The sequence below is a fragment of the Crassostrea angulata genome, chromosome 10 (assembly GCF_025612915.1).
Source record: "Crassostrea angulata isolate pt1a10 chromosome 10, ASM2561291v2, whole genome shotgun sequence".
Lineage (NCBI taxonomy): Eukaryota > Metazoa > Mollusca > Bivalvia > Ostreida > Ostreidae > Magallana > Magallana angulata.
Genome location: NC_069120.1, coordinates 46,981,195 through 47,042,142, shown reverse-complemented (window position 1 = coordinate 47,042,142; position 60,948 = coordinate 46,981,195). Strand labels below are relative to the sequence as shown.

Here is a 60,948-nt window from a genome sequence, read left to right as displayed (position 1 = left end):
AGAGAAATGAAAGAAATCCTAAAAGACATTAAAGAAAAAGTCGGAAGATATTAATTTATTAAGTACGCTGGGTGGTTAACAAATAACCAACCAGATCTGCCTTTAACTTTTACATATGATAATTTTGACCAGACACTACTTTTAATCCAAATATTATGGCTTTCAAATTTTCCTTTATCTTTAAACGCGACTCTTAGTTAACAGAAGATTTATATAGCTAAATAATAACCACCTCAATCCGGCCCTAATAATATCGTGACAGCATGAATTTTTTTTTTTAAAACCCCGACATTGCTCATTGACAAACATAAAATTGCTGATATCAAAATGCTTTGTAATTTGTGTCCTGTCCAGAATATTTACCTCATTCTTTATATACATACAAACCTACAACAATGCCATACAATGCACCTTTGATTAAAACTGGGGGTCTAGCAGCTCCTGTAGATGTGCTTATTGTGTCTAATATTTCGCGTCATTTTCAATAAGTGACCATGATTTAACAGCTTACTACGATTTACTCTCTTTATTTCAATATGGGAACAAGCAAGCTTCACTGCTGCATTTGACTGGTCAAAAGAGTTTAGGCCAATGACTTATTTACACTGACCAAAACTGCAGCTGTGCAGTTCTAAGTGATTAACAAAGGCAATGAAAGCAATTTGCATGTGAAACAACATGTAAAACCTCATATTTATTGATTTTGTATTTAAAGCTTTTCACCGCAGTTTCGGTCAATTTTGGACATAAACAAGTCATTTAAAGGGATGTTTTATACATGTTGGACCACATGTGTATGAGATGGCCGCACATCCCCCTTAACACAATATTATTAGCTTTACACTGAAAAATAAAACAAACTCAAGAAACTCTAACAAATATTGAGCGATCAGCTAAGGTGAAGAAATACTTTATTTAATTTCTATAACAACAATTAAAAAAATAATCAGATCCAATGAATAAATACTCAAATCAAGAGTAATCAGTCACCATAAGCTATTCTCCTTTGAACAAAAAAATAGCTCCTTCTCAACAATGTGATTCAAATCATGCTAGAGAGCAGAAATCAGGAAATAAATTTGACGATGATTTACATTTTCTGGGCCTGCAATCGGGATGACATTTCATCAAATAGCTGTCTTAAACAAGCTGGGTTGGTGAAGAAGTAGACATAGAGCTTTCTTTCTTTGTATAACAATGGGTCACTCTTCAAAGTCTGAAAAATAACAACAAAATTCAAGCCCACACATAAAACACATGTTTTCATTAAATTTGTTAATAAACAATAGGTTCATATATAAATATAAATATTTATTAAGGTGGCTCAGTACACCTTGAAATAGTTTCTTAAAAAAAGAAAAATAAGATAGCAGGATGTATAAGAAATATATGTCATTTTGCCAAATAGGCCAAAAAATGCAATTCTGGATAAAAAATATACATGTAATTTCAAAAATTTAATTCAGAATATATGATCAAAAGCCCAAGGCAGATTCAAACTTCTGATCTGCAGTTCACAAGCCCCATACTTTAACAACTCAGTCATGATGATATTAAACCTAATCAACTGATACAAAAAGTTTAACAAAACATTTAAATCGACATCACGTGACTTTTAATAACAATGGATCACTTCAAAGCTAATCACAAACAATGAATTTTTTAGTTATAATTCATAAAATGTTGTTTGTGAATTTGATTGTTCATTAGCACCCTTCAACTTGAAACAAAATTTGAAAACAAAATAGTATAAAATTTTGGTTGGAGCAATTGTTTTGCGTAAAAGAAATGAGCATTTAAATTAAGGTCACAAATCAGAAAAGAAAACAACAACAGATGCTTGTGAAACACTTATGCCCCCCTCCCTTGAAGACATCTGTAAAGAAAATGAACAGAAACTTAAAATAATTGGAATTTTTTTAATCCACAGGACAAAACTCTGTCAAAAATTGCTTGATCACACCCAAAAGTGAACTTGATCTAGATATTCAGTAAATCTGTTCTGGTACTGTACCAGTTATCGGCTAAGACCAGTTATCGGCTAAACTGAGAGTTCGGGTTTATAGCACTCGACAATCCAAGATTTTTTAATTCAGTCGTCTTTTTCTAATAAAGAAAAGTAAGTTTGCTTGAAAACTTTCTTGAATATGTTTTATACATGAGCTTAAACGATTATTGTTTACCGCCGATTTTACATCTTTGCACTTTCAGCAGTGGGGGAAGTGACGTAATAAGTTAAAAATAGAAAATTACCTCTTTAAGATACGTTTTTATATCCTTTCTTTGATTTGACATATAAAATCAATACATTTAACATGTATAAACAAAAGGAATTCACGAATTTCCGAGAGATTCGTAGCGCAACTGAACGCCTGATTGCACAATTATGTATTGAATAGTATACGATTTGGTGTATTACCGTATGATAATAAACGAATTATTTTATGAGCTTTGTTTATAATGTATCATGACCCTGAATACTTTAGTCTGACCTCACAAGGGGCATAATTCAAACTACTTTTAGCAGAGTATAAAATCAACATGTACAGGGATTTTACTATGTTATCATCACGAAGCCGATAACTGGTACAGTAAATCGTAAAAACTCGGCAAATTCGGGGCATGCTTAAAAGCACAAAACAATATGTTTTGGGTTCTAAATAATGATATAAACTAACAGATTGATAAATAAGGAGTTCACTTTTTAAAGTATGTCAAATTTTATCCAAAAATATCAAGAAATTAGGGATTACAAAAAGAAAACGGTACATTTTAGCCGATAACTGGTACAGTGCCAGTATACAAAAATTTAATTTCAGTGGGTGCAACCTCTACTAAGAAAATGAACGGAAACTGCAAATAATTAGGATTTTTTTAAGTCCAAGGGGCATAACTCTGTCAAAAATTAGTCATTCATACCGATTCTCTGTGAAGAAACTGAATGGAAACTTATGATGGACTAACCGATCGACTGACAGCTGCAGAGCAATATGCCCTTCCTTCTTGAAGGAGGGCATATATTACCAATTAATTTACAGCAAACAGTGATAATGGTAGTTTTTTTTATTGTTTTGAATCCAGCAGAACAGACTTACCGATATTCGAAAGCATTATAAATTGACTAAAAAATTACGGCCTACCTGTTTTTTCTGCTCTAGATTTCTGACAATATCCTTGATGCTATGTTCCAGCCTTCCCAGCATTCCCTCTAACTGTGTCATGGCTGACTGAAGCTGAGGTGGTGTCAGGGATGGTTGACCGTGCGTGGTACTAGACCCAGAGTAGATCATTTCTTCACAGCCGTGCATATTTTGTTCTCTGTGGAAGAGATGGCCTAGACTTATTTCTTTCTTTTTAACATTATTTTTGTAATTTATCTTTTAATATTTTACACTATTTGGAAACTATTCTGATCAACTGGCAAAAAACTACAAAACCTGGAAAGATTTTCAAGACAATCTTTTTCTTCAAAATATCTAATGGCTTGCAGAGTGTTCAATCATGAACCAGTGATCACTTCTTCTTTTTTTTGATAACTTTTGGCTCAATTTAGGTTTAAACAATTTTTTAAAGATGGACTTCATATATCAACTCTCTTTCTCCTTTGTTCACTGTATGTTTACATTTGAATCCTGCTGTCACATTAAAACAAAACTTAACCTCAATTCTTACACCCACATTTGAAATACCAATATATTTGTTGTTAACTTTTCATATTTAGAGCAATGATTCTTTGTTTACTGTTGAATCATTAGAATTCATGGTGGCTCAATTTTCAGGGTTTTCATGGGTAGCACTCCCCCTCGAATTTACATCCTTAAGAAAACAAATTTTGAAAGAGTTTATCTTACTGAAACTGAAAACAAATGGATCCATGAAATTACATCCCCACTAATAAGCAAATAACCTACAATCAAGGAACATTGGCCCCAACAACTTCAAACGATTCCACTGTTTATACATGTTGCAAGTTATGACTTACAAAGCCTCCAGTATTTCCTCCTTGTTGCTAAGTGCCGTCTCTGCCTGGTTACAGCTCATAGAGTACACTTGTTTCAACCTATCAGCTCCCTCCTCCAGACTTGAATAAGTAAGGAATAACTGCTGAGCATTGTCTACCTCTGAAAAAGTTATCACAACAATTAAAAGCTGACCATTCTAGCTCAACATCACTTCAAGATAAAGTTCTTTTGAATGTTATTTACAAATTTTATAAAAAATAACTCTGAGTGAAGGACATGAGAAAGCATGCTACTATCCCTGTATATGTAAAACATTTAAGTTTAAATTCATTTCACCTTAATGAGGTATTGAGTGTTTATAATCTTTGAATAATTATGTAAACTATACAACTGACCAAATTTGTGAATCTGCTATCATATAAGGTAACACTACAACATATTCAGATTAACCTCAAGAAATCCTGACAATACCTAGCACATTGTGAAGTCTCTTAGCAAAGCCATCCCGGGAGTCAATGGTACTTCTTTTGTATTTAGCTGGAGTCAACATAGGATCATCCATCATTTTCTACAAAATAAAAAAACAGATAAAGGATTCATCTGAGGTTTATGTGTCATTGAATATAAAAACAGACAAAAACAACAAAAATTAAAAAAAAAAAATCTAATACAATGTACAAGGCAAACCAATTTTAAGATAAAAATATGCCATATGTGTATTTTGAGAGCCATTGAATAAGATATTATTTTGAAAAAAAATTATGAAGTAAGGAAACAATTCTAACAATTATTTTGAAAACATTTTCAAAATAAGCTAATGTAAAATTATGATATTATATTTACAACACTTTGTTTTAAATATGTTTGATATAAAGAATATTCGTGAGTAAACAAAATAACTAATAAGACATTTTAGTTTTTGGATGCACATTCACAATGAAATTATGACCCTTTTTAATTAAATTAAGTCCAGTAAATTGATTGCATTCCAAGATTCAGATTATTTTTCTTTCTTTTATTTTGAAACAATGATTAAATACCGGTACTTGATAAGGTTGCGAAGCTAGTTCTTTAAATGGGCATGGTCACGATTTTGGTCAAAATTTTTTTTTTCGATTTTAATGTTAACAAACTTTCAGTAAGGCATTTTTAATAGACAACCAAAATTTGAGTCACTCACTGAGTTATAAGTGAGTTACAGAGCTTACAATTCTTTGCTATGTAAACAAAGCTTTTGTTTACATGTTGAATGTTGAAGTGAAAATTCCAGCTTTAGACCTAAAATGAATGTTTTAACCATTAGGAACTGTTTATTTATGCTTAAAATGAATAAAAAGATAAACAAATTAGCTTGAAAAAGATTTTTTACTGGTATATAGAGCCTATGTAAACAAAAACAGGGCATCAGCCTTGTTAATTGTGAGCCCTTTATCTTGCTTATAACTCTACAACTGACTCTCAAATTTCATTTGATTATTAGAAATGCATTCCTAATGCATTGTAAATAATAAAACCAGAAAAGTAGAATTTGACCAAAATCATGACCATGCCCTTTTAAATTTATTCAACACGATATATCTCTGTGTCCTTAGTATTGTTTACCAGCAATCAGGAATTGCTTCCCTGGTGTTTTGATTTCCAATATCTTCCTCCAAAAACCTTGTTTCAAAAAAACAACTCTTTACATCCATTCCAAGTTTTAATTAATTCCAATTTTGATGATGGCAATTTAACTCTGTTACTAAGTGTGGGTAAAAATGCAATGTGTCTCACTGACGTCAGCATTGGTGCTGCCCTCTCTTAGATGCTTTGAGAAAACCCAGCAGGGAGGTAATAAATTTAACAATATTGCAGTGCCGAATTAGTTATTCTTATTGAAATATTTTATTACGGAGGAAAGCTGTGTGTATATGGTTTTCAGAAATCATTATTTACATCATACTGACAGATTTTAGCCCTGATTATTTCTTCATGTTCACTTCCTTTAAATGTCAACTAACATAACCAACCTAATAAACAAGTTGTTTACCATATTTTGTTAACATTTATCTACATAACGTCAGATTCTACCCATTTCTAGGCCAGTTGATATCTTCATGTTGTAGTACACATTAATTCACACATAAAAATGAGTTTGAATTTAAAAAGATTCTTGTCACTCTCCAACTGTCAATCAATCCTTCTATCACAACATTATGTTACCTGGAATTTTTTTATATTTTTTATTTTTGTTAACGTAATATATGTATTCTACCAAAGCCCATTGAGCTCATTTTCATACATAAAACAAATGGTTTTTTTCATGAATAAACACAAAACTTTCGCGAATAAACGTGTAGCTTTTGCAAATAAACACAAAACTATCACGGATAAAGGCCAAACATTCATAAACCTATTTCTTTTGCGAAAATAATTTTATTACCTACAAAAATGATCTCAATGGGCAATTACTACGATCATTATCAATCAACCATATCAGTGATTCAACTCTGCATTCTTCACTGTGTCAACCAGCTATTTACAAAAACATTGCTATATGCACAAAATAAAATATGCACTGTTGCATGAATAACCCACAAATTCGGTATAAGGTGATCAATAAGTAGTTTAAGGAAGGCTATATTCAGCAAGTAGGCAAAAATAACATATTTATCACATGTGGCAATAGGGCTGGGTTTCATTGAAATTGCTAAAAATTGATGAACCTACGTTTAATTGTGGGACACCAACACATTTCCTTCAGCTGCGTGAACCACAATAAAAAGTGTGACATGGAATCACATTATTCTAGTTGATAACAAAAACAGCAGTGATTAGTCTGTTACATTGAAGGTTAAATTCTGTATATTAAATACCAGTTATATATTATAATTATTTTTAGATTACATAAAAAGAGATCAACTGCCTGATAAGCAATACATTTCAGAAGATCATGTCCTTTATGAGAGCCAGCACTGATAACAATCAATCAATCAGCAAGAAGTGTGCCTTTTATTACCTTTTATGTGGCCATTTCATATTCCTCCCCCCCCCCCCCCCAAAAAAAAATTCCAGATATACATGTAGAATCTTGCAAAGTCCTTTTTTACCCTCTTTAATGATTTTCTATGTTTATGAATTCTATCAACCTGTTTGATTTTTCTTTTAAATGTTTAACAAAGAAAAGAGATAAAAGTTTTTATCAACAACTCCAATTCAAAAGTCAAATACAATATTGAAAATTTTATACAGAAACTTTATAAATGGGCATGCAATATATCAAAGAGTTAATCAGTACACCTTTATTGGTCTTTTAATCATATGCATATGACTATTATTAAGTAAACATTTAAATTTTGGGATTTTTTTCTGTACTTTCTGATAACTAAACCATGAGACAAGTTTAAAATGACATTCAGCATGTGAAGAAATACATACCGTATATAAAAAAAAAGAAAGATGTATGATAAATAGAATGAATAAATGGAATGAATACTGAATATCAGGTTTTTTCTTCGTCATGTTTTTTCCGCGAATCAGAACCTAGAATAGTACCGGTATATAAAATTAGCGCAAATCACATTTTCACTATTTCAAAGTCATAGTGAGAATATATTTCACGATTCTGACTACTTTAGTTAGCTTTTCAGTGGATTTCTAAATAAACAGAGAGGCTTACTTGTTATCTGGTGCTTGTCCCAGGCCCTGATCCCGCATTTTCTACCTCTACCTAATTTATACTATCTGATTACAGTTCATCGTACTTTCATTATTTACTGTTTACTTTGTAAGGAAAGAGAGAACTCTGTTACAAGAACAAGACTTTGTACCAAAGAACTATATATGATATTAGTCAAATTTGGCCCCCCAAATTCGCTATTTTTAAAATGATTCAGGTACATTAATTTGTTGTGTTATTTTATAGAAGAGATGACATGAAATATGTTTTTCACCTATTTATTTGATTGATATGCACTCACTGGCTGTATATGACGTCAGAAGTGACGCTATTTTTATAATTCAATCAAAATCAATCAAAAATTGACATTGTTCTTATCTTTTTTCGAATGGGAAATATAGAGTGACTCTTTGAACAAGAACGAACTTTTTGTCAATGGTAAGTATTGGAGAGATACATCTTTGGTGAAAATATTTTGTTTGTTCAAGCAGTCGCTCAATGTTTCCTTAAAGAAAAACTGCCTCAAAACAAGCCATTTTATGCTAAAAATGAGAAAATGGCGGGAAAAGGTAAACTTTTTGATGTCATATTTTTAAATTATGGGCACTTAAATCAAAATGAAAATAATGAAAAAACTTCAAATGTATATGTGTACAAATAAAACAAAGAATTACAGTAACATGACAATGTTCATTTTAGGGGGCCATTTTAGGCTCAAACCATATATAGTCCTTTACTTTTATTTATTTTCCGCTATTCTGAAATCATCTCAAACAAAGAGGAAATTGGATACTCGCGGAAAAACCTGATATACAGGTATAATGATGTCTTACTTTCTAAAAGGCCTAACAAAAAATTTCCAGTTGCCTCCAAACCCATTTAACATGCACCTGACCCAATTTCTTTGAACTTTCAAGGTAAAGGAATTCTTTATGCACAAACTTTAAATTCAACAACAGACTTCATAAAGCCCATCCCATGCTTGTTTTGCAGGCTATCAGTACATGAAAGCTGACAGTGTTCATTTTTTTTTTTAATTGAACTATTTTGGCAACATAATTGAATTCAATTAAAACACTACAGATCAGTTATTCATAGAAGATAATTGACTTGAAGTGAATTGACTAAATAACTTAATAAGTTAGGATTCAGAACTCTTTTAAACTAAGCTGTCCAAGAAAAACTTATTTTGGAATACCTTTGTGGGACCTCTTTGGATGAATGATGACGTAGCCTCGATTATGGTCAAAACCTCAAAATGAGTGAAATTTGTAGACATTCTGACAAGACAAATATTGGTTTCACATTGGCAATATCTCTACCTGCCTTCATCTACATGTCCAAATTTCAATTTAATTTAGTTTAATCATACATCAATGAGCAAATTTATACTACTGATTCTTACAGAGTCTTTTTGCTAATGCTGGATGTAGAATTAACTGATATATACATCCTGTTTTTTTTTAATCTAATAAAGCATTTGAACGTTTTCAATATATTTATTAACCAAGCATTATTATGTGAAGAATAAAAGAAATCAAGAAATTCCTTATATCATCACTTTCCCTTTTCAACCCTGACCAAAATGAGTCTGGCAAAATAATGTGGAGATGATGTACTCCACTTGAGGCAATGTTTATTATGCACGTCATCATGAGATGATTTTAGTTTTGCTAGCTATGATTTTATTGGTGGGGAAAAAAATGCAAATTCATAACCAGTAAGTGTTTGAGAGAACTTTTCTTAAAAGGTTAAAGAAAATCACAACAAAATTGAATAGTGCAAGTCATTCACTAGGGATTATCGGTAAGTCCCCTTTTGATTCATGAGCTCATATCTCATATAAGTCACACACAGGTTAAATTCTATAAACCTTTACCGACACTAGCAATGTCTCATAATAAAATGTTATTACATGTATATGATGAACAAATACATATAAATCATGAATTTCATTACCATTCTAGCATGCCAATCTTTTAAATGATTCTGTAGAAGCTGCTTGACCGCCACAAGGAGCCGATGGATGTCTCTATGGTTACGGTTCTCAAGCTCAAAGGCCATCGTAAGGAATTCGTTCCTTGCTCTTTGTTGAACTAAAGGATGTATAACCTACAAAACGGAAGGAAAAAAAGATCATACGTATAGCGTTAAATAACTTGCATTGGTTAGAAAAAAAATGGATCTGATGTATGTAAAACATATCACATGAGACGTGATTGACCCAGATTACGGGTTGCATACTATTCCATGTATACATGGAATCCAAATAACAACCAAACACATGAATCCAAACAAATAAATTACTTGAACAGATCCAGAATTGGGATGATCTACAAGACAAACTATACCTGGTCCTGGTTTGAAATGAAGTAATCCTGCCTGGCAAGCTTGAGATTGTAATCCCCTGTTAGAATGTGGGAGACTTGGGAACTTAGGCTCTCCTGAATTAATCCTGGGATCTCATCTTGGGACAAAATTTCTAGGTCCCTTACCACCATTTGTAGAGAGGAGTCTGTGTCACTTAAACGTTCACTTAGAGAAACAGGAAGCAAGTTTACCACATATCAATGAGGTAATGAGGATCAAAATCAAGTGTTGAAAGAAAAATAAACTTTAGAGGGACCATGGAAATACATGTACTTAAAAATAGATCAAATATCAAGTTTATCATTGAACCTAGAATTATATAGCCATGATAGCATTATACTAGCTACATTAATACGTTAATTAATGGGAAGTTTTATAATTACTTTAAACACTTTTAGGGCAATATTCAATAAGTTGAATCAAGAACTCATCACCTCATCAATCATTTTGATCTATATGAAAGTTTCATCAGTGGATTAAATACTACTTTAACAATAAAAAGTTGGCATTCAAATTGTTCCAAGAATTACTTGATAGAGTTATGGTCCTTGGCAAACTCTCCAGCTTGAATTAACTTCAGTATATCCTCTGCAGTTTCTAAACGACGGTCAGCTTGGGTACTTGCTAACTTTGCTTCTATGTGTTTTAGTTTAGCAGCAGGAAAACTAAAAAATAATTAGATCGCTTTTGCTTTTTATCCAATCCTAAAAGAAAATACTCACAAGTATATATACTTAATCTTGAAATCACCATAATATTAACTTTAAAAGTTTAATTTTAGAAATGTTCACCTTTTTTGTATTCTGGACAATTCTTTACATTGGCTTATATTGACTTCCTGGCCTCCCCCTTTAATTAATGAAATACTGGGGTCATTAATTTCTAATATTTCATAACGAGATCCTTCACTCTGGCCTGCCACATCTGCTATACCCTGCAATCATTAAAAGTCAATAGTAATTTGAACAAGCAATATTTATTACCATTAGTTTGATTCTATCAATCATTTTTTTTTTAAGTTTAATAGAAATGTTTTGAAAAAATGAAAATTTAAGGCCAAAAAAAATTAATCATTAGTTTCTCGGGCCAAAATTTTGAAAATTTGATGAGGCAGGCAGGGTTTTTTTTTTTTTTTTTTTTTTTTTTTAAGACAAAATTTACAATGACGTTAACCCATATTTTATGATTTATTTGTGTACTCATCAGCAGATATTCATCAAGCTGATACATTGGCAAAGTTTAAATATTTGTTTTAATTTGTTCTTTTTAGCTGTTTCTGTTTCCTTATCAAAGGTTGAGTTTTTGCAATTGAACAAACATGACAAATGGTTTGTGCCCCTGCTTCATTTTGCGGCCCATCTTTCCCCTCCACATAACAACACAAGTCTGAACTGAAATAGGGGAATTTCTATGGCATTTCACTAGTTGAATTTGCCATATAAAAATTTATCAAGTAAAGCATTCATTTGGGGTGTTTTCTTTTCAATCTCCAGTGCCTTGAGGACAGAAATCAAGCAAAAGTAAATTAGTCATCATAAAATTCTCAAACAATACAATTGTCCTTTATTCCTGCTATTAGGCAATATAACAGAGAAATTTCAGTGGTAGTGTTAACAGGGACCAATTTACCTAGAGCAAACTTAGTTTAGGAAGACTTCATTTCTGAAATTCTCCCTCACAGAAAAGTAGGGAGGAATTTGAGAAATCAGGTAGACTTCCATTCTTTGAAAATGGCATAATGCTAATGATAATACATGTATAGAATATACAGATTCAATCTTAATTTAAATTGGATTAAAAGCAAGTCAATTAAAAATAAAACAACTCCTAAAAAATTAAAATCTTATCCATTTTTTAAAATTTAATTCATTATATGTATTCATACATTTTGTAGATGAAATGTTTCGTAATTGTGTTGGCTAAATGACAAACGAAATCAGTCTATGTGTTTCAGTGTATTTTGGAGGTATTAGTCCAACCCTTTGACCCAATTACAACCGTCATATAGTTTGATCTGTTTTATTTTAAAGATAACTGTAGACAAACGGTTTTAAGATTATTTTAGCACGAACTTGGCAGAGTTATTAACTAATTACATGTTACTAACTAACTGTAATATCAGCACCTAAAGTTATAAACATCGGTTGTAATTTTCAGTGCACAGTATGAGAATGCATCAACCGTAGTTATAACCTCTAAAAATAAGCCAGTCGCTAGTTATTAATCACAACAAGATTTAAATTAGGCTATGAAAATGTCTTTTGAATTAGATGATTATCATTTTATTGCTTTTGGGGTTAACTTTCACGATCGTAAACTCAGAATACAGGGCAACTTCAACCTCTCTTTCTGAGGAAATTCTGGCGAAGTTACCGACCACAAAACGAGTACTTATATTTACATAAACTTGTATTTAGCCCAAGTAGCCCCCTAGGTTGGTCAATGGGTAGATGTGTCAGATAAAATAACGTTTTTACTGACATAGTCAAGCCTTTATTCTGAGCGTTTGTTTACATTGATTTTATAAAAGAGAAAACCGATATTGATAAGATATGAAAAATCCGGAAAAATAACGATAAAAAAGTTTGATGCGGCGATGATTTTACTGATGCGGCGGTGCCTGAGAAACAAATCATTAATTTTTTTTGGCCTAACCTCAAAAAATTTCTTCTTTGTAAAGTGAGACAACTCCTGAGAAAATCTCTCCTCTTTCTGGTGATATTCGTCCAAGGAGAGCTGAGATAAAAACATTGGCATAGCTTCCTCTGCTTTTTCCTGAACAGGCAGCTCATAAATTTCACTCAGCTGACCAACTGTCTCAACTAACTGCTCCAAACTAGTGTTAATCTACAAAGGACATATTCTATTATTGACCAAGCTATGTGTAAATTTCAATATAACGGTATTGATGATCTTCAGCCCTCCTCTAATTTACTTGCCTTTTCCTGTTTGATAAACAAGACTTTCAATGTACAGATATGGATGGTTTATTACTAAATTAAAATTAACTTCCTAAAGTTCTTTGCCTACCTTGGCATTATCTGTCTGGTTTTGATCTGGATTTCAACAAGATTTTACAGTAGTTAAATACAAATATTGATGGTTTATTACTAATTAATAATTCTAAATTAACTTCCTCATGTTCTTTGCCTACCTTTGCATTATCTGTCTGGTTTTGATCGAGACTTCGTTTATACTGAGCTCTTACTCTGGTCTCTGTTTGGGACAGTTTAGACTGTGTATGACTCAGTGAAGTGTGGTGGAGACTAAAATTATAAAAAAAATCAACATCCAGTTAAAGTGCATTATTTTCATCTACCATTTAAGCACAGATTACATAAAGTACTGTAAATTCCAAATTTAATGGGAAGAGTTAATATCCACGTAAAATCGTGAGAAGCACATCTCACAGATTTCAAAATCTCACTTTTATTTGTCAAACAGACTTAAACTATTTGGAATTATGAAAATAATTCGGTGCTCGCAATTTTATATTCTCGGAATTTGATGCAAAACCGTTAAATCGCGAAATTAAGTACTCGCATAAAATAAGGAATTTAGCGATGTACCGGTTCTTGATTTAGCGAAAGTATTGTTCCGCCAAAAGCGCTAAATAGAATACACAGCCAAATGTAGTACGTTTACAGTATCTGAAGCACATAACAAGGCCAATCTTAATATATTATATAAAATTAATTTTGCAAAAAAAAAAATCATGAGAAAAAATCTTTAATCAGCAGTGAAAAAAAAAGTCTTACCTCAACTTGTTCCTTTTTTGAATAAGGCTTTGCTTTCGTTTTTGACTTCTCTCCAAACTATCTGTCAACTGCTCAATTTCTTGTCTAAGATAATTTAATATCTTGTATATTACTACATACATCTATTAAAGGGGTTCTTTTCAAAGATAAAAATGGAATACAATTGGTTTTGCTTGTAGACAAAAAAAGTGATTGGTCAACTAGTGCAAAATCAATTCATTGCAAGTTTCTTGTGTGTAAAGAGCAATAACCCAACAGGATGAACAAAGCAAGTCACCATTCACTTATAGATATAAGCAATAGATTTACTTATACAAGTTGCCATCACATTTCTCTTGGAAAAACTAAATGATAATAAATAAATTGTAAAGATAATCTTTACAATGATCTTAAAAGTCTTCAAATGAAGTGCACTCATGTAGTCTGTCAAATACCATAATGAAATTCCTCAACTTCACATACGATTTATTTTATAACCTGCATCCATCTGGTAAACAATAGACTTAGTTACTTACTCTAACTGGGCCTCAGAAACATGTTCATCCTGAGAAACTTTCATGTTTTTCAAAGCAAGTTCTAACTGTTCTCCTTCCAAAATACCCTCCTCTGAATTCTCAAATGAATGAAATCTACAGAATTTATGAATTCAAATCAGATAATACAATTTATACTACTAGTATAAAATTATCATCATGCAGCAGGTCTTAATTACATGTATACAATGTGTATTTGTTCATGGCTGTTTGTCGACATAATTTATTGTCAATAAAATGAAATCAATATATGAGACTAAAATTCATTATTATACTGCAAGCCAATCATTTGCAATTTCATTCCGAAAATGAATTTCAAACATTTTATAAAACTGACTAAATTTGCAACTTAAGTTGACACGTCGACAGAGATTTCTCAGCTGGGATAAGACATAAATGTACTTGTGTGGGATGCAAAATGAGGAATAAATTATCATTTTCTTACTGTTCAACTTCAGCTTTGGAGAGGAGATTAGCAGTGCTCACACTGTTACAGAACCATTCCAAAAATGGCAGCATGGCCTCATTTTCAAACATCCATTCCAGACCTTTGGGATCCAGCTTACTGGCCTTGGGATATCCCAGTTCCTGGAGGACTGCTATCATTTGTTTAGCACTCATCTTTCTTTCAGCTCAAAACCTGTGTAGATCAAAGTAGAACAGGTATTCATATTACATATATGTATTACACTTCTGCAGCCTATAGTCTGTCCCAAGTTATTGCTTCCATCACTTTTTGATAAAAATACACATACATGTGAAAGAAGTACAGTTGAAATCGATGAAATGGAAAATGTCCAAGATATCTTTATTAACAAATTATCCCTTTTCACTCATAAAAGTTTACAGGAATGAAAACATATTTTTTACGGAGATTTATAACGGGAAATGTTTACATCTTTTCTCCATTTGGAAGTACTCGGGACGCCTCGCGTAATTTTTCAAAGTTATCATGCGGGCTTGTTAAAGGCTGATGCAATGCAAAATCCCTGCAGACTTTCTATTTTGGGATGTGTATTGAAACCTGAAGCGGTAGAAGGGGGCGTTTCAAAACAGATAATCTGGACAATTTTCAAATTAGTGGATGAACGTAGTTTGAGCACAAAGGTATTTATTATTATCGAAATATCAAGCGAAAAGTGGTGGACGCAAAAAGCTCAGGACAGAGTAATAGTTGGTGTAGGGTCAAGACATTTCAGGACAAGTATGTTTCTATAAGGGTTAAAAGATTTCAGAAAAACGGAGATTTGGACTAGCTTATACATGTGTATTACACATAAACACATACAAGAAGTATGTCGTAGTTGTCTACAACGTTACACACATTATTTCTATCTACTTTTTAAAAAAATTATCCAAATAAGGTAAAATTCATTGTCTATCAAAAAAAGTAACATTAATCAATACTTGAATGCACGATTTTTTATAAAATATATTTTTTAGGATAGAAACCGACTGCAATTTAACTTTGCATGGTCTATTAATGTGTTTCCATTTTTTGATTAATCTGTATTTTGATAATCATAAATATCTTTTAACCCAAACTACATTCACTCACTACAATAAATTTCTGTTTTGTCATGCTCTGTTATCTCTTTTGGTTTTGCTTTCTATTTTTGGTTGTGTATTGAAACCTGAAGTGGTAGAGGGGGCATTTCAAATCAGAAAATCTGGTCTTTTTCGTAGTGGATGAACTTAATTTGTGGTCGAGTACAATCACTAGATTTAGCTACGTAGCTGAAATTACCTTCTTAGCTTTATTTACCAACCTTACATGAAGCAGCTAGGTTTAATAATCAATAAACTACTTTTATGCAATGCTTTTAAAATAAAACAGACAAAAAGTCGCGATGAACCCTCAATCTATATATTGAGTACCTGTATGTCATCTTGTGTGCAACGAGGCATGGATAAGTGTGATTACTTCACATTGTGCTGAATTATTACCAACCATTTATTATGGTAAACAAAATGCTCTTCTTTGTAATTTCATTTCAGAAGTAGCTGTTTGGTCACACATAAACAGGTCATACAAAGCTTTGAACTTAAAACTTTGACTGCGATTGCACTAAAAGAGCAACATCTTTAAGAGTTATTTTTTGCATGAATTGTTTATGTTGTTTTCAGATGATTTTATAGAGTTGAAAATTATTGCTGCACCTCGAAATTTTGTGCAAATAAATGCTCAATTATGTAAAGTACCATTGAGTAGCTAAATAAATCCTACTTCAGCATGTTCAGGTAGATTAATAAAGCTATGTAAGTAATGTAAGTAATTCAAACTATGTAGGTAGCTAAATCTAATGATTGTACTAGACCTGATAATGAATATTGAGCAAAAAAACTAAGGAAAGATCTCTTGCCCTGCTTGTTTTTATGTAAAAACTTCATTCTGGAGCAGTGAAATAATTGTATTCATGAAGTTGAAAGTACACAAACTACTATCACTATATAACATATGGTCGAATGTCCTACAATCAACAGGGTCCAAATTTCGAGGGTGTTCATCTTTTATTTACATCTCGTTCCTATTCGCAGGAACAATAGCAATTTCATATGCATATGATACTATGATAAACAAGCAATCAACTGGTCCAGTATTTATTAAAATGCACTTCAAACAAGTAAGAAATTAATTTATGAATTTTTCCTAACAAAAAATCAGCAAATATTGTTAATCCACCATTACCCTGACTTTAGATCATCGTAACACAAAATCAAAGTACTGAAGAACTGACGGGAGTTGATTTTGTCGATGTTTATGTATTTTAAAATCAATGATATGTAATTTGCATGACAAGTACATGTAGTTTCTAATTTGTATTTGAATTACGCGCATTTTTACAATATGAATTTTTGGACTTTTTCGACAAGAATGTCGAGAAACCCCCATATATATCATCAATATTTAAAGATAAAATTAATTCAATAAAACTATGCATCAGTAATATAAATATTTCTCGAAAATTGTACGGATCCAAGCAATATTGAACTCTATAGTCTCGTTCATCCAAACGCTCAACTGACACCGTAAATCTCGGACAAGCAAGAGAGACTCTCTGCTTGTTGGAGATTTACGGAGACAGCCGAGTGTCGAGTTAAACGAAACTATATTGAACTCTGGCGTAGGAATACATACAACTACAAAAAATATCTAAATTGTTCGTACCATTTAAAATCTGACTATTTTCAAGGTATTTATAAATTAATTTTCCTTGAAAAACAATGCTTTAGCATACATTACATCGAATTTATCAATTATGTTCGAGAACTAAGTCTTGTCAGCAGCGATGATTTGTGCTGAGGTCCATACACTGTTTCACTTTCGGCTTGTCTGAGTAACTGCATAGGAGAGTTGATTAAAATCAACTCACAAATATAAACACTATGACGAACCCCATGATGTATCTTCTGCAAGGACCAAAGATTCATTGATGAAAAACAATTCATGTTCTGAGAATAAATTAAACTGACAAGACAATGTAGAGCAATCGTCGAATTTTGGACCCAGTAAAGACAGCACCCGTAATTTTTGTTGATGAATTTATACTTTGTATATTGAAATAACAACATGTAAAATGGTTAATCAACTTATGTTAATACAGCAGGCTATGATTGATATTCATGATAAATGTCTTAGCTTTCAAAATTATTGCTCATTTTATCTGGAAAGAAGACCTATAGATTACGCCTGTCGAAATATGGGCACACAAGGATACACTCACCAAGTCACTTATTTTGCTGTAGTGTACACGTACATTATGCAAGTCTTTATAGGTGTAGTTTTGATCTATTCTCTCATCCTAATGCAATAATGTATACTGTATGACTCCATGAAGCTAAGTAGCTGGCGTGAAAAGAGATAAATTAATCAAAAAACTCTGTTGTAACTCTGTTAGCATGGTTAGTATGCATGTTTTCATCGTAAAGAAACTTCTATCTTCGCGGGAAGTTTAAGCGCCTCTGTCACAGAGATTTTGAGAAGAAAAATCAAACGTGTTCTAACATTCGAATGTTTTTTTTATAGAAATTTTTATTTTTATAAACGATCAATAATTTTGGAACTTATCAAGAAGATTTGTTAAATTATATTCGTTGTAGTAGACATTTCACTAATTTTTAAGTTGTTGTCTTTCCGGAAACTGTAACTCCACTTTTTCATTTTAAACTTTACATTCGTTAAACCGAACAAATGGCGGAAAAAACAAAAAGCGTACTCCAACTTCCACAAGTATAACTTATTTTATAGCACTGAGATGTCACAGGTAGGAGTAAGTTTAGTGTAACGATAGTAAAATATATTTTTTTGTAATTTTAGTCATTCATTGTATCCACTGCGTTGGTATTGCCTCAATCAGCAGTGTACCAATATGAATTTATTATTTTATATTAATCTGAACTCATTTTCACTGTTTTACCTGCATGTAGGGAAGTGTACTTAAACATGTTAAATTTGACTTAGACGAACATTGAGTTTAAAGGAATATCGGTGATAATACATTTACAATGGAATCTACACAAATGAAAATCACATTCACTTCTGTGTTAGTCTGGATATTACATATGTATAATAATAGAGCAATATTTTGATAATTCAATTTATATTTCAGAAAAGCACCAGAGCTTCGGATAGAAGACAGGTTGTTAATCCCTTTAGCAGAAAATACGGATGGTATGCCTCTAATGTTGCATGATGTATATAATATTATTTACGTTAAACAGTACCTGTATATGTGGTATGAATGTGTATTGGGTTGAGAAAAATAATGACTGACAAGACCAGGATTTGAACCCATGCCCCCAGAATCTCTAGTCAGATGGTTTACCAATCGAACTATATGGCGCTGGTAATTAAATGGGTCTGACCATTAACAAGATGAACTCCCCTCAAATGATTTTTGCCATCAAAAATCAACATTCCCAAAGTTAATTCTTTCCCTGGCAGGAGTCAACCTGTCAGTTCCAGGGGTTGGCATATCATGAAATGTAACAGGATGGTAGAAATAATGAGAGACCAGACTGGGTGCTATTACCTGAGTATGACAGTATGTCCCTGGTTTAAGAATGCTTTTACCCCAAGCATCTTATCATACATTTGTAATTTTTAAGCATATTTATACTACAAGGCATATTGGACATAAAATATGCTCTATATGTTTACATTCATTTTAAACTGTGTAAATGTGTATGCTATTACATGTATCAGTATAAATCTGGAAAAAAAACTTTCGTCTTGTTTAGTAATATCTTATATGCAATTCAAAGACAAAGGTGGTTAATTTTATTAGTCATTCTATATTGTTCGATTTAACACAATTTAAGGAAGTTTAATATTCAAGGAAATTAATTTTTAAAAATATCCCAAAGTCCACCAGGTTCTGTTGTAATTGTTTTCCACAGTAAAAGGATATCAGATAGAGACAGCTATTTCAAATGAAACTATAGTCTCCAGTTCTTATTTATCTTTTTTCACAGGAGAAGTGGTATTGAGATATTAGCTGGGAAAACAATTAGGAAGGATGCTGATGGATTCGAAGATTTCAGAGATTACTTATCTGAGTCAGGTAAAATATGGATCCAAGATATATTACTGTAAATCTGTATTTGTCTTTTCTAGGATCCAATTTTTTTAATCCAATTTTCTGTTGTTACAACAGTCTTCTTGGTCATAATTGCCCTTCCTGTGGGCAAACAAGTTATGGTTGTACGCCAGTTCAAATCCACACTAATTTGTTGAAAAACCATTTTCTACCAATAACGTAGTACATGCTAAATATAAAACGTTTACAGTATTAAAATGGATATAAGCAATATACCTGTAGATTGACTGACAGGATGATTTGTGTATCACAGAGGCAGAGACCACCTCAGAGTTTTCCGCTGTGGAGGATGTCTCGGTGCTAAAGGAGAACAGACAGAATCCCTATCCCCCTTCAAAGCTGGCGGGGAAATATCTGCCCCAGCCCTCTGCTCATTCAACAGCGTACTCCTCCATGTGTAGCCAGACCTCGCGGGGAGGGGCACTGTCGGAGGTCTACAATGGGGACACTCTCGGGATATCTTCAATCAATAACAGCCAGGTCAGACATTCACTTTCTGAGTATTGATATTACATTTAGATAATCAATAGCTTAGAAATGAACAAAAGGTTTGAAAAATTGAACAGTGTCATTTTCATAGTTGTTTTTTTTTTTTTTTTACTAAAGTTTTATTTACATGTACATGATGTATGTGGCAAATTTTCATAAACTCAACTTATGAATACAGGGTTGTTTGTCTTCATAGTTAATAATAAAAGAGAGTATTGATATCCATAAACAGCTTGGAACTAGAAGATTAACATGTACTTTTTTTATGTTAGCATGTATGTGGCAACATTTTAAGGAAATCTTTATAGTAAGGCACATTATTTACTTTGATTCAAAGAAGTCTTGCATTTGAAAAAGTAAATATTTCTATATGTACTTTGTTAAAAATTTGATCAATGTCAATTAGGAGTCATTTTCGTCTATTGTTTACTTGAATATTGGAATTGTATAACAGTACATAAAAATTACATAAAAGTCAATGTTTTAGTAATGAAATATGAATTGCCATTCCAGAAAAATAATAGAAGACAGGTTGTAAATCCATTTAGCAGAAAATATGGATGGTTAGTGGACTTTCCAGTTTCTTATAATCTATATTTTTAACAATTTTCTGCTAATTTTGTTATTATTCAAGCTTCAAAGTACAATGTAAGTCTTGTTGATTTGGATAAGCATTGTCATTTGATAATAAGATTAAATTTTTACATGATTTTCATGATTTAGAATTTCTTATTCTAATTTTATAGGAGAACTGGCATTGAAATATTAGCTGGTAAAACTGTAAAGAAAAATGCAGATGGATTCGAAGATTTCCGAGATTACTTATCAGAGTCAGGTAAAAATAAATAAGACACAAACTATACAGGTATAATTGTACACCTAAACATTTAATTTATGTTGTAGTGACTTATCTTGTTTCTACAAGCAAAGTTGATAGAGTTTTATGGGATGTTTATAAAAATGTGCTGTGTATTAAAAGTTAGCTGCATACCCATGTACACGGACATGCAATGATTATTCAGATGACATTTGTAAAATAGATTCTATAACCAACAGAGCCAGACAGTTTGAGCAGTTCAGGAATGAACAGTTATCTGTCAAGAACGGGGACCAACTTCACAAGAGAACCTTCCAAACTGGTAAATCCATTGTGATGAACATCTTCAGTAGATTTTTGATTAATTAGACATGAACTAGATTTCAGACTTAAACAGCTTTACTAGGCATGGTAGATCTTTAATTAAATATGAAGTAGATTTTAGGCAAAAAAAGAAGCCTTCCATGAATCAACGGGCAAAAAAAACACAATTATTTTATGATGTTTGATGATTATATGGTAATCCTTGTTTATTTGTTTTTGTAGACAGAAGATCATACACAGTAAGTGATTTTAGATACAGTTGAACTTCCGTATCGCGGACACTGATATCTCGAATACAATGGATATGTCAAAGTGATTTTTAAATCCCAAACACTTAAACTTTAAGTATTTTACCCTTGATATCTCAAATACTCGGATATCTCGAAGTTTTTAACCAACCCCATCTATTTCGAGATTTTGAGGTTTGACTGTACTTACAATTATTTCGTGATTTTTTGGTTTTGTTTGATATGCAACTACAAATTATGATATATTCCAATAATTTTATTTTAAAGAACTGGGGATCTGAGTTTAATTTCTTCTGGGATGAACAATAATCTCCAATGTCTGTTTTGTTTAAAATTTTAATGATTATGTTTTAGTTATGATGATAGCATGTCTACAAGTGCTGAAGCCTCCCATTCAGGTCTGTCTTAAGATATTCATAATGAAATACCATAACTTACATTACAAAGAGAAAAAAATACCAGCTTTTTTAGCTCATCGAGACGAAGTCAGGGGGAGCTTATGCTATACCCTCGGCGTCGGCGTCGGCGTCGGTGTCGGCGTCGGCGTCGGCGTCCGGACCTGGTTAAAGTTTTTGTTGCAGGTCCTGTATCTAAGCTATTACTTGTCCTATCTTCACCAAACTTGCATGGATGATGCATCTGGACCTACTTATGGACTTGAAAGACTTGGATGCTGAATCTGAGTCCTAAATTTCAGATGCTGGAGGAGGTTAAGGTTGTTGGACCAGGTTAAAGTTTTTGTTGCAGGTGCCCTTTGATAGCAATATCTAAGTTACTGCAGGTCCGTACTTCACCAAACTTGCATGGATGGTGTGTCTTATGATACTTATGCACCAGACAGGCTTGAGTGCTGAATCTGAGCTATAGGTTTCGGATGCTGGAGGAGGTTAAGGTTTTTGGAGCTGGTTAAAATTTTTGTTGCAGGTGCCCTTTGATAGCAATAACTAAGTTACTGCAGGTCCGTACTTAACCAAACTTGCATGGATGGTGTGTCTTATGATACTGATGCACCAGACAGGCTTGAGTGCTGAATCTGAGCTGTAGGTTTCGGATGCTGGAGGAGGTAAAGGCTTTTAGAGCTGGTTAAAGTTTTTGTTGCAGGTGCCCTCTGATGATTATATCTTAGTTACTGCTGGTCCGTACTTCACCAGACTTCCATGGATGGTGTGTTTATGATACTGATGCACCTGACAGGCTTGAATGCTGAATCTGAGCCATACGTTTCGGATGCTGAAGGAGGTTAAGGTTTTTAGAGCTGGTTAAAGTTTTTGAAACAGGTGCCCTCTGATGATTATATCTTAGTTATTACTTGTCCTAACTTCACCAGACTTCCATGGATGGTGCGTCTTATGATACTGATGCACCTGACAGGTTTGAATGCTGAGTCTGAGCCATAGGTTTCAGATGCTGGATATGGTTAAGTTTTTTGGAACAGGTCACATGTTTAATTGATGATAGTACTTTTTCAAACTTGCATAGTTGATTAAACTGTAGTATGAATGAATCACAGAGGAAGCTTCAGATGCAGAGCTTGATCTCCATTATCAAGGATGCTAAAAAATATATCTTAGTTATTACAGGTCCTCACTTCACCAAACTTGAATGGATGGTGTGTCTTATGATACAGATGCACCTGACGGGCATGGATGTTGAATCTGAGCCATAGGTTGCGGATGCTGGAGCAGGTTAAGGTTTTAATTGCTAGTGCCTTCTGATGATGATATCTTAGTTATTACTGGTCTGAACTTCACCAAACTTGCATGGAGATGCGTCTTATGTATACTGATGCACCTGACAGGCTTGAATGCTGAATCTGAGCCATAGGTTTCGGATGCTGGATGAGGTTAAGTTTTTTTGGAACAGGTCACATGTTTTATAGATGAAAGCTTGCATAGTTGATTTAACTATATTATAAATGAAACGCAGAGGTTGCTTCAGATGCAGAGCCTGATCTCCATTATCAAGTATGCTAAAGAAATCTCCTACCTCACTCAAACCTGCTCGATAGATAGATGTATTTGTTGATAAATGATATAACATGATTCCTATTATATAATATTGTATGATATGAAACAGTATTGTTTGATATGATACAATATGATATCATATGTTATATTATAAAAAGTTATACGATACGATATGATATTGTATCAATTTTTTTTTATATTTTATGATATGATATTGTATCATGATATTGCTATGTATAGTATTGTATATTATGATACAATATTGTATAATATTATATTGTTTTTTTAATTTATTATTTTATCACATGATACAATTACATAAGATATTGCAAAATATTATATTGTATCCTATGATACAATATTGTATATTCTATGATATTGTATCATACAATATTGTATAATATGATATTGGTTTCTGTAATATAGAATAATATCACATGAAATTGTATAATATGATACTGTTATATTAATATAATATCGTATCATACGATATTGTTAAATATGATATTGTTTTATAATATGATATATTATCACATCACATGAAATTGTATTGTATGATATTGTAAAATATATTATTGTATCATATGATACAATATGTATAATATAATATTGTATTATATAATATTTTACTTTATCATATAAAATTGTATCATTTGATATGATACAATGTTGTATCAAATAATATTGTACAGTGCATCATATGGTACAATATCATATTATGTATCAAAAATGATACAGTATCATACAATATCATACTATATTATACAATATAATATCATAAGTTTCAATGTTATGATGTAATATGTAATATGATATTGTAATATAATACTATATTGTTTTATATTTTATGATATTGTATTATTTGATCAAATACAATAACGTATAACACAATACAATGTCATATCATACGTTACAATATCATATCTCATCATTGATTATTATGGTATTTTATTGAATTATATGATATATGTTGTAAATATGATAGGATGCAATATTTAATTTTATATTATTGTATTGATTAACATATGAACATATGATTAGCATACAACTTTTTAACAGATGATATACGATATTGTGTCAAAACAGAATCCATGAATATCCAAGATCATGAAGTATGATTTTCATTTAATATGATAAAGGTGGTCTCATAGAGGTGAAGTCTCATAAGGGTGATGTCTCGTCTCGGTGAGCTTTGTAATCTGTGATTACCTATGTTTTTCATAAAGCACGCTAAGGACCTTTTAAAATTGCTCTGAAATAATAAAAGATATTTCCTTTTTGCTGGCATTAGCGTCCGGAATCAGAACCAGGTCTGTAGACAGTATGGAGGATGATACCACCCATGAGGAGGGAGACACACCCACTTATACACGGACCCAGTCCATGGCCAGTAATAAAGGTATGTAACATTCTTAATAGATTACAGCAATCATTGTCTTCTCTCGTTTTCACACATTTAATAGAGGAGTTATTCAAAAACACTTTGTTATGTATTTTCCTGGTGAAATATACTGGAAGTTTTGCTAATTTCAAGAGAGGAGATACTGTACACAAGGTAATATTAGTCCCTATTTATTTTCATTCGCACTGTTCACTCTCCTTGTCAAATGGCAAATTTAAAAGTGGGCCAATTCAAAGCAATTTTTAGATTTCAATACTTTGTTAATTAGAAAGAGTATCTGTGTATACTGTGTATTCAAGAAGGGGCAAAACAGTTTGCTAGAACAAAAAAAAAAAACATGGGTCAAAAATAATCCTGTGTATAAAATTACTGTAACTGTTATCCAGTGCTCTGCACCTATTCTTAATGACTCATTGGATGAAATCTGGTTTCAAGTTGCTAGTGTCCACAATTAATTTTCCATGTTAAAAATCACGCCTTATCCCACATTGAATGACCACTTTTATCCTCTGGAAAGTCAAGAATATTCAGGCAACCAATAAAAGTGAAGTCCCAGAAAGTAAGGAATGTGTTATTTGTTGGTAACTGATGTAGAGATCAATCAGTTAACCATACGTATTAGTCTAAAGTTGTTTGTCAAACCCATTTCAAAGATGTTTTGGTCCATTAAATCAATACATGATAATTTATTTTTTTAGAATCTCTTGGATCTGAAGATGAAAAGACCCCAAAAGCAGATAAATCGTCATACACTGCCAGTTCCAATTCTCCAGACAATGACCAGATCAATGGAAAAACTCCCACTCAGTCCTATGAAGAAACCGGTGAGTTTACTGCAGGGACAGCCACTCACTCCCAGGGGAGTCCCTCACAGGCCGAATCTGGTGGGCAGACACCCACCCAGGGTAGAATAGAGGAACATGCCACTGACCCAGAGATCACAAAAGCCTCCCACATGGACATTGGCGGCAACAAGACGGGGTCGATAACAAAGTCAGAGGATTTCACAAATAGTGTTGTGCCAAGCTTCAGGACTCGCAAAAGGTTTGTACAAGACTGAGTACCTATGTATTAATGTTTCATGAACAGAGGGAAAGTGCCTTTTTAACTGAGTCATCATTGTGTAAGGCAAATGTCAATCATGCTACATGTAAGTGCAGTTTGTCTTTATAACAATAAATACCTGAGAGGGGTTCTATTTGAATGATATTCCTTAAAAATGTCTTGCTTATATTTATATTTAGATGTTAAATGTGTATTTTGGCATTTCTTTGCAGGATATCATTTTCAGTCACTGACTTCAATGCTAGCAGGAGATCATCTAAAGCAACAGCAGAGAACAAGTGAGTTAAGGTCTCAGATCTTCAGCCTCAAAGTATTTTTTTTTCATCATAAAAATGTTCTTTGTCCTTCGAACTTTATAAATGAAATGAAATAGAAAGAAATTTACTGAAGATGTTCATGCATTTTAAAAAGATATTGCACATTTGCCCATGATGGATATAATGGAATGCATATACAAGTTGAGATCAAATTAAAAAAAAAAAAATGGTTGTACCAGTGCATCGGTGGCTTAAACCCCTTTACCTTTATGTAGTAGGTCTTAGCCAAGCATTTCATTGAATAGCTGTTTGTAATATTAACACTACAAGACTAATCAAATTTGTCTATCTAAAAGGCAGATTTTTGGTACGAATTAAAAAACTCCATATAAATTAGAGTTATCAAACATTACTGAGGATTGGAGATCGTTAAAAAGTAAAAATGTGAAATACATGCATATTTACTGTATTAAATGTTCAATACTTGGATATTTTATATTTTATTTTATATTTATTTATCATTCTCTTAAACTATAGGAAAGAAAATTTTCTATTTCAACCAACTTCTAAATTGTAGAAGACAGGAAACAATGTCTTGTGCATGTATTTTATGAAATTTGAAGTATAGGTCATGAAGGGTTTTTTATAGAAGTGAAGCCAGTATACCAGTGACAGTACCAGGAGTAAATCCAGACAGTGATGCGGATAGTGTGGATATTATCATTGTTAATGAAGATGAAGAGGAAACAGATCGGAAATCAAGGGGCAGGAAGAGTTCTCAGGAAACAAGAACATCTGCCACATTAAGATCATCTCAAGCTAAATCAGATGATGAACAGGTCAAGATCAAAGGCCAAGGTCGTAGAAGTTCAAAATCTATACAGAATAAGAATTCATCCTTAGTTAAAAGAACAAGGTATTTACAAAGTGATTTGTTACAATAATTCATGTCACTTATGTAATAAAATATAATTAAATTCTGATAGTAGTTTATTCAGTTGATTAATTATATTAAAAAAATTTAATGGATAGGAAGAGAGTCTAGGAATTTTATATTATTCTTTTATTTCTACTTCGCCATTTTCGTTAAAAGGGGTGCACGTGGAAAATCTCTTTCCTCTTTGTTGCCACTGGAAACATCTCAGCTTGATTCCAGTGAAAAACAATCGTCCCGGAAAATTCGAGGAAGGAGTATGGATAATAATTCCATGGAACTGAATTCATCAGACCGTAGAGAGCTAACAAAAGCTGTCATAGAGAGGTACGCATTCCCAAGTTGTGTAAAGTTATAGCCACACACTCACAGAATTGGCTAACAAGTGATTATTTAATTTTTTCCATCAAAATTGCAGAATTGTGTATTTGGAAATCATTGGACATTTTTTCATTCACAGCATTTCTATGAAATAACATGTACATACCCATCAATTTTATTTTATCTTTATATTTATTGGTGCATGCACTTGATATGTTTACTATTGAAACAGCCAAACTAAAATCAACCAATTTTGTAATGTCAAAAGTTCTGCTCCTATATTGTATTAACAATTCAAGATTAGTGCAGTTATATACAGTGTACTTTGATAATGAAATTCATTTCAGTTCATATCTTATATTTTTGTTTCTGGAATGATATTTAGTCATGATAGGAACAACATGGAGAAAGAAGAGCTGGATCAACAAGATGACGAGACGGCATCTAACGCCAGTCAGGAGTTTTTGTTCTTCAGAGACAGAAGGGTGGAGAAATCCCAGACCATGCTCAGTAAAACACAAGAAATCAAGGCAACAAACAAGACTCAGCATAAAAGAAAGTCAAGTCTCCTGGTCAAATCACTGAGTGCAAAGGACACAGCTTCTGATTTCAGTGCGGACGATTCAGTGGATCCAAACATTGAGATAGAGAAGTGGAAAAAGGGAAAGCCCAAAGTGGGAGGGAAAAGAAAAAATGAACTTGATGTCAATAAGAATAACAATGTAGACGCAAGCGATGAACCTCCACCTCATTCTCCACCAAAGAAATTGAAAGGGAAGAAAAGAGGAAAGGACAGCAGTGCTTCTAGAGGAAGATCAAAATCAAATGATGATGATGATGATCCAAAAATACTTAAAGAAAAAAGTGGTAGGGATAGTAAAGTTTCTGATAAAGTAGTAGATGATGTGGATACACAAGACAATGAAGTATTTAGTGATATAGAGGCATCAGAGTTAGTTATAGAGGAAGAAGTCACAAATGGTTCAAAATCAGTGAGAAAAAGGAAATCTAGCTCTACCAAAGACAGTATTCCATTGGGAGTGTCAAGAAATTCTGTGGAAATTCCAAGTGTCACTGCTGTGACAATGGCAGAGGACTCTGTGCATCATGCCAATGAAGAAGGTGGAAACAATTTAACAGAGAAGGATGTGGATAATCAAGAAAGTGTGTCTACTACTGAAAAAAGGAGAGGTTCTAAAACAAGCAAAAGCAGTGTGTCTGATTCTGATTTAACTACCAACAAGACGCCTAGGAATAGGAGTCAGAAGTTACCAACTAAAAAGTCCAGAAAGTCATCCACAGACAAATCACATGTATCAGACGTTAATAATAGTGAAGAAGTTACTGTTCCTAAAACAAATGCTTCGATTCATGCGAGTAGATACATTCACAGTTTTTTGTTAGATGACCATGACAAGCAAGAGGAGGACAATAGCAACAAGAGTTCAAGATCCAAAAGTTTGGGCTATAAAACAAGAAAAGCCAAGACCAGGAATGATTCGATGAAAAGAAAACTGAACAGTGCTCAGAAATCCAACAAGTTCCAAAGTAAAAGTTTTTCTAATGGGAGAGGGTCAGTAAGAAAAGATGTGCCTAGTCAGTCCGCTGCTGATGTTAGTAGAAGGAAATCAATGAAGAAATCCAGGAGTCTTCATTCAGCTTTTATTGGCACAATGGAGAGTCTTCCAGGGAAGGAGGATCTTCCAGAGGATTCTGAAATTAATACTGTGGAAGATATTGACCCCAATGACCTTTATGTGGAAAAGGAGAAAGTAAAATCCACAAGAAGTAAAAGAAAAGGACAGAAGCAGAGTCAACAACTAGAAGACAAACCTGATGAAAGGAAAACAAGAACAAAGGGAAGACAGAAACTTGAAAAATCAAAAAAGAAAATGGAGAATTCAGTTGAAGATTCCATGGAGGAGGGAGATGTTGAAGATGTTCAGAATGAAGCTGAACATAATGATGATCAAAATGAACACAATGAAACTGGAAATCGTTCCATAAAGAATAAAACAGGGCAAAACAAGGCAAAAAGTTTAACAACCTCTAAGAAAAGGAAAGGAAAATCAGGCAAAAAAAACTTGAATAAGAGTTTAGATGAAGTGGAAATGCCTGAGGAAGTTGCAGCAGAAGTGGCTAATGAAGATTCAGTAGACCTGACAAATGGTGATGTATTGAGGGAAGCTGATGACGGAACAAATATGGATGACAATGAAGCAATGAATGACCAGCCTAGTGTTCATGATGAAGGTAAAATCTAGGAGCAGTCATTTATTATACATGTACATGTATTTTATATGCAAGAGATGGACATTTAAAGCTATCAAAAAACAGTAAGCAAAGTACACCACTGCAAACTGCTTATCTCATAGCATCTACTCATTTAAGATGAACATCTTATCTTCTGAAGTGTGTCAAATGTGATACATGCTGAATGTATTGTTGAAATGTAAGCTGTAATTTTTGAAAACTGAACAGTGTAATTCTTTTGATTTTTAGTTCAGCAGGAAAATGCATTAAGCAGAAAACAGAGCCTGGCAATGACCCCAGTCTCTGTGTACCAGGTTGATGAAGACCTACTGAAGAGCGGGGTCTCATTTAGACAAAGGAACCGCACCCTAGTCAAAAACTCAACCATGAATTTTACCACATTTGACAGTAAGAATCCTCGATAGATTTGGAGGTCTAAGTTTTGTTGTTTGTATGTGCATTAGCTGAATTAAATTTAATTTAATGGATACTTTTAAAATCATTTGTGTCTTTAATAAAAAAAAAATGCTTCATCACTTCAACACTGGGCTTTAATATTTTTCAGAGCATACATTACTAACTAACAATGCATTTTCAAAAGTGTTGATATTCTATATGAATGTATTATTTACAATGAAATTTAGTGTAAAAACAGACAAAAATGTACTGATTGTTTAGTGAGATCATTTTGTCATTTTCTATTTGTGATAGAAACTCCAGTTGCTCGAAAGAAGCAGATGAGTTTTATGGAATCCCCTGGTCCAGGTCTGACCCCGATACTGAGACAGCCAGGGTCAGTCAAGCGAGGCAAGAAGCGGAGGGTGACCATCAACCATCTAGTGCAGGAGCAGTCTTTTCAAACTGGTTAGTGGATAACTTAAGTGAAATATTAAATATCCAGAGGATTTTCACAAAATTTAAGGGAATGGGGTTAATATGTACATGTATCAGGGTTACCTTGTTTATTTGAGCAATTTTTCTAATAAACACTTCTGGATATAATTGTATTTTTTTGCAATGTGAAATTGATTACCAAAAAGGGAAAATACATAAAAAATAACAGGATATATGGCAGTTTTTTCATCTCTCTGAAATTACCCATTGTTGAAATTATTTTGGAATGTTTTTGAAGGAGAGCATGAGAGACTGTCCACCAGTGTTGGTTCCCTGTCATCGATGTCTCTCAATACAACACCTGTCCACATCTTCCAGACAACCACCAGTGAATCCCCTGTTCCACAGATGCTAATGCCACCACAGCCCAAAATATGTAAGGTCACTTGAGAATATATTTTACCAGTACACAGAACGTAAAGTACATGTACTAAGTACTTGACATGTGATCTCCAGCAACTTTGATAATACTCCTAGAACAGTTCATATTGCCATCAAGTAGCAATTTATTCATATTTTAATTAAAAAAAATTAAAGTTTGTTTCAGGGAGAAGTTTTTCCTCTATGTACTTGTACATGTATATGTGTATGTCATTGAGAGAGATACAAAGTCTCTTTTGTTTAATAATTGTATTTAATAAGACCAATATCTTAATTGAAATCTATGCACAAAAAAAACATTAGGAATTAAAAAATCATTATTTGAGAATTATGAGGTGATAATTTTTGTTTTTAAATTTAATAAAGCCCAAAGGTCTGTATGATAGATTTCATCACACCCAGACCAAAATTATCACCTCTTCATATCTAAAGAATGATTCTTAATTACTTATATTTATATAATTTTCAGCAACTGTACGATTGCATATTTGAATATGAATAAGCAAAACCCACTTGGGCCCCAATTAAGCATCATTTGAATTAATTGGACTTTATAGTACAAAATCAATATGTAGTGTTATTACAGGCAAGAAATGAAAAAAAAATAGAAATGATATAGTTAAATTATAGACTTAAAATCTTTTTTTTAGAATTAATTAAAAAAATAAATTCTTTAACCAGGTGATGTATGTTTTAATGTTGATTGTGTTTTACCAGTCCTTCCTGAGGATGCCCCTGATGGCCTCAGAAGGTCACGAAGAGTTCGCTGCCAACCCGTGGCCTGGTACAAAGGGGAGCGATTGGTGTATGAACGAAGAAAGTCAGGTGAAATGACAAGTTGTACAGAATGCATTTCTTTTATTGATTGTACAATCATTCAAGTCAAAAATGCATCAATTTCTTAAGCGGTGCAAAATTAATATATTTCTTTTATTCACTGAGCCTCTGGATACATTATTCTGCAAAACAATTGTTTATTATCATAATTATGGTTCTGCAGCTTCTAAAGTTGTGTGGAATATATTTCAGTAAATGATCATTTGGATACTTCGGTATTGTCTTCCCATAAAATTGTTTTTGATATTGTTTCTGTAAATTGGTTTTCTGATAATAGCTATGGGGTTATTTTAATTTTCTGTTTTCTTATTTTCTTGTTTAGGTCTTGGCATTAAGAAAGTTGTGCCATCTCATGTAGAGATGCTAATGATGGCCCAGGAAGCCAAACGGAGGAAGAACGTCCTCAAGCGAAGACGCCAAAAAGGTCAATATTTTACTCTGAAATCACACATCTGTCACACATTTGATAGATTTCATCTAAGTTAAGTGTGTTATATAGCCTTAAATAAAGGTACCTACTTTGTAGACCACATATAAGTATTTGGTAATTTTTTTCTGCAGGTAAACAGGTAAAAAGTACCCCCTCCCCCAGGAGAAATCTGTCAGTTCACACCACTCTGGACCCTGAGCTTCAGGACGGCAGTGATTCAGAAATCCCGGTCATGATCCCTGGTACAGATGAGGAAGTTATTATGGGTAGGAAAGAAATTGGGTTTTAAAGGAAGGAATTGTTTTTCATAGACTAACTGAAATGCTATATTTTCTCACAGACTGGCTTTGCTATGGACATAATTACTTATATTAGGAAGGTTATAGAAATCATAATCAAGATGGAATTAAAAATTTGGGTCCCTAATCAATAAATTTTTTATTATCATTAGAAAGACTATTTTATAAGATGATACTTTTGTAGAAAAGATTTGTATTAATAAAATGATAACATTTATCAAACATAGGATTTGTTTTATATTCACTATATTCTTAAAATAATTTTAATATTTTATTAGTCTTAGCAGTTTAGATTTTAAGTTATGTCCCTTGATATACTTGTATATGCAAGTCTTATCTGGTGTTCACAGTATTTGCCCACTTTGTCATTGAATGATTGTACATGTACTTTATTCACATCTGCTGGACTTTATCTTAGAATAATTGAAAACTCAGACAAGTATTCTCATTTTTTCACATACTTGTATAAACTGTAAATGTAAACCTTTTACAGAAATATACTTGTACTATTTTTAGTTTTAATGTACATAGAGCTCATATAGGAGAATGATTGTTAATCAAGCAATTGCCATCTATTGAGGTAATCAGGTTTCATAATTGTAATGTACTGGAACTTGAACATTATGATTATTATTTTCCTCAGAGTGCTTCAGTTCCAAGGATTCAGAGGTGTTTGTTGGGCCGTCAAAACACGACCCGATTTCATCGGACCCATACGTCATGTCTCTGCGACTGAATCAGAAGCAGTTTATGATGGGTAGCCTGTACTTGAGGCCGCTGAAAACAAAGCCGGAGCAAATTGTCAATAAAGGAACCATGGTAATAACAAGTAGACCTTTTTATTTTATCAAAATTATTTCTAAAAAATTGGGTTTTTTGGTAATTTGTGGTTTTCTTTATAAAATGTGGTTTATAAAAAGAATATTGAGTCAATTTTTACTGCCTAAGTGATTATTATTTTATAATTTACCGAATCTTTTAATCTGCCTTATATGTACATGTATGTTACACTGAAATGCAAGATGCTCAATAATTGCATTACAATCAATTCAATTATTTTATTAATAATTGTTCTTTCTATACTGTAGCATGTTCATGTGCTATACAATGTATACTTGCAACACAAGTTAAACTACATGGTATGATACATATTGTACACAGGGAAATATTCGCCCCTGTATTATATTCATCCCTTGTGTCTTCATTATCAGTGGGTGAATTTAAGACAGGGCAAGTTCCAATGTCTCAAATTTTATCACTTTTGACACTACTGTGTCTGTACATAGTACATAGGCCGAGGGCAAAAATAACATGAGACTAAAAATAACCTGCACACTGTATTCTATTTAAGGTGAACATACTCAAACTGTTGCACTTATTTACAGGTGTTTTGTCTGCTCAAAGGGAAGATTTCAGTGACCATTCACAGAACCAAGAGAATTATGGAGGCTGGTGACATGTTTTTTATTCCACAAGGTAAAGGACTTTTAATTGCTCATCTCGTATGTAGTTATTCTCATCGTAATGTTGAAATCATTTGAATTTCATTTAGAATTATTGTGATGCAATCTATAGACATGTACATGTAGCCACCTGGCACCATCAATGAATTTTGTACAATAGGTAGCTGACCTTGTTGTAATTTTCATATGTTGAATAGCAATAAACTGACAAGCACAGACTTCTTTCAAGAGTCAAGACTAAGAATAATTCTTTATTAAATGAGTCAAGAATCTGCCCAATACACAGTAAAGTGCCTGTGGTTTGTTAAAATCAAAGTAATTATCGAACTTTACCTGGGAAATGAAAAATGTTTTAACATTTAGAAATTAATACATGTACTGAGAATTTAAATATAACTGGTTTTAAAATATTTCATCATAATTAATATAACGTATTCTTGCATGTACATTTGTGTCTAGTTTGTTTAATCAACTTTGGGAAACGATTTTGTCTTTTCCCAATTAAAATCAAAAGTATGTCAGTATTAAAAGCATGTATTTGATCATACGTCATTATAAGCCTACTGTGAATATTTCAGGTAACACCTACAGTATGGAGAATCTGAGGAGAGAGGAGGCACGGCTAACGTTCTCCTGTTACAAGTTCGGAGAGGACGAATCTTCAAGTTCCAGTGAATGAACGCCATTCATGAACAGAACCATTAAAGGGGCGCATTATTCCAATTAAGTCAGTGGGAGCCAATTTTAACAACGGGACATTGTTTGAGTGTCATATTTGTACACTGTCTATCAGCAGGCTGTTCCAAGAGTGTCATACATCTAGGTGACCATGATGCTGTAGTCTGCCACAAGGTTACAGGCTATGTGCTACATTTTCATTTAATTAAATGAAGGTATAAATGTATCTCTTTATAGAATTGTTTTATCACATTTACCAGTAAGCATTTTCTGATTGTTGCTTGGTTGTACAAAAAAGAAACAATGTATATTTGCTTTGTGATTGTATTAGTGTAATTAGTTGCTTATGAAAAACTATATTGTACCTTCAAATTGGTATTAAATCATTTTTGTGACATTGAAAACAAAAAAATAATCTTAAAAAGTTTCCAAATTTGTTATAATTCTTTTAAAAATTATACAAATTTAACTAAAGTTGGTGTTATTTGCCTGGGCAAATGTAATATGATTATGTAAAATAATATGTATATTAACAACATTATTTTTCATAAGTATATAAATAAACATTGAACTATAAAAAAAGAAGAAATTGTGTTTAACATGATGTGTATTTTAGATTTTTAACATTTTCAAAGAATGCATGATTTTCTAATTATACTTTGGAAAAGTGCTTTTAAGGTGAGGTTTGCGGTTACAGGGAGATAACTCACACATTTTCATTGTAACGTAACACCAACTACCTTTTATTTCAGTTATGACGTCAAAATTTATATGACGTCATAATTGATTGCAGTTTTTTTTTTATTTCGCGTAGTTTTTTAGTTTCAATGAAAAAATAAGAGGACACAAGCATATTATCAATTTTCACAAAAACGAAATCCGCATCCTATGGTTTTGAATAGTGTTTTAGATACATCAGATTACACATATTCTAAGATACGTTTTTCCTGAAATCGGTGGACTTGGAAAGGTTTCAAATAAGATGTTTTCGTTTACATAATAGTAGTCCAAAATTAAGACTTTTGTTGCATTTTATTCTTTTTTTAGATAATTCATCAGAAATTAATAAAAGTGAATCATGATATTAATAGTGATATTATTTTCAAACATTTTAAGCATAAATAACCCCATAATAGTTACATATAAAATGTACATATTTTCACGAAATTGTTTACATTTCATCAAAATGAAAATTGGAAATCATGAACTTTGACCTTTTGTAGTTATAAAACGGGACGGGCAAAATTCATTTGAATTTCATGAGAAAAAAGACTTAAATATAGTGAACAAAATGGTATGTAAGTTTGGTACAACCTCTAAAAAATGCAAGCCGCAAACCTTACCTTAAGCTACTTGGTCCAATTGTGTGTAATAATATATAGACACTGTAAAACAATGAATAATAGTCTGCCTTTGCCCGCAGATAGTTAACCAGGACACAACAGTCCATTACTTCGAATTTATTGTGTATGCATTAAATAACTGAAACAAAATCAAAGTATGAATATTACGCTCTCAAGAACAATGTACATGTAAAGACAAAATGCATATAATAATAGTTTGTAATTATAGAGTAGAAAGAAAAAATAACAATTGACAGTATTTAAAATAAGATTCAAAATAATGAATTTTAACACAAATGGGTGTCAATAGAAAAAAGTTACGTACGTCTATGTACTAAAATTAACTATGAGAATAATGGTGTTCCATATTTTTTAGAGAGAATGAGAGATTTACTTATAAGGTGCATTTATATAAAAATACAAAACAGCAAACATAATCAAAGTACTGTATAGTACTGAAAGCCGGGCTCTTTTGAAGTGTCTAACTCTTTATGCATATTGTGTAGTAGACTGAAAAAATCTCTCTCTCTCTCTCTCTCTCTCTCTCTCTCTCTCTCTCTCTCTCTCTCTCTCTCTCTCTCTCTCATGCTTTTTTTAATGTCGGCAAAGCGTCAGAGAGCGACCAAATATTGTAGGCAGCTGTAAACAAAAATATGTCTAGTAGAAAAAAATTCAACAGCTGCTGCCTTGAATTTTGCAACAAGCGTTATAAATTCAATCCCCATTTCTTTAATGCGCAGCAAAGTAGTTCATGGAAATTCATGCGCATTGAATGCGTCCAAAATGCATATTTGTCTTGTTTTTAAAACACACAATTTATAATTAAGAAAACTAAAAAAAGAAAGGCAATTCTCTTGTGATTAAAAAACCAAACAAACAAAAAAACCAACACTTTTGACAAAACGTGGCTCTTTGTTTAACTATGTGGTATAGCGGAAGCTTTAACTTTGACGCTGTTCGGTTTTTTGTTTACATTTGAAGTTGTGCTATTTATAGTAACATTGGCGATTGGCCTGCCTACAGCCAGGACTCTGCTTTCAGCAGATCCTGGCTAAAAATGAATATCTGCTTATGTAATAAAACCCAACAGAACTCTACTTACAATGTGTGGCAGCATACGGATACAAAAAACATGTTGGGTGGACTGAGTGTCCTTGTGTGAGACTCGCAAACAACAAAACAGAAAGTCAACAATAAGGAAAAGTAACTCTTAATTCATATAATGAAAGATAAGTGCAGAAAATACATATGAATATGATACTGGAAGATAACTCTAAATGTATTTAGATAATAATTAAACTTTAAAAAATTAAAAAACAACAATACAAAATGTTTATAAACTCTACAAATATTATCTTAAAGTTTTATATATGACCAATAAAATACCGTAGGTTGTTTCTTGGTCATTTAAGTAATATTTCTAAAATGAAATAATAATCAAATCGTGTTAATAAAAACATTACTGAGAAAAATTCAATAAGACAAAAGTATTTTATTTACACAAAAAAACAACTTGTGAATAAGGTATGTGTAAGATTATAAATTTTTAGACGGGCTCTGCTGAAAGCAGAGTCCTGGCTGTAGGCTGGCAAATCGCCAATGTTACTATAAATAGCACTACTTCAAATGTAAACAAAAAACCGAATAGCGTCAAAGTAAAAGCTTCCGCTATACCAAATAGTTACACAAAGAGCCACGTTTTGTAAAAAGTTTTGGTTTTTTTTTTTTTGTTTGTTTTATTTTTAATTTCGAGAGAATTGTTTATATTTTAGGTTTCTCATAAATTTCGTGTTAAAAAAAACAAGACTATGCATGCATTTTGGACACAGACAATGCGCATAAATTGCCATGAACTACTTTGCTGCGCATTGAAGAAATAGGAATTGAGTTTATAACACTTGTTGCAAAATTAAAGGCAGCAACTGTTGAATTTTTTTCTACTAAACATACATTTTTGTCTATAGCCGCTTACAAAATTTGGTCGCTCTGACACTTTGCCGACATTAAAAGCATGAGAGAGGGAGAGAAAAGAGAGAGATTTTCAGTTTTTATTACACAATATGCATAATGACACATCAAGATAGCCCGGCTTTCAGTACTTTGATTTTTTTAAGTTATTGCATATTAATTCGGAATGAGATCAACAATCCAGCTGGATGAAAGTGCAGAATTTGTCAAGCTGGGAATTTCATACCATATGATAAATTTTGTGAAATCTATAATTGACAAGTAATTATAATTTCATGTCAAGTTGATTTACCTTAATATGTCAATGCATTTCTCAAGCAGTTACTATAGTTATTTCATACCATCTGGCAGCATTTTGTGAAATGTAAAAATAATTTCACGTCAAGTTCATTCACCTAAATATGTCAATTAACGATAGACAAATTTGGCTGTGGTATATTTTTTCCTTTTCTGAAGTTCATAATTGGTAATCATGGACATCAAAAAAGCCTATTACAATGTAATTAGGTTGGGCAATTTTTCGTAAGTATGTCATGGCAAGTTTCGTGTGCATGTAATGAGAACGGTGTTTATCGTGCTATAATTGGAAACTTTGTCCGAGTCGAGCTGATGTTTCCATGTAAACAAAACGCAAATGACATTTTAATTAAAAGTCATTCAAATTGAGGGAAGAAATGAACAAGAAAAAGAAAAAACATTTATTTGATTTTCCAAAGAATAAGAATTACCAGGACACTCGGGTGACCTTTTGCATTTGGTTATCGCCGTCGTCGTCTTTAATTTCTTCTTGAAAACATTGGGTGTTAGTTATTAGGATTTTTTAAAGCTTCTTTGGTTAAGAGAAGAGGAATGTATTTTTAGACTTTGTGCTTTTCTCTTCCCTTATGATTTGGTCCAAAACTGCAAAAAAGGCCAAATAAAATCAATTTTCTCTACTCCCACAGATGTCGGAGTAAACCTAAATTGATGGTTTTAAAACTTTTCACAAATTGTTCCTGGTCTCTTGGTTTAAGTTCTTGGATAGGGTTATTATGGCCATATACTGCATATAGTAAGGAAAAATTACATCTTATCTACTCATAGTTATGTATGATAAGATATTAATTTCCATTTAGATTGTGAAAAGCCATGACATGGAAAAGGGATTAAACTTTCGGTTGGAACGTCATGGCAATATAGTTAAAATATAATGTTCAAATGTATTGATTTCTACATATGTTTAAGTAGACACATATAGATATCATTTGGGAATACTATTTCCCTTATTAAACATATAGTTTTTCATATTTTCACGTTCAAGTAGACACATACCGTTATCTTTAAAACATTCGGGAATACTACTTCATTTATTATACAATATTTCATATTTTCGCGTTTAACAAGTGTGATTGTTTTCGAACATTGTCTTCGGGTTACAGTGTAGACAAGGAATATGAAGTAACATGCAGATCCTGCATTTGATTTGGTTTAAACGTTTGATCAATGACAGGCTATGTTTGGGCTATGATGCCCAGGTAACCATCAGGGGTTAGGTATTCAGGTTACCATCATATGGACTTCGGTACTCATGTGACCATTATGAGCTATGGTACTCGGGTGACCATCATAGGTTATGGTACTCAGATAACCGACAAATATGAACTATGCTACTCATTTGACTATTTGCGGTTGTGATATTCTGGTGACTGATGCTCATTTACTTGACAAATATGCACTATGCTTCTAAGGTGACCATTGTAGGCTTAAAATTGGTTCTCATGTAGCCAATATGGGCGATGCTACTTTTGTGTTTAAAATCCATTGTCTGACGGATATATCGCCTACTGTAGGGATTTAAATTCTAAAGTCTTTGGAAATTCGCTACAATTGATGTTTTGTCTTGTTTTTCATAAAAGCATATGGTGGCAACATTCTAGTAATATGGCACACAAATTTATTGAATTAAAGCCGATTATGAATTACAAATTGTTTCATGAAAATTTACCTATGATCTAGCTAAAACACCTATACATGTTTTCAGTTTAATTTCATGATAATCCGTTGTTCAGTATCCATGTCCTTTAAACAACACCTATTATGTTTACAGGTCTTTTTTAGGACCTCTTCTTTATAAATTTGAAACGATGCAGGTTGGGTAATTCTGGGATAGAGAGCAGACTATAATTGTTATCAAAACACAATTCACACCTATAGGTCCATTGATCTTTAAGGGAACCACCCATCAAGATTTGGCAACAAAACTTCAAAAAACCTATGAAGCAGTAGCTGTTGTCAAACTGGCAATCATTAAAATGCATGAGTTAACAGTTTATACAAATCAAATAACATTGATTTCATTTGTAACATAAACAGATGATTTTTAATCAAACTCAATGTTTGGAAACATTAATTGTTCCAATAAAATAATTAAATTTTTAGGTAAAAGAGATTGAGCATACCATCAAAATTATTTGGTCCCTAACAAATTGATTAATTCAAGTATTAGTGATATTCACATTTGACATAAATTTAGGAACCTCATAATTAGATAGTTAATATGTAAAAACGTTTATATAAAAAACTACATGTAAACATTCTGAAAAAATAAAATGCGTTTAAGTTCCCTTCCTTATTTGATTTTGTATAGTTTAATACTTTTGCACTATTGGAAGTATGACGGACAATGGATTGTGTACAGCTTTCTTATTCATATACACAATTATGAGAGTGTAATTGAAAAGTAATTTCAAGAACATGCCCTTTTGGAAGTAATTAATTAAATTACCATCACAAGTCTTTGAAAAATAGGTCAATTACACATTACTCTCAATAACATCAAAATTTGTAATTACACTCAATTACCATTACAAATTACCATTATCCCATCCCTGCTGCCAACATTTAGGCATGGCTGACACCCAATGTAGTTCAGTGTTGCATGATGTAATTGTGACTACCTACGACTATAAAATATGGCATTTCTACGGACAACAGCACATAGTCAGATTAAAAGCACCCCAAAGTATCTTTCTGTAGAGTCATGGATTATCATTTCAGTTTTTGCGTCTTTTATTGGGTATTCTTTGCTGTTTGTTTGGTGAAATGTTGGCCATTGAACCACGACAATAAAATGGCCACTCCGTCTACAAAAGAAGTCCCTGTATCGGAGCAGATGTTATTCAGGAACTTCATGGACGCGCTCGACAGATTAGATTATGATGAATATTCTGACATTTCATTTCATCCAATCGGTAAATTTTTGTTCGCATTTAGCCCTTTTTAAATGAGTCTTGGGGATTTTCCTATATTTTTTGAAAATATTTTTTTTTCAAAACAGTGTAAAGGGACATGATCACGATTTTGGTCAAAAATTATTTTTCCGATTTTATTATTACAATGCTTTAGAAGGGCATTTTTAATAGGCAACAGAAATTTGAGTGTCATTTTGTTGAGTTACAAGCGAGTTACAGGGCTAGAAATTCTTCACTGTGTAAACAAAGCGTTTATTACATTTTGAACGTTGAAGTAAACATTTCAGTTTTTAACCGGATGTTTTTATTATTATGAACTATTTATCTATGCTTAAAATGAATAAAAAAGATAGAAAAATAAGTTGGAAAAAGATTTTTTACTGGTATATTGAACCTGTGTAAACAAAAAACAGGACACAAGCATTGTTTACATGACAAATAATTGTGAGCCGTGTATCTTGCTTATAACTCTACGAATGACTCTCAAATCTTATTATACCCCCGTTCCGAAGGAGAGGGGGTATACTGTTTTACCCTTGTGTGTCTGTCTGTCCGTCCGTCCGTCCGTCCGTCTGTCTGTCTGTCTCTCTGTCTGTCCGTCCGTAACAAAAATTTCTGTCGCATTTATCTCAGCAACTGTTTATTGCAGATGCTTGAAATTTTTACACAGTGTTTGTTAAGGCATGCCATATCGTGGGATATATTTTTGTACCAATCGGACGTCAACTTCCTGTTAAATGACCACTTTGCTTATTTTTTAACCAAAATTTTCAAGCAAATTTCCGTCAAAGATTTCTCAGCAACTGTTTATCGCAGATGCTTGAAATTTTTACACAGTATTTGTATAGGCATGCTATATTGTGGGATGTATTTTTGTACCAATCGGACGTCAACTTCCTGTTTAATGAGTACTTTGTTTATTTTTAGCCAAAATTTTCAAACAAATTTCCGTCAAAGATTTCTCAGCAACTATTTATCGCAGATGATTGAAATTTTTAACACACTATTTGTTTTGGCATGCCATATTGTGGGATATATTTTTGCATCAATCGGAAGTCAACTTCCTGTTAAATGACGACTTTGTTTATTTTTAGCCAAAATTTTCAAGCAAATTTTCGTCAAAGATTTCTCAGCAGCTATTGATTGCAGATACTTGAAATTTTTGCACAGTGTTTGTTAAGGCATGCAATATTGTGGGATGTATTTTTGTACCAATCGGACGTCAACTTCCTGTTTAATGAGTACTTTGTTTATTTTTAGCCAAAATTTTCAAACAAATTTCCGTCAAAGATTTCTCAGCAACTATTTATCGCAGATGATTGGAATTTTTAACACACTATTTGTTTTGGCATGCCATATTGTGGGATATATTTTTGCATCAGTCGGAAGTCAACTTCCTGTTAAATGACGACTTTGTTTATTTTTAGCCAAAATTTTCAAGCAAATTTTCGTCAAAGATTTCTCAGCAGCTATTGATCGCAGATACTTGAAATTTTTGCACAGTGTTTGTTAAGGCATGCAATATTGTGGGATATATTTTTGTACCAATCGGACGTCAACTTCCTGTTAAATGAGTACTTTGTTTATTTTAGCCAAAATGTTCAAACAAATTTTCCTCAAAGATTTCTCAGCAGCTATTTCACGCAGATGCTTGAAATTTTTAACACACTATTTGTTTAGGCATGCCATATTGTGGGATGTATTTTTGTACCAATCGGATGCCAGCTTTCTGTTAAATGTCGACTTTCCTTATTTTGCATATTCACATCAGAGCGGGGGTATCACTGGTGAGCATTGGCTCACAGATATCTTGTTTGATCATTAGAAATGACGTCTCAACTTACCGCTATGTACAAGATCCATAACAAGTGTGTACCTGAATATTTATCTCAGATTATTCCTAATTCTAGGAGTAACGATTCTGCATATAGAACTAGGAAGATTGAAAATTATAGTTTACCTAGGTGTAGAACAGAATTATTTAAGAAATCATTTGTACCGGACACTATTCATTTGTGGAATACGTTAAGTATAGGGGTAAGAAATGAAACTTCTATACAAAGATTTAAGAGTTCATTATATAAATCTAAAAACATAGCTAATAAAGCTCCCTCTTTTTTTACACATGGTAAGCGCAAGTTAAATATAATATATACCAAGCTAAGACACCATTGCATACTCAATTATGATTTACACAAAATAAATATTATAGAAAGTGGTAATTGTCGGTGTGGATCACCCGAAGATGCCTACCATTTTTTCTTCAAATGCAAAAATTATACTATAGCTAGAAATAATTTTTTTCTTAATCTGCTACAACTAGACAATTTTCATATAATTAATACTCATCTTTTATTATGGGGCGATGAGTCATTATCCCTTGATATTAACAAGCAATTATTCTAATTAGTTCAATTGTATATCAACGAAACTGGTAGATTTGTCTAATATAGTTTATGTACATGTTTCTTATTTTCGTATATATCACTGATAATATATTTTTTTATCTTAAAAACAATTCTATATCATGTAATAACAGTTGTAAGTTTTTGGATAATTTTTCTAGTTCATGGTAAAGACCTAGTAAGTTGTCAGAACTTGTGTCCGAACCATTTGTATATGTATCTTATATATATGTATACAATAAAATATGTTCAAATCAAATCGTTAGAAATGCATTTCTAAAAGCATTGTAAATAATAAAAACATAAAAATAGAATTTGACCAAAAATTGTTACCATGCCGCTTTAAGCAATCGATCCAAGAGGAAGAATATTTATTTTCTCGGTCTCAGTGACTTGAATGGCTCTAATGTTATTTTAAACTTAGATACAAAGTCTTGAACACGTTGTTGCAACATTGCAATCAATATTTAATACAATTTTGAAATACATAATTATTCAGTTTTTCCCGTTATAGAAATCTTAAACGGTGAGTTTGAATTCGATAGCAGCGAACTCCAGGCTGACCATGACGTCACAGGGGTGGATCTTATCATGAAGTTATCTACAAATTACTCCTGTCGGTTTGTCTGGGCGGGAAATGATATCAGTAAGAAATTTGACTTCTTATATTGCCAACAAATGACGTAAAAGTCTCGTTTTCTGGCCGCCATTTCAATGTAAATTGAATTATTGCCATTGTTCTAAAACAAAACAAAATTACATCGCCTATTACATTTACTTTTGCCAAGAAGTGATGTACAAAATTTTCCGTTTATTCTGTAAGAAATCGTAATGTATTATATTTTTTTTTTTTAGAAGTAGAATTACGTGGAAAACGCATCAACAGCTTTGTTCTCTTTGATTTTGATCACCTGTTAGTAATGGAGCGCTCCTCTGAACTGATTAAAATTCGATTGTTGCCATCACTTAACTGTCCCCTTCAAAACCAACCGACAAACTCGTTTTTGGTGATCTACAGGAACTTATCAAAAGGTCCTTTGCTTCAGAATTTACAGGAGTTGAGAATTTCAAGAATTAAACGAGATTCAAATACATTACCTCCGATATTTTCTAAGGACACTTATAAGCGTAAAAATAAAATAAAATCCAGCATCAAAGATCCCGGGTGTCACCTCGTTCCTTGGACCGTGGACTTTACCAGGTTGCAGTGGGATACATTTATCGTTGCTCCGGTTAGGTATGAGGCCAACGCTTGTCAAAGGACAAGTGCCAAATGTTTAGAAACACAAAAATGCAGCTTACCTTCAAAGAAACATTCAAATTATGAATATCTGAGACAGATCTACAGTACAAAACTTGGTGTTTCACCACCTGGGAACAGTTCTTGCAAACCATCTAAATACAGATCACTGACCATGCTGTTAATAGAACCTAAGAAATTCCGTGTAGAATTGAGAACCCTGCCTAACATGCAGGTGGTGGAGTGTGAGTGTGCTTGAATTGACCGGCGTTTTACTAACATAATGTTAAGAGGAAGAAACTCTACTTTACTATGATTTTATGTATGATTTTAAAAAGAAAAATCCACTATTAATCTTACTTTTCCGAGTAAATAGTGTAAAAAAAAACATGCCAAATTTTGTTTTGTTTTTAAAATTATAAAGGATATGTTTGTGAGAAAAGTGCTCAATAATCATTTATTTAGGGGATAAGGAATCATTCTTTGAGTATTTATGAGGTGATATTTTTGGTCGGGGCGTGATCAAATCAAATAAAGTTCGAAAGGCTTTAATCGTGGTCAGGGCGTGACAACTCTGACTATAATCCTCATTATATTTAATGAATGATTCCTTTTTACTTATCTTTAGATAATTTTCAGCAACTTTACCAAAAAGATTCAAATTTTTGATGCTTTAAAATTTATTTTTAAATGACAATACGTCATTAAAATATTTTGCTTTATTGATGAACTGCATTGAACCATTCTTTACAAATTGTATTTGCAAATGCACTGAAAATGTTAAAAAAAAAGTATTCAATTAAATATGCAGAAAAATAAAAAGTGAAAAAAAAAATCGAGAAAATGCAAGCCATGATTTTATTTGAGACTCTGCCATTTTTTATCTACATAGCATCTATTGTGCATATATAGGTCCACCACTTTTATTCATTGAAAGGAAAAAGTAAAAAAAAAACTAGAACGAAATTCACTTTTACAGGATATACAAAATCATCAATCAGTTGAATACTTATATTTGGATGTCGTCGGTCCTGTAACACACCAAGCGGTGCAGACAAATTGAGTGCCGCGCGCTAGGAGTAGGTATAATCTAATGATTATTTTTCAAAAGTATTAAATTGGCTATATAAGATGGAACGACATGTAAGTCAAAATTAATCTCTATTGCTATTTGTGGGAAACATGCTAAATTTTATATCGAATGAATTATTCAGCAGCATAAAAATGCTGTTGCTAAGGAAATATGGTGACTAAAGAAAATCCTTGAAAAGATTTTAATTGTTAAGAACGTCATAGCACCGGCCATTTTGTTTGCTAAAATTCAGTTTCGATCGACCAATCCACACTCTACAAAAGTTACGTTCTTTGGCCACCATCTTTTGAGAAAAACCCATATATTTCTTTCAGTAACATTTGTAGTGAAGAGGTTTGTAACTTTGTCGTTTGACATTAAAGATCCGTTTCTGTTGTGTATTTTGATTCCCCCAGGATGGGGCAAACAACACATCGAAGGAATAAATTAAATTCAAATATATTTTATCACAGGACGCCCAAATATTTGATTGCATAAGGAAGGAGATAATTAGAGTTTCCCCTTTTGACCTTTAGGTTGACTCCACAAAGAAGAAACAACTTTTGCAAAGTGTGTGTTGGACAAATGATATAACATGCATGTTGAGGGCATGTTTGATCATTCTTAATAATTAATTTTGAAGTATCATGTCAAAGTTATGAATAAAATTCATTTTAAAATACCTTTTAAAAATGCAGATTTTTATGATTTTAGCCTTGTAAAGATAGAAGCGGATTTCAATTTTGTTATATATTCTCTTTGTTGCCAAATCACAACAACACACAGTATTAAAATTTAGCCATCAAAGAGATTTTCTGTCTAAAAAAAACTGAAAAATGAAAAAAAAAATGTAATTTTTGATGTGCTGCTTAGCTACCATGTTACTACTGTTCATTTGCCCATGAAACATGTTTTATTATTTAAAATTTCATTATATTTTGTATAGGATAATTTTATTCTGTATAAATGAAAATGTTGCAATCACTACCAATTTATCTCCAAAATAGCTTAAAACAGCAATTTTCCAATCAGTGCTTCTTTTACCATCATGTCCTCATAACTTATTTTACGATCCCCACCGTCTCCCGATCGGTCATTCAACGTCTAAGCTTAGAACCGTTTCAAACAAAACGACGCATTACCTCTTTATCACAAAGTTTATATAAACATGTTTAAAATGCATAGATTTTTAGATATTGAAACAAATACACTTTGCAGAAAAATCTCATTTACATAACAGTGACGCCTTCCATCCACCCTTTAGACATTTATCGCATATCTAAGGCAGTAAATACAGAATGGGGGTGATTTTTATTAACGACAGCTGTAATGCTACTTTTTGGTGGAAACGGTTGTGAGCTAAGGTGTTGATGCACCAATTGGAAGACAAAGAGAATCACAAAATAATTTTACCGATGAGTTTTAAGCAAAAATTTCACCTGATGTGACAGTTCGAAATAAAATCCAAGATGGGTACCTTGTGTATTATTAGATAAAGGGTATTTATTTTTATTATGACAAACATTTATACCAGGTACCTGTGTATTAACACGGTTTATCAACAGTGGCATCTTTGCAAGCCAAAGGTTTCGGTCCAGCATTTCTTATCACAATTGTGTGTCCTGCCTCTATACAAACTTTGCAGATTTGTTGAATTTTTCCATGCTTCAGCTTTAATTCTTCAATATCGGAGGTTGAGGTAGCGGTATTAACCCTGCCAAATTCATCAGAGCAGATGAATGTACTAAGTGAACGGCTTTAGATCATGTAATACCTGTATTTAAACTGTAATAATTCAAAAATTTCAGGACGCAAGAGGGTGACATTTTCATGTCACAATTTCGATGGCGATGTTCTCTCATGAACTCCACTCTACCACAAAAGATTCAAGTTTTCGAATTTTGTCGGGTTGAGGTCTAAACATCGAACTATTGTGGGATGACATAATCTGTCCCTTTTCTTTCAGCAGCCTGCTCTAATAGTGTCAAACAATGACAAGTAGTATTAGTTTTGTCTATCACTAAACAGCAGTTTGTGGGCGCTATTGTTGTTTCATTTAATAAACATAATATTGTTAAGTGTTCGATCTTTTAAAGAAATGGAATTATGGCTTCTGTTCAATTCCACTGTTTTTACTCTTGATTACTCGATTTTTTTGTTATGCATACACGATCTGAAGTGGGATTTAGCATGTAGATTTTGCCCCTATTTCATTTTCACCTTTTTTGTCCTCGTTGACGGTGGGCGAATTTAAGACTTGGTGAATTCCAATGTCCCAAATTATATCTCTTTTGACACCGCTGTATCTTGGAAAATTCAAGACTGGACGAAGCCGTTTGCAAGTGTAGAAGGGAAAAAATAACATGGAAACACACGGTACTTAAAGGGACATGGTCACGATTTTGGTCAAAAATTATTTTTACGATTTTAATGTTTACAATACTTAAGTAAGACATTTTTAAAAAGCAACCAATATTTGACTGTCATTCGTTGAGTTGTAAGCAAGTTACAGAGGTTACAATTATTTGCTCTGTAAACAAAAGCTTTGTTTACAGAGCAAATTTTGTTTGTTAAGGTGAAAATTGCCGTTTTAGACCTAAACTGAATGTGTTAAACATTAAGAGCTGTTTATTTATGCTTAAAATGAGTAAGAAGGTACAAAATCAGCCTTAAAAGATTTTTGTACAGATATATCGAACCTATGTAAACAAAAACAGGGCACGAGCCTTGTTTACATTTCAAAGAATTGTGAGCTATGTGTCTTGCTTATAACTCTACGACTGACTCTCAAATTTCATTTTATTATTAAAAATGCACTCCTAAAGCACTGTAAATAATAAAAACAGAAAATAAAATTTGACCAAAATCGTGACCATGCCCCTTTAAACTGTGGCACTTATTTTAAGGTGCTTTGTCTGCTCAAAGAGAATATTTCAGTGACAATTTTACAGAACCAAGAGAATTATGGAGGCTGGGGACTTGTTCTTTATTCCACAAGATAAATTGATGATTAAAACTTCATCATATTTTGTATAAGATTGTTTATTCTGTATAGCTGAAACTGCTTCAATCACCTATAATTTGTCTCCAAAATAGCTTAAAACAGTACTGTTTCAATCTTTTGCTTCTATTACGATCCGGTCTCATAGCAATCATGTAAGGTTTTCTTCCATCTTTCCTCATCAAAGTGTATCAAAATACGAAATATATGGAAAAAAATATATATGGAAAAAAAATCGATGACAATGCTTGGTCACAAGATTTTGAAATTTACATAAAAATGATTTTTAAAAGATGTACACCAAAGTATTTTGCGGATTGAATGTAACGATATTGATTGACGTTTTGACTTGCCAAATGAAAATTCCAATGATATGTTTATTAAATAAAAAATCTTTGGAATTTTTTTTTTTGCAAATTTCTAATCAAAAAGTGTCGCGTTATACAAACTGACAAATGATAATATAAGCAGTCACATAACTAATTCTATACATAGCTGCTACATTCTAAGATACTGTGTTTTTTTTAAATCAAATTTATTATCTAACTTTACCTGGGAAATAAATAATGTTTTAACATTTAGAACTTTATACTGAGGATATAGGTGTAACTGGTTCTTATAATAATTTATCGTAATTAATACTAAATATGCTTGCATGCACATTTGTGTCTAGTTTCATTAATCAACTTTGGGAAACGATTTTGTCTATTCCCTATAAAATCAAAAATATGCCAGTACTAAAAGCATGTATTTGACCACACGTCTGTTATAATTCCCTCCTGTGATTATAACAGGTTACACCTACAGTATGGATAATCTGAGGAGAGAGGTCTAAGGCAGAGTTAACGTTCTCCTGTTACAAGTTCGAAGACGACGAACTTTGAACTTCTAGTGAATGAACGCCATTCATAAAGAGAACCATTCAAGGGGCAGATTATTCCAATTATGTCAGTGATGAACCAATTTTAACAACAGGACATTGTTTGAGTGTCATATTTGTACACTGTCTATCAGCAGACTGTTCTTTGAGTGTCAAACATCTAGGTGACCATGATGCTGTAGTTTGCCACAAGGTGAGAGGCTATGTTCTACATTTTTGCTTACATGTACATGCAGGTTTAAATGTTTTTATGTATCTCTTTGCATTATAGTATTATCACATGTACACTGTACCAGTAAACATTTTCTGATTGTTCCTTGGTTGTACAAAAAACCAAATGATGTATAGTTGCTTTGTGATTGTATGAGAGTAATTAGTTGCTTATGAAAACTATATTGTACCTTCAAATTGGTATTCAGTAAGGAATAAGGAATCATTTTTTGAGTATTATGAGGTGACAATTTCGGTCGGGGCGTGATCAAATCCAATAAAGCCCGAAGGGCTTTATGATAGATTTGATCACGCCCCGACCAAAATTATCACTTCATAATATTCAAAGAATGATTCCTTATTACTTATATTTATATAATTTTAAGCCATCGTAAGATTAAATATCTAAATATAAATAAGCAAACCCCGCTGGCGCCTCAATTTTGCGTCATTTGTATTATTGGTTATATAGTACAAAATTGATACGTAGTGTTATCACAGGCAAAGACACTGGAAAATGTAAATATATCATTTTCATATCATTTAAAAACAAAAAATCTTACAAAGTTACAAAAAAATTATAATTTTTTGAAACATTATTACAAGTTATCTATATGACAAAACATGTTCAAACTTTAACAAAAGTTGGTGTTATTTGCCTGAGCAAATGTAATGTAATATGTAAATGTAATATTATTATGTATATAAACATTATTTTTCATAAGGATATTAATAAACATGGAACCTAAACAAGGAATTGTGTTTTAAGTGATGTGTACAGTACTTTTTAACATTTTCACAGCATGTATGATTTTCTAATTATCTCTGGTAGAAGTGCTTTTATGCTACTTGGTCAAATTGTATGTAATATTCTATAGATATGTAAAACAATAAATAATATAGTTTTATATATGACAAATAAAAAACCGTACTTTGTAGTTTCTTTGTCATTAAAGTAATAGATTTAACAAAATGATAGTCAAATTATGTTAACAAAAACATTACTGAGAAATACTTTTTAAAACTAAGTATTGCGTTTATCAAAAAAACTTGCAATTAAGGTATGTGAAAGGTAATCAGAGGTTTTTTTTTTAGTTTTTACATTTAAACATTGCATAATAATTCTGAATGAGATCAACCACCCAACTGGGTGAAAGTGAAGAATTTGTCAAGCTTATGGTAAAATTTTGTGAAATGTAATAATAATTTCACGTCAAGTACATTCACTTAAATATTTCCACGCAAACTATATTCATACTATTTTTACAAGAGGCAAAGTCGGCTGTGGTATATTCTGTCCTTTTCCGATGTTCATAATTAGGTCGGACAATTTTTCGTAAGTATGTCAAGGCAGGTTTCATGGCATGGAATGAGAGCAGTGTTTGTTTTGCTTTATTTGAAAACTTTGTCCGAATCGACCTGCTGTGACCTTGTGGTTTTTCCATGTAAACAAATCGCAAATGACATTTTGTAAAATTCAGTAAAACTGAAGGAAGAAATGAACTTAATGAATTAACATTCATTTAATTTTCCAAAGAATAAGAATTACCAGGTCACTCAGGTGACTTTTTGCCTTTGGTCATCGCCGTCGTCGTTCAACGTCAGTTTACAATTTTACATATTTAAGGAGGCCGATTTGGGGTTTTTTGCGGAAAAACTACAATAGCATAACTCTTTATTTTTTAACCATATGTAATTTAAACCAACTCTAGTTTATTTGCGAAGGTTCATGAAAATCGACCGTCTGGTTCTTTTTAGGGACCATCTCAAAATAGAGGTACATTTACTTTAGGAATATATAGGAAACTGTCATTTTCCGCACATCAAAGCAGTTTTTGAAAAATACTACAATAGCTTTTTTTCTCAAATTGTCATATATGATTAGTAATATCATTTCCTACCTTATATGTAAAAAACACAAAATTCTACCGTCTGGTTTTTAGTGGGGGTCATCTCAAAATATTAAAATGTACCAAATTTTGCTATATATTTGTATCATCACGAATGATGATTGGTATAATGAATTCATTCCAAAAATGAGGAAAATGTCCTCGAGGATAGCATCATTCTGTATAGATAATTTCAACAGCGTACAATTTTTACTTTTTCTTTTATGTTATGTCTTATAACGTACTCCTACAAAGCTTCAACTCATCATAACGTCATAAAAGCGCAATGGCAATGCTCCCCTACCGCACAACGTAAAAATCGTGTTAAAAATAAAAATTTCCTTTAACAATCTAAGTATTTTTATCTGTATTTATTTATTGTGTTCAATTTTATATATGATATCGAAAAAAATTCATAAGAAGTATAAATCGACTGTATTATATTAGAATGCGCAAAAACATGCGCAATGCAAACTAAAGTCGGCCTCCTTAATATCTCCTTTGAAACATTTAATGCTTGTAATTGGCATTTTTATTTTAAGCTTCTTTGGTTAGGTGATGAGGAGTGTAAATTAGACTTTGTGCTTTTCTCTTCCCTTATGATTGGCGCCAAAGCCGCCAAATAAAAAATGTTCTTTTCTCCCACTGATTTCGGAATAAAACTAAGTGGATGGGTTTAAAGCATTAACAAATACCTTGTCTCTTGATAAGGGGTTTAATTTTTAGGATGGGCTATTATGGCCGTATTCTGCATATAGTAAGAAATTTTTAAATTTTTTAATCTTATCTCTCTATGACGACAAAAAAAAAACTAGATCTCGTTACGAGTAACAAATAGGTCTTCCGTCCGATTTGTTTTATACGATACAATGAAATATCGATACTCTCTGCCAAATCTAAGATCCCTGTGAAACTAGATATTTTTTATCCCGAGACTGAAAACGGACGAACGAAAGTGATTAATGGAAAAAAGCTAGTAGTTCTTGTACATTTGCCTCGTGTACATCACTGTTTATTATGCTAGATGAAACACCTAAGAATATCTGTTAGACTTGTTAAAAACGTGGATTGTTTGAACCCTTCTGGTGAGCACCGGAAGTGACGGTTGACAAAATTAAACCCGTTGAACACATCTTCAATCAATTGTCTATCATTCATAAAAGTTTCATGTCTCAATCACTTACAGTGACTAAAATCTCGGATATCAAATTTATAAAATGGATAGCTACTTAAGATATTTGATGTAACTCACTGGAAGTAGAATTAGATTGCTTATTTAACATTGCATAGTTAAAATATATCAGATCGTGTACTGATATATTCATTCCATGTAAAATATATCTAAAAAAAGGGGGAAAAAAACATTTTTAAGTGGTTTTAGTGACGACCGGAAGTGACGACGAATCAATCAAAATAAGGTAAACACAGATACATACTTTAGTCTATCATCATAAAGTTTTGTTGTTCAAGTCGTCACAGTAATTGAGGTCTCGTGGAGTCATTTTTTTTTATTTTTTTATTTTTGTGTCTCTTGACAAGGAAGTGGACAAACGGAAATTCTCAGTGAAAATAAAAGTTAGTATTTCATGAACAGAAGACAACTGTACTTTATTGTTTATCAATTTTACTAAAATTGTCAAAGAAATAGTTAAATTTTCAAAAAGCTTTGAACCCTTCCGGTGAGGACCGGAAGTGACGGTCGACATAATGAAAGTGGTTTTTATGCATTTTCTATCAAATGTTTATCATCTTTCTTAGTCTGGTGTATTGATCGCTTGACTTTCTGACATCTTGTAGGTAAAACAGCTAATTAAAAAAGGCTATCTGAGATATTTGAGATATCTCACCGGAAGTTGATTTTTTTTATTTATTAAACATTGGATAGATGACATATTTAAGGAAAAATACTTATACTTTACTTCAATATGAAATAAAATTAATGCAAAAAAAATCGTTTTAAAGGTATATTTGGGTTTTTTTTTTCTATATAGCATATGTGGCAACATTCTTCTAATATGGCACAGAAATGAGCTGCCAACCGATAGGCGACGACTGGCACGCAATGTAGTTCAGTGTTGCATGATGTGATTGTGACCCCATATGATTATATAATATGAAATTGCTGGGGACAATGGCACACAGTCTGATTAAAAGCATATACAATTATCACGCATCTTTTTTGCAGAATCATGGATTTTCAATTCAGTTTTTGCGTCTTTTATTGGACATTCTTTGTTTTTTGTTTAATGAGATGTGGACCACTGAATCAAGAGAATGAAATGGTCACCCCGTCTACGAAAAACATCCCTGTATCAGAGCAGAAATTACTCAGGAATTTTATGGACGCGCTCGACAGATTAGACCATGATAAATATTCCGACATTTCATTTCATTCTATAGGTAAGTTTTATGTTCGCCTACAGCTACCTACAAATGAGATTTCTTTCAGATTTTCAAAGATATCTTTTTAAATGCAGTTTAAGCAAACGACTCTATTTCTCGGTTACAATGACTTGATTGGTATTTTTATAATGTTATTTCGAAAACTGAGAAATGATGACTTGTTCACATTGCTGCAACATTACAATCGCTTTTTGTGCGATTTTGAAATAAGCTCAATTCAGTTGTTTCTCCCTTTATAGAAAACGTGAATGGTGAGTACGAATTCGACATCAGCGAACTTCTGGCTGACCATGACGTCACAGGGGTGGATCTCATCTGGACAACATCTATATATAACTCCTGTCGGTTCTTATGGGCGGGGAATGACATCAGTAAGAATTTGACTTCTTATATTGCCAATAAATGACGTAAAATTCATATCTGGACGCCTTCCCTTTGTTAATTGAATTATTGCACAGCCACTTTAAGTTATAGTAAATATATTGTATGTGCATGCATAGTAAATGCCATTTTTATACATGCACATACAATATGTATACAATAAGTTCCAGCAGCCGTAGATTATTCTTTTGATTCTAAAACAAAACAAAACTGCATCGCCTATCAGATCTACTATTGCCAAGAAATGGTATATGACATTTTCCACTTATTCTCTAAGGAATGGTAATGTATTATTTTTATTTTTTTAAGTAGGATTACATGGAAGACGCATTAACAGCTTTGTTTTCTTTGATTTTAATCACCTGTTCGCAATGGAGCGCTCCTCTAAACTGATTAAAATTCGATTGTTGCCAACACCGAATTGCCCCCTTCAAAACAAACCGACAAACTCGTTTTTGGTGATCTACAGAAACTTATCGAAAGGTCCTGTGCTTCAAAAATTACAGGAGTTGAGGATTTCAAGAATTAAACGAGATTCAAAATCTTTACAGCCATTAGGCACAAAGTACATTAATAAGCTAAAAAGGGAGGTAAAATCCAACACAAAAGATCCCGGGTGTCACCTCGTTCCCTGGACCGTGGATTTTATCCGGTTGCAGTGGGATACATTTATCGTTGCTCCGGTGATATATGAGGCCAACGCTTGTCAAAGGACCCGTGCTCAATGTAAACAAACAGAAACATACTGCTTACATTCTAGATCAAAGAAACCATCGAATTATGAAGTTCTGAGACATATTTACAGTACACAACTTGGCGTTTCACCTCCTGGAAACAGTTCTTGCAAACCATCTAAATACGGATCACTGACCATGATGTTATATGACAGAGACCGTGACCTTTATGAAATAAGAATCGTGCCAAACATGCGTGTCTTGGAGTGTGAGTGTTCTACATGTAGCTTGGGTTGATTCTTGCTGTTATAGTGTTAAGTGGAAGAGGACCTTAAATTAATCATTTTACCATGATTTCATGTCTGTTTCTGAAAAAGGAAAATCCACCCTGTTCCTTTTCATAGTAAATAGTGAAAAAAGTAAAATAAAAAAAAACATGCAAACTTTTGTTTTGTTTGTAAAACTGTATAAAGGGATTGTATAAATTGTCTGAAAAACGCTCAGCAATGTCCTTTATTTTAAAAATAAGAAATCATATTTTGGGTATTATGAGGTAATACTTTTGCCGGGGCGCGATAAAATCCAATTAAGCCTAAATCGAAGGGCTACTAAGTCGGGAGTGTCAAATTCAATAAAAGCCCCTAGGGCTTCTTGATAAGTTTGCTTACGCACCGACTAAAAATATCACCCCATACAAAAATGTGCCGGGGCGCGATAAAATCCAATTAAGCCTAAATCGAAGGGCTACTAAGTCGGGAGTGTCAAATTCAATAAAAGCCCCTAGGGCTTCTTGATAAGTTTGCTTACGCACCGACTAAAAATATCACCCCATACAAAAATGTGCAAAAATGATTCTTTATTACTTTTGTTTAGGTAATTTTCAGCAACTGTATCTATAAATATCCAGCTAGATGTATTGATATTTTAACGTAACATGTATTTTCTTTTCGAATAATTATGACATTTGCACATGCGCCCCAACAGTACGCACGTCATTTGTGTTAGGTAGTAATGAACTGTATTGAACCATGTTTTACAAATTTGATTCGTATTGTTATCACAGACGAAGACACTGGAACATGTAAATAATAAACAATCTTGCTGTTTTGATTAAGCTATACCCGAGAAGTTAAACTGTACTTCTAGGGTAGCTAAATCATCGTTTTGATCGATAAAAAACAATATTCTTTTTATTGTATTTTTTTGCGATGAATTGATACAACAATATCAAATTGAATTTTTTCAAGCGAAGATTTTAGTTTGAAGCCATATCCAAACGTTCTTTGAACGATCTATTTTGGCCCAATATAGAGAAAATCAAAACCTCCTTGGTCACGGGCAGGTGAATATAACTTTTTAATTTTTGCTAGATTACTCGATATCAGCAAATCATAGAGCTAGAAATTAATCAATCATATGTCTTGATAAAACTTAGTATTCTATACGATATGAAGAAAATCAAAGTACTGAGAGTACTGAAAACAAGCATTGCAAATTAAATGTTTATACAGACAAAAAGTTTTTCTATCGTCATTTTCAAAGTTTTATGAAATTAATAGAAAAATTGTTACACTGTAATATATCAGTAATCTTCACTTATTCTTTGTAATAGATATAACTTACAAATACATTGGAATCCACTTACAAATCTCGTCGAATTTTATCTATACATGTACTACTATATTAAAAAAATAGACTCGAATTTTTGGGCTTTAATACCGAGAAATTGGAAGAGTACTGTCTTTTGGTTTATATTTTAGACATCATTGTTACTTGAAAATTACCAATTTGTTTTTATTTTTTCTTAATCAAGCTTTGCTGATTAATAATCAACGAAAATTTCTTTAGAGATTCCGGAAATCATCTGGATCTTTTGGATTTTACAATCTTACACTGACGCTAAATCACGGAAAGCCCTTTAGTACATGTTTCCACAATATCATATTTGCATGGATAAACTCAGAAACGATATCACAAATACGTGTAAATTTTCATTGAAAATTTGTCATATTCTGTTCATCAATGGAAATACGGGAGATAACTCTAACTCTGTGCATTTAATATGAAAAATCCCGAGAGTTCCGAATATCAACATAGTGTTTATATTCGAAGCGAGTAAAAATGTCGGTGAAAAAGTGTTGAATTCTTCATTTATATGAATTAAGTTTTTAGATGAGAGGTATTTACAGCTTCAAAATGGTTTGTTATGAATAATTTGACTGTTATTTTCAATGCAGCTGCTTTAATTTTCTCTTAAATCGTTTTGGAGCCATTATACAATATTTTGCAACATTACGGGTATATGTGATGCATTTTAGCTGTCGTGAAGGCCTGTCCCGAGATACAGTTAGATAATATCTAACTAAGCAGAGTGTAGTGAAATTAGTAGCATTAAGCTTGGTTATATAAATGTCAACAATACGGTCTGTCGATGAATCTGTTTCGTAAATGTCCGATATCATATCAATGTCAACCCGTGTTCGCACGGGTCAAAGTCTAGTACAGCAAACTACATTGAAGCGTGTAACAGGGGCTTACTCCAGAAAAGTTTCTACGTAATGTTTTGACTGACCTTTGTCCAATCAGATCGCAGCTGGGTGGAGTTGAGACATTACCGCTCGTGACTTAACGAGAGAGAGAGAGACAGAGAGAGAGAATTAGAATTTAGTATTTTTAAAACTTCAGTTAATCGACTGATCTATGTCTTTGAAAGTCAAGCTCATTTTTGTGAATTTGTCTGATAAATGTAGTTTCACGATTTGTGAAACTATAAATGACAGCTCTTAACTATAGTTTACGATTGTAAATTATAATATAACAAATGTGAATCTCTATTTATCAGCAAAATCTATTGTTAACGTTTTTTACAGATAGATAAACTATGATTATCATTTGTAAACTATAGTTTACATTCGTGAAATATAGTTTCCCAGATGTAAACTATAGTTAACGGATCGTTAAATATAGTTTTGGATCCGTAAACTATAGTTAACAGCTAATAAAGCTAGTATATAGACTGTGAAACTATGTTTAGCTAATTTTTGTGAATTTGGCGTGCCATAAAATACTGCATTCAATGTATTTGCTTTACCGAATTTAATTTAGATTTTGAAATCCAATTCAGGGTTTTTCCTTTGTTTACATTACACAACTGGTCAATGTATTTTGTCAATATCTATCTATGAGAAAGGAGAAAAATGTACTTAACAGTAAAAAAAAGGTAAAAGTCTATTTGGCTTCCCCCATTATAAAATGAATGATTTTGTTTACGAGGTGATAACTCTAACCTTTCATGATAGTTACTTGCCTGTACCACGCGTGTCACGTAACATTAAGTTTGGTACGCGTGTTCAATATTTTTTCTAAAACATCAATAATTTGACGATAAACAAAGTAACGTGATATTAAAACGAGACTTGTTTGATCTTCTTAATTTCTTCATAATTATGCATTTCGGCTATTTTAAAATGCCATCGATATTCTTTGGGTCTTTGCTGCCAAAATGTCCCGGTCTAGCATTTCTGATCACAGTTGTCCACCCTGCTTGTAACAAACCACGCAAATTGGTCAAACCAATTCCGGCTTCCTCTTTAATTCGTTAATTTCAGGGGTCTAGGTTGGCTCAATGTCTCCACATAACAGATCTGTTAGTGTGTTATTCGCATAAAATTCTACAGAGCAGGTGTTTGTACTGGATGTACTGCTTGATCACGTGTTATTTATTTCCAAAAGAATCGAAACACCTGTATGTACATTATTATAGTTGACAATTTCAGGACGGAACATGTCACAATTTCGGCGATGTTCTCTCGTGAACTCCACTCTACCACAAAAACATACAAAGGAGCCGAGTATTCTAATTTCGTCAGGCTTGGATCTATACTTGACATTTTTAAAAACAATTGCGGGGTGTCATAATTTGTCCCTTTTCTTTCAGCAGCCTGCCCTAATAGTGTCAAACATTCGATATGCAGTATTATTTTGTCTATCACCAATTGGCAAACTTTATGCGCCCCATTGTTGTTTCATTTCAAACAAATTTACTCTCCGCGCAAATTCAGTACTCAAACTTTTGGCCTAAGATTAGGAATTTTTTACCGTACATACTCTTTTTAGCTAAGTGTTGGTTTTGTAACAGTGCCAATTTCAGTTTATCATTATAACAAATGCATTAATATTGTTATATATCAAAAAACCTGATTTTCTAATTCTATTTAATTTTGTAATCAACACTGTTAAAGGAACTTCGAAATACGGCAATTTAAATTCGAAATGGGTTCATTTTTGGGGGTTTTTATGTATATTAGTTTCGATCGCTCCTCTACTGCCACTGAGGTATATATACCGGTTGAGAAAGTAACGGTCGGTTGCTTTCCGATCGAGGCATTCACGTTGCACGGACTTCTAAATGCATGAACTACACATTGTAGTAAAATGTAGTAATAAAGAATTAAGAAAACAACAATCAATGAAATACAAAATATATTTATTCTTTGAAAGGATGTCCAAGGTATTCGTATTATTTTGCCAGACAGTGCTGCCTTACTTCGCATATGCATGCACATCGAACGCGTGTTTCGTTCAAACAGAGTGCATAACTTCTGCATCTTCTTGGAAACCCCGGCGACACTACATCCAACACAGTATCTAATAAATGATAGTAAATCCAAGAAAATAACAACGTTTCCATCCGTTCCTACAAAAACGCACCGTTTCTAAAATCCATCCGATAATTTACATTGCTCGATCTGCCACAGTGTGTGGTTTGCGCATGTGCGATGTTATAACAAACACAGGAAAATGGTCTACAATTATCGAGGAATTTTTAAAGTATCTGCGCCTGGATTTCAGTCTGTCTTGTTTCGTCGTTTATTGGATATATATATCTTGCCAGTGCAGTGGTTGTCATATAATTTTTGTTCAAAACGCGTTTTTACAAGTCTTCTCGTCCAAGGTAACGTGTTCGGGTGAATGAAATTCCTGAATGCGATGAAGCATGAATAGTGCTCTCGGCCTTATAAAGGGGGTGTGTAGCGATACAATATAAATCGACACTTAAAGCTGACATGAATTCATAAATACGCATTATTTCCCTTTTATCTCCGACTACCGCCATATTAGTTGTCGATTTCTATTGTTCTGCTCATCGCTACACACCCCTTATATAAGGCCGAGAGCCCTCGTCATGCTTCACAGACTTGTAAAAATGCGTTTTGAACAAAAATTATATGACAACTACTTCTCTGGCAAGATATATCCAATAAACGACGAAACAAGACTGAAATCCAGGCGTAGATACTTCAAAAATTCCT

At 32.6% G+C, this 60,948-nt stretch overlaps 4 protein-coding genes across 7 annotated transcripts; 3 read left to right on the top strand and 1 right to left on the bottom strand.

Annotated features, from left to right (window-relative positions):
- Positions 1–866: 866 nt before the first annotated feature.
- LOC128165845 (HAUS augmin-like complex subunit 3) lies at positions 867–20,236 on the bottom strand. Of its 3 annotated transcripts, none has more exons than XM_052830701.1 (14): positions 20,098–20,236; positions 14,727–14,921; positions 14,264–14,377; positions 13,749–13,832; positions 13,145–13,256; positions 12,646–12,837; positions 10,782–10,924; positions 10,521–10,655; positions 9,972–10,155; positions 9,580–9,732; positions 4,434–4,530; positions 3,983–4,121; positions 3,141–3,318; positions 867–1,216 (listed from the first exon to the last, which is right to left on the bottom strand). In XM_052830701.1, exons 2-14 carry the CDS (start codon positions 14,900–14,902, stop codon positions 1,091–1,093), a joined length of 1,833 nt encoding a protein of 610 aa, XP_052686661.1. In that variant the 5' UTR covers positions 14,903–14,921; positions 20,098–20,236; the 3' UTR covers positions 867–1,090. The 3 variants fall into 3 exon arrangements, with proteins under 3 accessions (XP_052686661.1, XP_052686659.1, XP_052686660.1); XM_052830699.1 differs by lacking the exon at positions 20,098–20,236 and adding an exon at positions 18,007–18,240; XM_052830700.1 differs by lacking the exon at positions 20,098–20,236 and adding an exon at positions 18,040–18,240.
- On the top strand, positions 18,407–35,625 carry LOC128165844 (centromere protein C-like). The gene is made up of 24 exons (XM_052830698.1): positions 18,407–18,546; positions 18,892–18,953; positions 19,757–19,845; positions 20,135–20,361; positions 20,884–20,933; positions 21,117–21,205; positions 21,427–21,509; positions 21,734–21,750; positions 22,114–22,157; positions 25,018–25,125; positions 25,827–26,172; positions 26,406–26,471; positions 27,100–27,366; positions 27,544–27,711; positions 28,091–29,958; positions 30,208–30,366; positions 30,670–30,822; positions 31,091–31,228; positions 31,951–32,058; positions 32,393–32,494; positions 32,632–32,766; positions 33,443–33,618; positions 34,185–34,275; positions 34,841–35,625. The coding sequence occupies exons 1-24, from the start codon at positions 18,538–18,540 to the stop codon at positions 34,939–34,941; spliced, it is 4,656 nt and encodes a 1,551-aa protein (XP_052686658.1). The 5' UTR covers positions 18,407–18,537; the 3' UTR covers positions 34,942–35,625.
- Positions 35,626–41,155: 5,530 nt separating this feature from the next.
- LOC128164626 (uncharacterized) lies at positions 41,156–45,447 on the top strand. The gene is made up of 3 exons (XM_052828566.1): positions 41,156–41,481; positions 44,401–44,532; positions 44,742–45,447. Exons 1-3 carry the CDS (start codon positions 41,271–41,273, stop codon positions 45,383–45,385), a joined length of 987 nt encoding a protein of 328 aa, XP_052684526.1. The 5' UTR covers positions 41,156–41,270; the 3' UTR covers positions 45,386–45,447.
- An 8,853-nt stretch (positions 45,448–54,300) lies between these two features.
- LOC128167159 (uncharacterized) lies at positions 54,301–56,139 on the top strand. Of its 2 annotated transcripts, none has more exons than XM_052832715.1 (3): positions 54,301–54,578; positions 54,821–54,952; positions 55,272–56,139. In XM_052832715.1, exons 1-3 carry the CDS (start codon positions 54,368–54,370, stop codon positions 55,931–55,933), a joined length of 1,005 nt encoding a protein of 334 aa, XP_052688675.1. In that variant the 5' UTR covers positions 54,301–54,367; the 3' UTR covers positions 55,934–56,139. The 2 variants fall into 2 exon arrangements, with proteins under 2 accessions (XP_052688675.1, XP_052688676.1); XM_052832716.1 differs by having other exon boundaries at positions 54,302–54,578; positions 55,275–56,139.
- Positions 56,140–60,948: the final 4,809 nt, after the last annotated feature.

Bases quoted from the DNA above. Each gene is read 5' to 3' on its own strand.
- LOC128165845 (XM_052830701.1), bottom strand. From the start codon at position 14,902: ATGAGTGCTAAACAAATGATAGCAGTCCTCCAGGAACTGGGATATCCC. The intron at 13,833-14,263 runs GTAAGTAACTAA...AAATTATCTTAG, and splicing joins GTTTCTGAGGCCCAGTTAGA to ACAAGAAATTGAGCAGTTGA. The intron at 3,319-3,982 runs GTAAGTCATAAC...TCTCTTCCACAG, and splicing joins GAGGAAATACTGGAGGCTTT to AGAACAAAATATGCACGGCT.
- LOC128165844 (XM_052830698.1), top strand. The intron at 22,158-25,017 runs GTCTGTCTTAAG...TGCTGGCATTAG, and splicing joins TGCTGAAGCCTCCCATTCAG to CGTCCGGAATCAGAACCAGG. The intron at 33,619-34,184 runs GTAATAACAAGT...ACTTATTTACAG, and splicing joins TTGTCAATAAAGGAACCATG to GTGTTTTGTCTGCTCAAAGG.
- LOC128164626 (XM_052828566.1), top strand. From the start codon at position 41,271: ATGGATTATCATTTCAGTTTTTGCGTCTTTTATTGGGTATTCTTTGCT. The intron at 41,482-44,400 runs GTAAATTTTTGT...TTCCCGTTATAG, and splicing joins CATTTCATTTCATCCAATCG to AAATCTTAAACGGTGAGTTT. The intron at 44,533-44,741 runs GTAAGAAATTTG...TTTTTTTTTTAG, and splicing joins CTGGGCGGGAAATGATATCA to AAGTAGAATTACGTGGAAAA.
- LOC128167159 (XM_052832715.1), top strand. From the start codon at position 54,368: ATGGATTTTCAATTCAGTTTTTGCGTCTTTTATTGGACATTCTTTGTT. The intron at 54,579-54,820 runs GTAAGTTTTATG...CTCCCTTTATAG, and splicing joins CATTTCATTTCATTCTATAG to AAAACGTGAATGGTGAGTAC. The intron at 54,953-55,271 runs GTAAGAATTTGA...TATTTTTTTAAG, and splicing joins ATGGGCGGGGAATGACATCA to TAGGATTACATGGAAGACGC.